This window comes from Giraffa tippelskirchi, chromosome 8 (assembly GCF_054371585.1).
Source record: "Giraffa tippelskirchi isolate mGirTip1 chromosome 8, T2T-mGirTip1v1.2.pri, whole genome shotgun sequence".
In the NCBI taxonomy this organism is placed as follows: domain Eukaryota; kingdom Metazoa; phylum Chordata; class Mammalia; order Artiodactyla; family Giraffidae; genus Giraffa; species Giraffa tippelskirchi.
The window spans coordinates 102259247-102331335 of record NC_137282.1 but is presented as its reverse complement, the minus strand read 5'-3'; the positions used below and the strand labels follow the sequence as shown (position 1 = coordinate 102331335).

The following is a 72089-nucleotide window of genomic DNA, read 5'->3' as shown; positions in this document are numbered from 1 at the left end:
TGTAGTAGTTATTTGAAAAAAGATCCAAGTATGAGTGGATCCACACAGTTCAAACCATGTTGTTCAACACTCAGCTGTATATTCTTTACGTCCTATGTTAAAAATAATAATACTAAGGGAAGGATGGATGGCACAACTGAGGCACCATGGAAAGCAATATGCAACAGGAGTAGCTGGGCAAAGGCACTGATTTTAGCTCTGATACATTCTGACTTTATGATATTGATAGTTTTCATATTCTATAAAATAGGTTTATAGATGGGCTTCCCAGGTGGCACTAATAGTAAAGAATCCACAAGTCAGCATGGGAGATGCAAGAATGCCCACTCCAGTGTTCTTGCCTGAAAAATTCCGCGGGTAGGGCAGCCTGGCAGGCTACAGTCCACCGGGCCGCAAAGAGTCAGATATGACGGAGCACAGCATATAGCTGAGAGCTTACTGATAGATATGAAAATGTTAAAGTTCTCTTTTTTCATATTTATGAATCCCCATTCTTATATTGTTATTCTTAAATTACTTCCATTTTTACCTTTGCATTATTACAGCACAGTAGTTAAATACTTTAAGTGGAAATTGCTATAGAACTGCTTTGGCTATTGTGTCATATTCCAAATATTGTCATTGGTCAATATTATTTAGTAACCATCCCCTGTGTTTAGACCCTGTATGAAAAAGATGAGGAAAATAAAATGCAATCTAAGGACACTCTCTTCCAACTTGTTGGTTACATTCCTCAGCTTATAGACTGGCTTAGGCTTTTCTTTCTGCATTCGTCTCATCTGTTCAAGCTGCCATAACAAAGTGCCATAAACTGCATAGTTGACACAACATAAATTTACCATCTTGCAGTTCTGGAGGCTACAAGTCAGAAATCAGGGTTTCCACAGGTTTGGTTCCTTCTGAGGACTATGAGAGGAGGGTCTGTTACAAGTCTCTCTCTCTTTGGCTTGTTGATGTCATCTTCTCCCACATTTCTTCATTTAATCTACCTGCTATGCATGTCTATCTCTGTGCCTAAATTTCCCCTTTCCATGATGTGAAAAGTTGACTCATTGGAAGAGACCCTGATCCTGGGAAAAATTGAAGGCAGGAAGAGAAGGGAACGACAGAGGATGAGATGGCTGGATGGCATCACCGACTCAATGGACATGAGTTCAAGCAAGCTCTGCGAGATGGTAAAGGACAGGGAAGTCTGGCGTGCTGCAGTCCATGGGATAGCAGAGAGTCGGACATGACTGTGTGACTGAACAACAACAAATAAGGACAACAATCTTCTTAGATTAGGGGTGTACCCTACTCCAGTATGACCTCATCTTAACTAATTATATCTGCAAGGGCCCTATTTCCAAATAAGGTCACATTCTGAGGTACTGGAGGTTAAGACTCAACATATGAATTTGGGGAGGTGAGGGATATAGTTCAACTCACAACACCATCCTAGAAAATCTCATTCTTTGAATTTTTGCATGAGTTCTCACTTTCCTATTAGTGCTAAATTTCTTGAAAGTAAATATAATTATTAGATCCATGATGTTTACCAAAGCATGTTTACATGCAATTATTCCCTCCACCCCTTTTATCCTGGCAACTATACTCTGAGGTAATGCACAGGGAAAACTGGAATGTTTTCACATTTCCAATTAATAGGTGAAGTAACAAAGGCTTAGAGAGTTTACACGATTAGATTGAAACCACTGGGAAGTGGGTAAGCCAGGGCACAAATCTATGCTTGCTGACCCCCAGGTTCTACAATATTTTCAATATGTTATTCTGCCTCTACTCCCTCACCATTCACACACACCTTGATTTCAGATCTTACAGTATTTTGGGTATTTTTCTGCCTCAGTTTTCAGTTCACGTATTATTTCAAAATGTGTGGTCTATAATATTGTGTCATTAAAAAAAAAAGAAAGAAAATTAACGGGAGTTTAAAAAAGGAAAGTTAACTGAAGTTTTAAAAAAAATCTTAGGTAAGATTCACATCAGTGCAGGTAGCTTATTTTTAGGCCAGAAAGGATTATGATAAATTGCTTTACCATACAACCCATTATAAATTGCTTAGCACACAACCTCCACACTCCTCTAATTCTTTCCAGGCATCTTAGACAAATAGCTTTTAATTGTATGGTCTATTAGAGGAGATGTTTAAAAAGTATTAATATTTATCTGTGTGTATTTTATATCCTCATTAATACTAAGCCATTGTGAACTTCTTGTCAGACAAAAAAACAAAAACTGAGTATTGAAAAAAATTGAGTTTGAAAAAAAAATTTATTCTCTATTTGTATGCCTGGAGAGAAGGTAGCCTTTGCAAAACCTTCAAACTTATGAGTAATACTACGATTGCAAATAAACAATGAAAACATCAAATAGGCCTCCAAACATTAAGAAGTAGTGATTGGGAGGATAGAAAGTCATGTCAGACTTCTTTAAACACATCCCAAATAAAGGTTATCATTGATTATACTAAGATCATGGCATCCAGTCCCATCACTTCATGGCAAATAGATGGGGAAACAGTGGCTGACTTTATTTTTCTGGGCTCCAAAATCACTGCAGATGGTGATTGTAGCCATGATTAAAAGTCACTTACTTCTTAGAAGGAAAGTTATGACCAACCTAGACAGCATATTGAAAAGCAGAGACATCACTTTGTCAACATAGGTCCATCTAGTCAAGGCTATGGTTTTTCCAGTGGTCATGTATGGATGTGAGAGTTGGACTATAAAGAAAGCTGAGCACCAAAGAATGCAGTGTTGACTGAAATGAACTGAACTGATTATACTCTTTTGAAAATCAAATATTAATGTACATTTTGGACAATGACATGTATTGGAGGATGACACTATGATAGCAGGAACTGTTTTAATTTTTACTATTGTATTCCCAACGTTTAACAGAGTACCTTGGACATACATGCCTGCTAAGTGGCTTCCTCATGTCCAACTCTTTGCGACCCAATGAACTGTAGCCCACCAGGCTCATCTGTCCATGGGATACTCCAGACAAGAACATTGGACATAGTATTTATTTTAAAATGTTTACTAATTGAATTGTTGTTGTTCAGTCGTGTCCAACTCTTTGCGACCCCGTGGACTTCAGCACGCCAGGCCTCCCTGTCCATCACCAACTCCCGGAGTCCACCCAAATCCATGTCCATTGAGTCGGTGATGCCATCCACCCATCTCATCCTCTGTCATCCTCTTCTCTTTCAACCTTCAATCTTTCCCAGCATCAGGGTCTTTTCAAATGAGTCAGCTCTTCGCATCAGGTGGCCAAAGTATTGGAGTTTCAGCTTCAACATCAGTCTTTCCAATTAGTATTTAGGACTGATTTACTTTAGGATTGACTGATTGGATCTCCTTGCAGTCCAAGGGACTCTCAAGTTCAAAAGCATCAATTCTTCAGCACTCAGCTTTCTTTATAGTCCAACTCTCATATCCATACATGAGTATTGGAGAAACCATAGCCTTGACTGGATGGACCTTTGTTGGCAAAGTAATGTCTCTGCTTTTTAGTACATGTCATCGTCCAAAATGTACATTAATACTTGATTTTCAAATTAGTATAATCAGTTCAGTTCAGTCAGCACCGCATTCTTTGGTGCTCAGCTGGTCATAACTTTCCTTCCAAGAAGTTAGCATCTCTTAATTTCATGGCTGCAATCACCATCTGCAGTGATTTTGGAGCCCCAGAAAATAAAGTCAGCCACTGTTTCCACTGTTTCCCCAGCTATTTCCCATGAAATAATGGGACTGGATGCCATGATCTTTGTTTTCTGAATGTTGAGCTTTAAGCCAACTTTTTCACTCTTCTTTTTCACTTTTATCAAGAGGCTCTTTAGTTCTTCTTCACTTTCTGCCATGAGGGTGGTGTCATCCGCATATGTGAGGTTATTGATATTTCTCCTGGCAATCCTGATCCCAGCTTGTGCTTCAGCCAGCCCAGCATTTCGCATGATGTACTCGGCATGTAAGTTAAATAAGCAGGGTGACAATAGACAGCCTTGACATACTCCTTTTCCAATTTAGAATCAGTTTGTTATTCCATGACCAGTTCTAACTGTTGCTTCTTGACCTGCATACAGATTTCTCAGGAGGCATTAAAGTGATCTGGTATTCCCATCTCTTGAAGAATTTTCCACAGTTTGTTGTGATCCACACAGTCAAAGACTTTGGCATAGTCAATAAAGCAGAAGTAGATGTTTTTCTGGAATCCTCTTACTTTTCCCATGATCCAACAGATGTTGGCAATTTGATTTCTGGTTCCTCTGCCTTTTCTAAATCCAGTTTGAGCATCTGAAAGATCTTGGTTCACATACTGTTGAAGCCTAGCTTGGAGAATTTTGAGCATTACTTTGCTACTGTGTGAAATGAGTGTACTTGTGTGGTAGTTTGAAGATTCTTTGGCATTGCCTTTCTTTGGGATTGGAATGAAAACGGACTTTTCCCAGCCCGGTGGCCACTGCAGCATTTTCTAAATTTACTGGCATATTGAGTGCAGCACTTTCACAGCATCATCTTTTAGGATTTGAGATAGCTCAGCTGTAATTCCATCACCTCCACTAGCTTTGTTCATAGTGATGCTTCCTAAGGCCCACTTGACTTCACATTCCAGGATGTCTGGCTCTAGTTGAATGATCACACCATCATGGTTATCTGGCTCATGAAGATCTTTTTGTACAGTTCTTCTGTGTATTCTTGCCACCTCTTTTAAATATCTTTTGCTTCTTTTAGGTCCATACCATTTTTGTCCTTTATCATGCCCATCTTTACGTGAAATATTCCCTTGGTATCTCTAATTCTTGAAGTGATCTCTAGTCTTTCCCATTTCATTGTGTTCCTCTATTTCTTTGCGTCATTCACTTAGGAAGACTTTCTTATCTCTCCTTGCTACTTCTTGGAACGCTGCATTCAGGTGGGTGTATCTTTTCATTTCTCCTTTGCCTTTCACTTCTCTTCTTTTGTCAGCTATTTCTAAGGCCTCTCTGACAACCATTTTGCCTGTTTTGCAATTCTTCTGGATGCTTTGATCACTGCCTTCTGTACAATGTTATGAACCTCTGTCCATAGTTCTTCAGGCACTCTATCAGATCTAACCCCTTGAACTATTTGTCACTTCCACTGAATACATTAATGTAAATGTTATAAATAGTCTCTTCAACAGAAGGTTAAAAAAGGCAAGTTTTATTTAAATCTGCCTGCCATGCAAATATAAAATTTATCCTCTTTTCCCAACTATTTAGAATTTTGCCTAAACATTTCACCCATTTACCTTGCAATCCATGCACTCATTAAATCTTTGATTCATCTGAAACAAAAGATTTTCTGTATAAATCAGGTGCAAGTTTATTAAAGATAAGTAAGAATGTACTTACATAAGTGATGGAGGTAAAGCAAAATAACATACTTTAGCACCATATATGTGTTATATAATTTTTCAATATTCGCACATATATCTGTGTTTGTGTGTATGTAAATATATGATATATATACTTATGTATATCACAGTGACAGTGTAAAATACCAAAATAGAGACAGTAACATAGTGTTATAGGAGTTGAACACAATAGAAAAAAATGCTTCCAACTGGAAGCATCAGTCATGGATCCTCATGATCTTTTCACTCAGTTGGTTCTTATTTAAGTATTGCTACTGATTCAAACGAATGAACAGGTCAGTATGAAAAATGCTGTTCAACCAAGATCTTTGCTTTTCTCCTTGGACAGTCTCCAGAGGGGGAAAAAATGATAAAATTGATCTGCTCCAGAAACATCAGCTGAAAAGCCTTAGGCATTCCTTGACCAATATAGCATTGAAGAGAGATAAGTTTAAGAAAGAAATATTATCTCTGCTACCACATTGCTAAATTGTACTAAACTCTCCAGGGCATTATGTCTAAAAATAATGGTTTGGTTGAATTTTAGTTTTTCATTTTTTTTTGTTTAGTTTGCATATATATACTTCTATATGTTTATAGTTACATTATTAATATAAATATAATTATATATAATAATTGTTATATAGTATACATTATAAATCTTATTACCGATAAAATGTTTAGAACAATCAAACACAATTTGACACTAAAACAGTTCTATTTGAATATGACATTGTTAGGCAACACATAAGAAAGTTAAAAGGGATAATTATTAAAATTTTAACTTCCATCAAATGGCATCTTTTTGAGCATTATCTTTTTTTACCTTCATGAAAACATTGTAGAGATGTTACCATTGACCTGTGTTACAGGTGAAACATAGGCTGTGAGCAGTTAGATGACATCCCCAACATCACATAACTGAATGCAGGTCATCAATCAATGTAGTTCCCACTACATATGACTACACCATTCTTTAATGAATGGCCCATAACATGCTGAAGAACTTTTTGAGTCTTTTTGGTGGGATAAAGTAGTATGGAAAAGAAAGCCTTTCTTCAGGAATTATAGATGTGTAACATCCAAAGGTTTTCATTTATTTTAGTTTCCCAATTCCCATACCAGGGATTTTCTTTTCAGTATCTTCTACTCTAAATTTATGAGCAATTTCTGTTGGCTCCAGTATACGTCTATTGTTAGTACCTTAGTCTGGGTTATCATCATCTCTTGCCTGCCTTTCTGTCTCCTGTTTACTCTGATGCTCATTTCTATGAAGGGTAAAAATATGTGGAATTAAGTTTATGGAAAAATATAACTGATTTCTGCAAGCAAATTATTTTAACAATTTTCTTTTGAAGAAACCATATATTTATAACAAACAAGGTATTCTCAGAACACTGTCATGCAAATAAATATTTAATTAACAGGAACAGAATTAAAGGGGTTGATATATCTTCTGCTGCTGCTGCTAAGTCACTTCAGTCATGTCCAACTCTGTGGGACCCCATAGATGGCAGCCCACCAGGCTCCCCCGTCCCTGGGATTCTCCAGGCAAGAACACTGGAGTGGGTTGCCATTTCCTTCTCCAATGCATGAAAGTGAAAAATGAAAGTGAAGTCGCTCAGTCGTGTCCAACTCCTAGCGACCCCATGGACTGCAGCCCACCAGGCTCCTCCGTCCATGGGATTTTCCAGGCAAGAGTACTGGAGTGGGGTGCCATTGCCTTCTCCGGATATCTCTTCTCAATATCATGAAGCATTATGTAAGTTTGAACTCGATCCCCTTGGCTATGCTTAAAATTTTTCAACTTGTAAGATATGGCCCAGGTGATTAAATCTAATGGTATGACTTCATTTTACTATACACAAATTTTACCCTGTAATTTTGATGAACAGACTTACAAGGCACTTCAAGATAGAGTGTGAGACACTAGGTTGGTATCCTTTCTACGGTTGTCTTATTCCCATAGCTTCTATTAAATGAAAAGACAGAAAAAATAAGGTTTACACAGAACTTATCTGACAGCTGCTGCAGAGGCAGGGAGTGGTCTTGAGCACTATTGCCTCCTTGTGTGTTAAACAAGCAGTGTCTGTGTCAAGTTAGATGTTGCTAGGGAATAAGAAATTAGACTCTCTATTTTTCTCTGTCTCAACTTCCAGGTATTTTTCCATACTCTTCCTTCTTGATGAAGAAGAGTGGAGTTGGTCGATCCCCACATCATTTCTAGGTTGGAAATGAAGCATGAAATGTTGCAAAACTCCTAAAATAGTCAGAGACATAAAGAAACTGGGGCTTCCCGGGTGGCTCGGTGCTAAAGAATCCACCTGCAATGCAGGAGAGTTCAATCAATCCCTGGGTCGAGAAGATCCCCTGGAGTAGGAAGTGGCAACCCACTCCAGTATTCTTTCCTGGGAAATCCCACAGACAGAGGAGCCTGGCGGGCTATAGTCTAAGGGGTTGCAAAAAAGGCAGACATGACTTAGCAACTAAACAAAAACATAAACCAAGGATAAGAGAAAGAGGATTTGATAGCAGTGGATGAAATAAATTTTTCATAAAGTGGGAATCGTACTTCATAGAATTGACCTAGCCATTGTCATTGAGAAACAGGAAAACATTTTAGTTTATAAATTATATTGAAAGTACTAGGCTCTGAAATATATGGGAAAGAAATCTAGGGTAGATGAATGCTAGTTTGCTCTGAAAGTGTGACTGAGAGATTACAAAACTTGGCAAAAGCTATGATAAACCAGTGACAAGCAACTCAATCAACACTGTCTTTCAGAAAATAGTTTTGGGAATATTGGCATTTGAAATGTATTACAGCTGCCTGCAATAATTATTATTGAGCATATCCAGAGAGCCAGTGCCCCAAATTGTCAAGATTTGAAGCATTTTCTTCCCACTCTAAGTAGAACAGAGTTGAACAAGAATCAGTATCTTTTTATTACAAGAATCAGTATCTTTTTATTATTAACAAATGGAGTTTCTCAGAAAATATCAGAAAAATATAGTAAATAATAATATATTTTCTCCACTGTATCAAAGTGTATTTTTTGTTGTATGTAAAGAATACAAATATAAAGGGATCTACAAATGTCAGCGATGAATATATATTGTTTCCTATAAATTAATAGACAGAAGCTGAGAAAAATTCCAAGCTAAGGAATAACTATGTATTTCAAAACATTTAAATACATATGAGATACAAATTTTAGATATCAATCAGCAGGTCTCAGATCAGAAAGGTTTTCCAATAGTAGATTAAATAATATCTCACAACTGAGGATTCTCATAGGAATAGTTTAATGTTCTTTCATATTACCCAGATTATCTATTTCCATCAGAACCAAGTCTACTTACAGTCTTTTCTATTACTATTTGTTTTCCTCAAATGTATGATATTCCTTAATTCTCCATTTCTACAAATTTATTCATTCAATAAGTGCTGATTGATTAATCATGTCCCAATTATTTTTGTAGGTAGGTAAAGGATATTAGTAGGGAATAAAAAAACAGATCCTTTCCCTCATTCAACTTACATTTGGAAGTGGTAGACAGAAAGTAAACAACAAACACACTAAATTAATTCCATAAGTATGTAAAAAGGTTATCAGAGCCACTGCCAAGAAAAAGGAGATAAGAGAGATCATATTGTGGGTGGGAGGAGACAATTTAAAATAAGTTGATCATGATAGATAAGTTGAGAAATAACACTGATAAAAAATAAAAAATTCAGGATAGGAGAGGTCATCGGATATCTAAAGGCAATCATTGCAGACTAAAACAACAGCCAATGGAAAGGCCCAAGGAAGAGAGCATTACAGGTATGCTTAAGGAACAGCAAGAAGTAGCCAGTGGTCAATTCAGTTGGATAAAAGTAAGCAACATGGAGAATCATAGGGGATGAAGTCTGGAAGGTAACAGAGGCTGGTTTTATATAATTTAGAAATATGTATAGTATTATAATTATTATCTTTTACTTTAAGGGAAATGGAGAGTCATCGTGAACTTCTGGAAAATGACATGATATGTATTACATATTTTCACAGATCACTGTGATGAGACAAATTACATATGGGATATGAGAGGAAGAGTGGAGTGATTAAAGAATTCAAATTTGTTTGGGATTTTTGGGTTTTGTTGGTGGATTGATTGAATAGTCTTGAGCAACTGGTAGAATGATTTAGAAGACTGGGATGGAAGAGGCTTTAGGGACCAGTCAAGAGTTCAGCTGTGTTCATGTTCATTTTGAGATGTCCCATCACGCACATTATTTAAGCAGTTGTTTTTGTGAATCTGGTGTTAAGGAGAGTTTTGTGCTGGAGATGTAAATTTGGGAAACATTAGCATGAAGAAAGCATAAATTTGTCAACATTAAATTATATACTGCTTATATTCCCCTTAACTGAATTAAGTTATTGTTTTGCAATTTAATCGTTTAAAACTTCACAAACTGGAACAATTTGTATCATGTGTAAATTTAAACAAATATATGACTATGATTGCAATTAGTTGCTTAAAACATTTAAGATACTATTTTTCCATTCTGTAGGGTACCTAGAATTGAAATCAACGAAATAAGGGTATAATTCTCCTTAGCATTTATAAAGACAAAAAGAACAATTAGCAATGATAGTCATGTACTATTGTATTTAACTGGTGATCCCTGTGTCTATGATACATTATCTAAATAAGCTTCAACAGTGAAAATGGCACAAGATCCAAAACTTAGGAATTATAAGTACTTTAAGCTTTGTGCGTTTCTTACAGATTGTGATTATGTTCATTCCCTGAAGAGTATTTTAGCTGAATTCATTTTTCATTCATTTTCTTAAAGTGTCATAGTGAATTTTTCACTTTTTTTTAATATAAAGGGCTAATTAGTGAGGACCATCTGTATGAAAAAAAATTCAAGACTAATTTTGTTAATTTCCTCCTGGTCATTTTCAAGTGTTTGCTAATGTACTTGCTTAGTCTTCCTGTTTTATTTGCTTTGTTTGGTTTGGCTTGCTTTGAGTTAGCTATAAATATTTCGCTAGTGTCAGCTAAGAATTAAAGAGAAGGTAACAATAGGGAAAATCAACAAATTGATAATATTAAAAACAGTAACAAGCTATTAGATGTTATGCAGATAAGTCAGAAAGAAATTGACTCTTCTGTTTAGATGGTGATAATGATGATGGCAGCATCAACACATCTTGAACAGTTCTATGTTTCTCAAACTGTGTAATCTTGGACAGTCTTCAGCTAAGTCAACTAAAGGACTTGTTAAAATGCAGGTTCTCTAATGCTAATGAACCTATTAATGAGAATATATGCAATCAAGGGGAGGGTCTGTGCATCCTGGAAATCTATATTTTCTTTCTTTCATGTTTTGGAAAATACTGTTGGAATATTTTATGGTGTGAAAATATTTCCCTGTTAATTTATTTGGTTATCATAATACCTATATGCAACAGCTTGAGCAGTTGCTATTATCTCCCAGGTTACAGATTCAAAAGAAACATGCTCAAAGAAATTAAGTACATTTCTGACAAAGTAAAAACTTTAACACAGATGTTCTAGTCCCTTGTAATGAACCAATTGAAAGAACAACAACAAAACGATGATGCTTTAGTTAGATTTGATTTCTATCTCCCTCATTTATGAAGTGTGTGCCCTTAGAATGGATATTTAAACTATCCATTCCTCCATTTTATTAGTAAATTTCTTAGTCTGAGTTCTGGAAAAGCCAATTTAGAGATGAGGATTCCTGTGCAAATGATCTATTAAGGAAATGTTACCAACAAATAAACAGTAAGTGCTGACGGAAGAAAGAGTAGGAAGTAGAAGTCAAGCAACATTGTGATTGCAGAAACGTCCTAGGAGACATATGTACACCTACAGCTGATCCATGTTGATGTATGGCAGAAACCAACACAATACTGTAATTATCCTTCAATCAAAACTAAATAAATTAAGAAAAAAAAAAAGTCCTAGCATCAGCCTGACCCGCATTGGGAGCTTGGGAGTATAAATGACACCCCAGTTTGTCCTGACTCAAGAAAGCAAGCATGGTGGACTCCTGCCCTAGTCATTGACTTTGAGCATCCAAGGAAAGTTATAAAATCACAGTTTCTGAGAATCTATGCACACAGGCAAAGTAAGTCCAGTTGCCCTTGGACAGCCCTCAAAGAAGAGTCACAGGTACAGGCTATTGGACTCTAGTACTAGTAAATACAGTTTACTAGTAGTTAGTCCTAAAGTGAGCCACTTTACCTCATTCAAGTCTGTTTTATTTTTTTACCTTTCATGTAAAAAGTTAATAGTAACCTCCGCCCTGCATTCTTGTAATAGTGTTGATTGGATCAAAGAGAATAATAAATGCTGTTCAACACTTTATAAAAATATAAAGTGCTGTTCTAATGGAAGATAGTCTTTTATTTAAAATATTTTTTATTATTTAAGAGACATCACAGAAAAAGAAATAGAGAAGGGGGACGGGCTGGGGAGGGATATGATGATATAGCCAAGATGCAGATCCAAATGTAAGATTTTTCAGTATTGGAGTGACTTGAAAACTAGGTAGATCAGTAGCTCATCAAAACACTTTCTCAGAAAAGAGGAAGAAAGACAATCTGACTGGGTCTGGTTTCAGGGCTGCTGCTCGTGTGTCGCCTGGCAAAGTGTCATGGGTGTGACCCACTATACTTAGAGCTGGTAAGAAATGAGTGTGTCGGATGTCTTCTGGCTTTTCACAAGTGCTGTACATTTTTTTTTATAAATAAAAATTGTAAATATATACATAAAAAAAAAAGAGAGAGACATTTAGAAATCCTCTTTCCTGAGGTTCATGTGCTGAAAGGTTTTTGTTCTTTCTGGGAGCAAACTAAATCAGAATCCTCCAATATAACTCTTCTCTGATTCTAATAATGTATGTAGTCCATCATGTTTAAACAACTGGAAGATCACTAAAAGCACACTCCTAACTCATACCAAGAGTCAGCATTTAGTGATTCATCAGTTAAAATTGAACCAAAGGAATTCTGAGGGAATTCTATTTACATCACAGTATTGTTCTACGTTTCAACTATAAGTTTCGAAATTCCATAGATATTTTGAATAGTGGATTTCATAAATAGATAGGCTGCTTATGTTAAATTTTTCTTGATCAAATTTAATAATAGCTAAAAAATAGGCCATACTCACATATGTCATTGGAGAAAGGAATATCTTCTAATGCAAGAATCTCCTGACAATTTCTGGTAGAAAGTTATGGCAACAAGAGTTGAACACTACAGAATATTCCCAGATCTATTAAAAAGTGTCATTCTCTACTTAAAACGTGGAGATCTGTGTCCATGAGTGTGTTTCCAATTTATGATCACAGAATATAAATTCTTCAGTAGCTAATAGCAGTTGAAGCCAGGGTGCATTTTATAATGCAACATAACAGAGTCCATAAGTTGTGAAGGCTGTTTTCATTACACAGAATTGTGTGGCCAGGAATTTGAAGGAGAATCACATTCACAAGTGTTTGGGCAAGATATCTCTCAGTAATGTAGTTTTCAACTTAATTTGAAAGGATCAAAACCTAAACTTAGAAGTCAACCCTGATTATCAGTCAGTACTATTAGGAAAAATAAATTTGTATTCATTATCTCATATGATCTTTTACCACATTTATTGGGACTACATGACTATTTGCCTCAAGATCACAATTTTTAGTTTTACAAGTGAAGTTGTATTGATTGCTTTGTTAATGTTGGAAGCTCTGCTGTGAACATGCAGAGGGACAAAGCCCAATTTGGAGCAAATATTCTCGTGGGCATCTTAGTCAATGGCCTTCGTACTATCAGGAAGTCCTGACTATAGGAAATTGTTGACTTCAGGAACAGCCTAATTTCTTCCATCATATTCTTGGTTTTGTCTTTATTCATCTAAAACTAGAAATGAAAATTTAGCCGTAATGAGTGCAGAGGAATCTGAAAATCTTAGCCATCTACTGACTCAAAAACCTGTTTTTGTATCTGTCTTTTTTTTTTCCTTCTATAGAAGAAAGGCAATATGACCCACCTTATATTCCATAAGACTCTGACTGCTGCATAGAAAGTAAAACGTACTTAATCTTGGACTCCGTTTACAGACCTAAAATTGGTTTTGAACCCAAACTTTACATTTGAAAATCTGCCAAGGTTACATTCAAATGCCACCTCCTTAATTAAGTCTCCTTAAGTTTCTTTGGCAGTTACTCGTTTTCTAATGTGTTTTATTCCTGCATATTATGTACTATGGGAGCTTCCCTGGTGACTCAGTGGTAAAGAATCTGCCTGCCAATGCAGGAGACATGGGTTCGATCCCTGGGCCCGGAAAAGCCCCGGGAGAAGGAAATGGCAACCCACTCCAATATTCTTGCTTGGAAAATCCCATGGACAAGGGAGCCTGGTGGGCTACAGTATGGGGTCACAAAGAGTTGGACATAAATTAGCGACTAAACAGCAACAACAAATTATGTACTATTCTTAGTATGATCATTGCTATTAAACTTCTTTGAGAAGTTTCCATACAATGTGCACTTTTGTATTCCTGTCCTTTGTCCCTTCCATAAAAATGTTGTTCAGTAAACGTTTATTGAATAGAATAGAATTGAAGATGTAATTGGACTGGTGATACTTTCTCAGAACTTCATGAGTTCTTACATTTAATATTTAAGTGAGATTCTAAAGTCATTTCACATGCTTGAACTGAAAACCACTCTTATTCAGGACATCAAGTCTACATATATGTTTGCTGTCCTCACAGGCAGACCTGCTGATTCAGCTCAAATTGCAAAAAGCTACTAAAGGAACAAAAGAGCCCTCATATTTTAAGTAATGCCTCTCTCTTCAGAGATTCTGTTTTGTTTTTGAGATTTTTTTTTTTCAAGTGATGCCTGGAGATAATCTTTTTAGGTATTCCAGGAGTAGGCAGATGTTTAAGTGTTTTGTTTTTTCGTTTGTGCTATGAGATCAACACCTTCCACACATCATAGGATGATGGAAGAAATTAGGCTGTTCCTGAAGTCAACAATTTCCTATAGTCAGGACTTCCTTCTTTCATGCTAAGCAACTTTGATTTGTCCAGTGTATCCTATACCTTCTCTCAAATTGGCTTACGTAGGTATGAGTCTCTTTTCCTGGAATACCACCATCCACCCAACCCTCCCTTTGTGTAGATGACCCCCATTAGTTTTCATGACTTAGCTCATGTACCATCTTATCACCCCAGAAGCTTCCCTTCCTCACCCATCCCAATAAAGACCAGGTAACATTCTTATTGCACCTGACACATACACCTAATCCAATTCCATCATATTGCAATTTTCAAGGTACTTAATGATCTTATTTCTAGACTATAAGCTCCTTGAGAGGAAAAATCAAAATATATTAATATACATATATATATAGCTAGCAAAATGCCTGAAAATTCATAGGCACTTAATATTGTAAATGAATATTGTTTAAATAAGCATACTTTTGTGTGAAAGAGAGAAAGGTGGTAACAATAATCCCTTTCTGTTATTTTTGTAATTGAGACATCTACTCTAAGGCAATGTCTCTTAAATTTGTAACGATCAAAACAGTGCCTTCATTTTCTAAGGAAAACTCTATGACATTAACTACATCAGCTAGATATTTTAGTCAAAATAAAATATGTTTTTTCCTAACTATATGCTCCTGACTATGCATACAAACACTTTTTATAGGCATTCAAGTAGGAAAAAAGCAACATATGATTCCAATGCCCAATGCCACCTGCCTCAGCAGATGGTAGATTTTATTGCACCAGCTACACTAAAATTTCGTCAGGTTTACCAAATCATATGATTAATTTTGTACCCAAATCACGCTCTTATAATGTGATGTTGATAGGGTGGTAGTAGATGAACTGTCTACAAATTTCATATTATTCACTAGTGTGGTATCTGATAAAAAGTCACCTTTATTAGTAAATATAGTTGTTATTTCAAATGACAGATCACTGTTATCTCATTTACCTACCTGGAGAAAATTTATGACTTGTTCACATAAATACAGACTATAAAATAAATTTTCTGACTCATTTGATCCTGTCATATAAGTGATTAATATGATCAAAGCAGAGCCACTTCGATTACCACAGGCATCTCTCACTACCTCTCTATGGGAAGTGGTCAAGAAGCACTGATTAAGGATTCCTATTAATTTTCTGGACTACTGCTGAGAATTTTGATTTGTTGCAGACTCTTTACAAAATGATTTAAGCTGCTTCTAGTAGTTTTCCAAAACTTGTGCCCTTACATCTCAGATCTGTGTTAGTTATCTCTGTCATGTAGATCTCCGTTTAATGGTGTCAAATAGATACCATTTAACGTGGATTATGAATATGAGGAAAGATTGAACTGAAGTCTTATGTGTGTTACCATTATTGTGCTGTCAAGGATATTTTTAGGATGGAAGAATAGCACTAATTAAGAAGAGCGCTTTATTACAGAATATAATTGACTTAGAAGACTTAAATGGTAAGGAGAAGTAAAAGTTAGAATAGAACTCTTCCAAAAATGTGTCTGAAAAAAATAACACTTTGTTTTAGATATCAATGGCACACTTTTAAGATATGACAGGCAAATGCCACTGAAAACTGGAATGACTAAATTGGAATGTCTCTAGGCAAAAAGGAAATTGCTAAACATAGTATAACAAGCTGCCTATCATTCCAACCACTCAAGTGACTCCTGATAGCTGACCATATTCTGTTGCCCAATTCCAGTTAATTCTCTGCATTGTAGCTTTTGCATTTTCTGTGATATGTCCCTGGAACACCTGAAAGTATGCCTTTTGTGACACATTCTGCTACTGATTTCTCTTATTCTCATCTTAAACATGTTTCTTTCTCCATTCTTGCCTAACTCCAGTATGATAGTGGGTGTACTTCTTTGATTAAGAATGTGATCTATTCATTTGAAGCTTCCATTATTGCTTAGAAAATTTTCCCAAGTTTGAAAATATTAGCCTGAAGTGAGATATTTTAAGTCAATTATCCTATGATTGACAGATCATCAAACCATGAATAATCTTTATGTGAATAGCAGGATCATAGAAGATGCAGCCACACAAATGTACCTTAAGCAATGTGATATATCATCTTCAAAGTAAAAAATAATAATTCTCCAAATAATATCATCAATTTGGCTTAAGAAATAAAACCATGGACTCATGAAGGATTTTTGAGAATATGTAAAAGACAATAAGTAAGAGAGCTTATTTTAATAAACTCCAGCACTTTTCAGAATAATTGGATGATCTGACATTTTAAATCTGATGGGTATAGTTTGTATCTGAACAAAAATATCTCTTTTTTTCTGGTGATTAACTCCATATGGAAAGATAGATGATCTAGGTTCTAAAATATTACTATTTGATAAATAGAAATTTGGTTTCATTATGTTAGTTCAGTACTCAAATACCTGAAATAAATAGCCGAGTTTCTGTGAAGTTCATCAATTTTATTCAGAAGCCCAGTGCAACAAAGCCAGGAGGACTAGATAGTGGCATCATATCTGGGGCCCAAGAAAATGGAGTTTCAAGCACTCAGCAAAAATTAGTGTTCAAAAATAAGACACAGTTATTCTTTTTATGATTAAAAGCCTTGAAGACATACTGAATTTTCAGTAAACAATCAATAGGTTGTTCTCCTGGGCAGAGACCTTCCATTAAAATAGTGAATACATTTGAAAGAAATCCAGCCCTTCTCCAACAAATCTCTCTTTGGTCTCTGAAGAACCATATTTATGGGGAAAAAAAGTACCTCAACAAAATAGCTGAACAACAGAACTCTAAAAAATAAGGCAGATTGTAGTTATCTAAATCAAGTCCACAGTAATATTAAATATAGTTACACAGGAAGGTATGTCTACCCTAGAGGTTGAATGTAACTTGAAGGCACTGCTGTTCATATTTCTAAGGTGCTTAGAAATACATTATGATGATAAGGAGGGAATTATACAGAAGACTATTGGAACATGTCTTATATCTTATTACAAAGAAGTAACATTCAAGAAAGTATTCAAAAAGTTGCTGCTGCCAGAGCCAATAGTTCCAGAAAACTATACAATGAGAGTAATAGAATAATAGCAAATCCTATCAGTGAAGAATACAAATTACACCATAGACCATGTAACCAGAAATTAAGGAACTCAAATCCAGTGACTGAAATTGAGATATACAGTAACTTATTGAAGATGGTCTTACTGTCATGTCTTAAAGAAGACTTTTGTCATTACTCAAGGTGATGCCTAGAGTTAGGCAGACATTTAATAATTATAGCTAACAGTTATTAATCCCTTATCATGAGACACATTTGTATTTTTATATTCTAATTCTCCCAACAGACTTCCCTGGTGGCTCAGACGATAAAGAACCTGGCTGCAATACAGGAGACCTGGGTCAGTCCCTGGGTCAGGAAGATCTCCCAGAGAAAGGAATGGCTACCCACTGCAGTATTCTTGCCTGGAGAATTCCATGGATAGAGGAATCTGGTGGGTTACAATCCTTAGGGTCACAGAGAGTTGGACATGACTGAGTGGCTAAAACTTTCACCTGTAATCCTCCCAACAACCCTGGGACAAAGTACTATTATTATCCCATTTTACAGATGAGAAAATGTGCTTAGAGAGGTTGAATAAACTGCTCAAGGTCACACAGATAGTAGAAAGTAATAAGCCAAACTTCTAAGGCAAGCAGTGTGATAATGGCTTGTGCTCTTAAACATGATGATATTCTGTGATCCAGGAAGTGACCGTGAACCAAGGGAGAGGGAATTTGAAAGCAGAGGACTCATTTTACTATGCTTGGTCCACCAAACACAATGAGACACAGACAAATTTAAGAGAAAAGGAAGGAACTGTGAGATTGTCTCCACACACCTTTAATACCTAAGGCATGGATCTGTAGCTTTCAGATTTTTTTAATGTATTTTATGTGGAACTTCACAGTATAAAACAAATATTAATCAATATAAAATCTGTCCCCAGGTCCCCTGCATCTTAAGAGATACCTCAGAAGAACCTTAGGATTCTGTATAACAAGAACTGGAACTCTCTGCCATCAGATCCTCAGACGTGGGAGAGATCTTCAAGGTAATTTCACTATGGTTTGTTCCTTAAGTTCACCTCACCATCCTAGGTGCTTCATATTTCCTAAGCGAAACAATGAGAAGGACTGTGTTTGGGAGCATGCCAAATACCACCAACTATCTAATTGCAAAGTTGGGAGAATATCCCTCAGTTTCCACATGCATACAACAAGATGATAATCATACCTAACTTTTAGAGTGAATGTAAGAATTAGAAATGGTGCACATAAAGTACCCAGCACACAGGAGATATCAGTAAAAGGCAGCTGCTATCTTCATTTTCATTACTATTGGCATTTATTTCATAAAAATACAATGTACTGAACCCAGAATGCACTATAGATTTTGCTCAGTTTTCTATGATGAATGACCAAGTATTATTTTTTTCTTTTTCTGTATTCTATTGCTTTTAAGATGAACGTAAGAATTCAATTGAATTTCTGTAGGCGGGCATGGGCGAAAAGAGAAAGCCAAATGTATTAAAGTAGAATCAATTTGACATGGGTTATCTTCCTTTGAGTTAGGAATACATTTTTATCATTGTGCTCAGAGATATAATCATTTAGGGAACACTCTGATAACTCTAATAGAAAAAAAAAAAGCAGGGCTATTTAGGAGAAAAAAATGCCGCACCAGATATGAAAGGATGTAAGTTGCTTGGAGTAATAGTAGAGGTGCTCATATACAGCAGATGTTGCTTCCTGAGCGTGTCCATCACTGGGATCACACCATGCCAGGGCATGGTTGGCAAACTGGTAGGATGGGTCAGCAGTGATCTTTGCAGGAAGATTAGGGGAGTCCCTAGAAGAAGAGTCATCCTCAGATAAAAGGCAGTCTGGTATACCCACTCAGCCCAGTAAGAATTAATGAGGAAAGGAAATATGAGTACAGTATGGAATTTTTTCCAAAGACTTTTTTTTTATTAAAATAGTTGATTTACAGTTTTGTCTGGTTTCAGGTATACAGCAAAGTGATTCAGTTGTTATTTTTCAGGTTATAGTTCTTTATAGGTTATTACAAGGCATGGATATAATTCCCTGTGCTATACACTGTATCATTTTTGCTTGTTGATGGTTTCCTTTGCTGTGAAAAGCTTTTAAGTTTGATTAGGGCTCATTTATTTATTTTTACTTTATTTATATCACCTTGGGAGACTGATCTAAGAAAATATTGCTACAATTTATGTCAGGGAACATTTTGTCTATGCTCTCTTCTAGGAGTTTTATGGTGCCATGTCTTATATCTAGGTCTTTAAACCATTTTTAGTTTATTTTTGCATATATAGTATGAAGGAATGTTCTATTTTCGTTGGTTTACATCATCATTGTCCAGCTTTCCCACATCGCTTGTTAAAGAAATTGCCTTTTCTCCACTGAATATTCTTGCTTATGTTGTAGATTAATTGACCACAGGGTATGGGATTTGTTTCTAGGCATTCTACTCTGTTCGATTGATTTGTATGTCTATTTTCTGCCAATAACACACTGTTTTGATTACCATCGTTTTGTAATATGCTTTGAAAGGGTTATGTCTCCAGCTTTGTTCTTTTTCCTCAGATTGCTTTGACAATTCTGGCCCTTTTCTGGTTTCATATAAATTTTAGCATTAGTATAGTTCTATGAAAGATGTCATGCATATTTTGATAGGGATTACATTAAATCTGTAGATTGCTTCGGATGGTATGGACATTTTAACAATATTAATTCTTCCAAACCAAGAGCATGTGATATCTTTCCAGTTCTTTGAATCCAAAGGTTTGTCTTTTGATATAATTCCAAATAAACTTTTTTCTCATTTTAATAGGAAGAGAAAAGAACCATATGATAGTGCTAACAAAAATCTTTTCACTAAAATCTCCATAAACTCAGTATCACAAGAATAAGATTTTAGCTTTTAAGTATTTTAACTAATATGTAAATATTCAATTTTAAACAAAGAAAGACCATCTCTTCATTTCTGCATGAATACAGCATGGCTTTGTTTCTCTAAAGCATTCACACCCAATTTTGGCATCTGTAGAATCTTTTCCCCCAAAACAGTGGCAAGAAGTAGCTGTGGTGGTTCCCAGGGGAAGGTGGCTGAAATGGAAGAAGTTAAAAAATCAAATATTTTGTAGATGCTAAAAGGATTTGATCATGAAGATGAGGGATATGCCCTAGAGAATCTAGGAGACAATAAAGAATGATATTTTAGGGAGGCAAAAAGTACTTTAAGTGCCAGTAAAATATGAGTTATATGAATGGTTAGCTATGCCAAGTCTTATGGATAAATTTTCTGTTTCTAGGTTCTTCTGTTCTTAGGTCCAAGGTGTTCAATATACTTCTTAGAACTGAGGTGGAGCAGTGTTACGTTTTGGGAGCTGTGCCATTTTGTGGTTCCACAGTGGGAAAACCTGTGCTTTCTTAAGAATGAAATCAACACTCTGTCTCTTTTAGATAGAATTTCAGTAGAGCCTTCCAGAAAGATCAGTGTGTACTGCAAGGAAAATATGCAGAGCTGATACCTTATTTTGATTTACAAAATCACTCCTTCATTTTCCAAAAGGATGAATATAGTGATGAAAATGTGCTTCTCAGCTTTCCTAGTGCAGAGAGTGTAATTAACTGGCACCTGCTTATGCTCTCTGAAATCCATCAGTATGCTGGTACCAAGGCTACGCTTCTGAGAGGCTGTTCTCAGCCAGTAGCTGAGCATGGTGAAGGGTACTGAGACAGGCCCATTCCTGAGAAATTCAGGACTATACTAATGGGTAACTTGATCTGAAGATTTCCCATCAACTTTGCCAGCATTATCTTAAAACTGTGTCTAGTCTTAAGGCCTTTCCTGTCCCATATTCCTTCCTCCTCCACAAAAGTGAATGTACCTCACTGTTTGATGGCTTCCCCCACCCCAGTTTTGTAGTGATATAATTTACATGTGTTATTGTAAAAGTTTAAGGTGTGGCATAATAGACTGACTTACATATACTGTGAAGTGATTACTACAGAGGTTTGTCTAGTATCCATTATCTCATATAGATTCAATAAAAGATAAAAAAAATTCCTTGTGATGAGAAATCTTAGAACTTACTCTTTCAACTATTTTCATACATATAGTATTAACTATAATTTTCATGCTATTCATGATTCAGTCTCCTTTCTACCAACTGATCTATTCAGACTTTTTATTTCTTCCTGATTCAGTCTTAGTTTATATGTTTCTAAGAAGTTTTCCATTTCTTCTAGGTTGTACTACTTGTTGGTGTACAATTGTTCATAGAAGCCTCTTGTGATTAATTTATTTCTGTAGTATCAGATTTGATGGCTCCTTTTTCACTCATATTTTTGATTTGGGTCACCTTCTATGAGCTTGGTTAATCTAGCCATAGATTTGTCCATTTTGTTTATCTTAGAGCCTACTTTTAGTTTGGTTAGTCTTTTCTGTTGTTTTCCTCTTCTCTATTTCTGCACTAATCTTTACTCCAGGCATACCATGGAGATGTTATATGTTTGGTTCCAAACCACTGCAATATAGCAAATATTGCATAAAGCAAGTTAAATAAGATTTTTTTATGTGGTTTCCCAATGTATGTTTACACTATATACATATATTACATATAAGTGCTATGTTTACATCGTAGCCTATTAAGTGTATAATAGCATTATGACTTAAAAAACAATGTACATACCTTTAATTAAAAAATAATAATAATACTATTGGGAAAAGGGTATGATAGACTTGATCCATGAAGATTGCAACAAAACTTTCATTTGTAAAATATGAAGTATCTGCAAAGCATAATATAACAACAGTAATACAACACATTTTGCTTGTATTTCCTACTTTCTGCTAAATTTGAGCCTGTTTTCTATTTCTTTAAGACACAGAGTTAAGTTGAGATCGTTCTTATTTCTTATTGTGTTTATTGCTAATAACTTCCTCTTAGAACGGTTTTTCTGAGTCCCATATGTTTTGGTATGTAATATTTTCATTTTCACATCTCTAGATACTTTATTTCTCTGTTAATTTCTTCTTTGGTCCATTGGTTGTTCAGGCGAGTATTGTTTAATTTCCAGGCATTCATAAATTTCAGTTTTCTTCTGATTGATTTCTAGTGTCATACCATTGTGGTCAGAGAAGTTACTTGGTTGATTTCAGTCTTCTTGAATTTGCTAAGCATTGTTTTGTGGTCTATCCTAGAAAATGTTTATGTGTACTTAAGAATGCATGTTTTGCTGTTGTCTAACAGAATGATCTGTATATGTCTGTTGGGTACAAATAGTCTGTAGTATTGTTAATATCTACTGTCTCCTTATTGATTCTTAGTCTGGATGATCTGTTATTGAAAGTGGAGTAGTGAAGTTTCCAACCACTGTTGTATCACAGTTTATTTCTCTTTTGAGTACCTCTGTTAGTTTTGCTTTATGTGTGTAGTTGCTCCAATATTGGGCTCATAAATAGTTACAACTGTTACATCTTCTTGATGTATTGACCCCTTTATCATTATATGATGCCTTTGTCTGTTTTTTTTTTTACCATGCTTAATTTAAAGTCTGTTTTCCGTATAAATACACCTGTCCTTCTTTTTCTTTGGTGACCATTTACTGAACTATGCTTTTCTGTCCCTTTACTCTCAGTCTTTGTGTATCTTTAAGGCTAAAGTAAGTCGTTCATAGGAAGCATATTGTTGGATTTAGTTTTTCTATCCAGTCATTCCATGTGTTTTTTTTTTTTTTAATAAATTTATTTATTTAGTTGGGGGCTAATTACTTTACAATATTGTAATAGTTTTTGCCATACATTGACATGAATCAGCCATGGGTTTACATGTGTTCCCCTTCCTGGACCCCCCACCCACCTCCCTCCCCATCCCATCCCTCTGGGCCATCCCATTGCCCCGGCCCTGAGCCCTTGTCTCATGCATCGAACATGGAATGGTGCTCTGTCTCACATATGATAATATACATGTTTCAATGCTATTCTCCCAGAACGTCCCACCCTCACCTTCTCCCTCAGAGTCCATAAAATTGTTCTATGCATCTGTGTCTCTTATTCTGTCTCGCATATTGGGTTATCGTTTTGATTGGGGAATTTATTAGGCTGGCCAAAAAGTTCATTTCAGTTTTTCTATAACATCTTATGGCAAAATCCAAATGAACTTTTTGCTCCCCCCCAATATTTATATTTAAAGTAGTTATTGATAGAAACTCACTATTGTCATTTTGTTAGTTATTTTCTGATTGTTTTGAAGATCCATTGTCCTTTTTTATGTGGCTGTCTTTTTTCACTAGTTTGGTATCTTATGGTATGAGTATGCTTTGACTTTTATATCAAGATATTTTGTACAATTACTACAGGTTTTTCCCTTGCATGAAGCTTACATAAAATATAACACTCTACTTTAAACTAATAACTTCAACAGAATTCCTAAGGCTTACACTATTATTTTTCCTTCCCCTCACATTTTAGATTTTCAGTGTTATAATTTACACATCTTTTGTATTCTATAACTGATAACAGATTATTATACTTATATTTTTAACTTTTAAAAATTAGAATTTTAAGTGAATTACACACCACCACTACTCATTACAGAATCTAGTTTTGACTATATATTTACCCTGTTCAGTGAGTTTTACATTCCCTATACATGTTTTCATGATGTTAACCAGTGTCTTTTTATTTCCATTCAGAGAACTGACTTTGGCATTTTCTGTAAGTCAGGTCTGGTGGGTGTGGTTTAGTTGCCAAGTTGTGTCCGACTCTTGAGACCTCATGGACTGTAGCCCAACAGGCTCCTCTGTCCATGAGATTTCCTAGGCAAGAGTACTGGAGTGGGTTGCCATTTCCTTTTCCAGGGGATCTTGCCGACCCAATTGTGTCTGACTCTTTATGAGCCCACGGACTGCAGCACACCAGGCTTCCCTGTCAATCACCAACTCCTGGAGCTTACTCACACTCACGTCCATTGAGTCAATGATGCCATCTCACCCTCTGTTGTCCCCTTCTCCTCCCGCTTTCAATCTTTCCCAGTATCAGGGTTTTTCCCAATGAGTCAGCTCTTTGCATCAGGTGGCCAAAGTATTAGAGTTTAAGCTTCACCATCAGTCCTTCCAAAGAATATTCAGGGTTTATGTCCTTTAGGATTGACTGGTTGGATCTCCTTGCAATTCAAGGGACTTGCAAGAGTCTTCTCCAACACCACAGTTCAAAGGCATCAATTCTTCGGTGCACAACTTTCTTTATATTCCAACTCTCACATCCATACATGACCACTGGAAAATCCATAGCCTTGACTAGATGGATCTTTCTTGGAAAAGTAATGTCTCTGCTTTTTAATACACTGTCTAGGTTGGTCATAACTTTTCTTCCAAGGAGCAAGCGTCTTTTAATTTCATGGCTGCAGTCACCATCTGCAGTGATTCTGGAGCCCAAGAAAAGAAAGTCTGTCATTGTTTCCATTGTTTCCCCATCTAGTTGCAATGAAGTGATGGGACCAGATGCCATGATCTCAGTTTTTTTAATGTTGAGCTTTACACCAGCTTTTTCACTCTCCTCTTTCACTTTCATAAAGAAACTCTTTATTTCCTCTTCGCTTTCTGCCATAAGGGTGTCATCTGCATATCTGAGGTTATTGATATTTCTCCTGTCCTGGCAATCTTGACTGCAGCTTGTGCTTCATCCAGCCTGGCATTTCACATGATGTATTCTGCATATAAGTTAAATAAGCAAGGTGATAATACAAAGTCTTGATGTACTCCTTTCCCAATTTGGAACCAGTCCATTGTTCCATGTCCTGTTCTAACTGTTGCTTCTTGACCTGCATACAGATTTCTCAGGAAACAGGTAAGGTGGTCTGAAATTTCCATCTCTTTAAAAATTTTCCACAGTTTGTTGTGCTCCACGCAGTTAAAGGCTTTAGTGTAGTCAATGAAGAAGAAGTAGATGTATTTCTGGAATTCTCTTGCTTTTTCTATGATCTAAGTGATGTTGGCAATTTGATCTCTGGCTCCTCTGCCTTTTCTAAAACTAGCTTGAACATCTGGAAGTTCACGGTTCATGTACTGTTGACGCCTGGCTTGGAGAATTTTGAGCATTACTTCACTAGCTTGTGAAATGAGTGCAATTGTGTGGTATTTTGAGCATTCTTTGGCATTGCCTTCCTTTTGGATTGGAATGAAAACTGACCTTTTCCAGTCCTGTGGCCACTGCTGAGTTTTCCAAGTTTGCTGATGTATTGAGTACAGCACTTTCACAGCAGCATCTTGCAGGACTTGAAATAGCTCAACTGGAATTCCATCACCTCCACTAGCTTTGTTCCTAAGGATGCTTCCTATGGCCCACTTCACTTTGCATTCCCAGATGTCTGGCTCTGGGTGAGTGATCACACCATCGTGATTATCTGGTTCGTGAAGATCTTTTTTGTGTAGTTCTTCTGTGTGTTCTTGCCACCTCTTAATATCTTCTGCTTCTGTTAGGTCCATACTATTTCCATTCTTTATTGTGCCCATCTTTGCATGAAATGTTCCCTTGGTATCTCTAGAGATTTCTTCAAGAAAATTAGTCTTTCCCATTCTGTTGTTTTGCTCTATTTCTTTGCATTGATCACTGAGGAAGGCTTTCTTATCTCTCTTTGCTATTCTTTGGAACTCTGCATTCAGATGGGTATATCTTTCCTTTGCATTTTGCTTCTCTTCTATTCACAGCTATTTTTAAGGCCTCCTCAAACAACCATTTTGCCTTTTTGCATTTGTTTTCCTTGGGGATGGTCTTGATCCCTGCCTCCTGTACAATGTCACCTTCCATCCATAGTTCTTCAGGCACTCTGTCCATCAGATCTAATCCCTTGAATCTATTTGTCACTTCCACTGTATAATCATAAGGGATTTGATTTAGGTCATACCTGAATGGTCTAGTGGTTTTCCCTACTTTCTTCAATTTAAGTCTGAATCTGGCAATAAGGAGTTCATGGTCTGTGCCACAGTCAGCTCCTGGTCCTTTTTTTGCTGACTGTATAAAACTTCTCCATCTTTGGCTACAAAGAATATAATCAATCTGATTTCAGTGTTGACCATCTGGTGATGTCCACGTGTAGAGCCTTCTCTTGTGTTGTTGGAAGAGGGTGTTTGCTATGACCAGTGCGTTCTTTTGGCAAAACTCTATTAGCCTTTGCCCTGCTTCATTCTGTACTCCAAGGCCAAATTTGCCTGTTACTCCAGGTGTTTCTTGACTTCCTACTTTTGCATTCCAGTTCCATATAATGAAAAGGACATTTTTTGGGGGGTATTAATTCTAAAAGGTCTTGTAGGTCTTCATAGACCCGTTCAACTTCAGCTTATTCAGCATTACTAGTTGGGACATAGCCTTGGATTACCGTGATAGTGAAAGGTTTGCCTTGGAAACGAACAGAGATCATTCTGTCATTTTTGAGATTGCATCCAAGTACTGCATTTCGGATTCTTTTGTTGACCATGATGGCTACTCCATTTTTTCTAAGGGATTCCTGCCCACAGTAGTAGATATAATGGTCATCTGAGTTAAATTCACCCATTCCAGTCCATTTTAGTTTCCTGATTCCTAAAATGTTGATGTTCACTCTTGCCATTTCCTATTTGACCACTTCTGATTTACCTGGACCTAACATCCTAGGTTCCTATGCAATATTGCTCTTTACAGCATTGGACTTTGCTTCTATCACCAGTCACATCCACAACTGGGTGTTGTTTTTGCTTTGGTTCTGTCTCTTCATTCTTTCTGGAGTTATTTCTCCACTCTTCTCCAGTATTGTATTGGGCACCTACCAACCTGGGGAGGTCATCTTTCAGTGTCCTATCTTTTTGCCTTTGCATACTGATCATGGGGTTCTCAAGGTAAGAATACTGAAGTGGCTTGCCATTCTCTTCTCCAGTGGACCACATTTTGTCAGAGTCTCCACCATGACCCATCCATCTTTGGTGATCCTACACAGCATGGCTCATAGTTTCATTGAGTTATACAAGCCTGTGGTCCTTGTGATCAAATTGGTTAGTTTTCTGTGATTGTGGTTCTCAGTCTGTCTGCCCTCTGATGGAGAAGGATAAGAGGCTTATGGAAGCTTCCTGATGGGAGAGACTGGCTGAGGGGGAAACTGGGTCTTGTTCTGATGGGCCTCTGCCAGCAACTCCTGGACACTCATAGGCAAGTCTGGGTCAGTCTCTTGCGGGGTCACGGCTCCTTTCTCCTGGGTTCTGGTGTGCATAAGGTTCTGTTTGTGCCCTCCAAGAGTCTGTTTCCCCAGTCCTGTGTAAGTTCTGGTGTCTCTATGGTGGGATCAATGACAACCTCCTCCAAGAGGGCTTATGCCACACCCAGGTCCATTGTTGACCTGTATCTCCACAGGAGACACTAAAACACAGTTCTATCTCAGTCTCTGTGGGGCCTCTGGGTCCTGGTGCACACAAGGTTTGTTTGAGCCCTCTGAGTGTCTCTGGTGGGTAAGGGGTTTGATTCTAAACGTGATTTTACCCCTCCTACCATCTTGCTGGGGCTTCTCCTTTGCCCTTGGATGTGGGATATCTCCTCAAATTTGCTCCAGCGCTGCACAGCCACCTCGTGGTTTTTGGAGTTCACTAAACATTTTAAAGAATTATTCTGAATTCTCTGATAGTTCATAGATCTTTAGTATCAGTTATTAGAGCTTTATTATTAAATAGCTTCCTTTAGTGTTCTCATAATTACTTCATTTTTTCATGATCCTTGATCCCTTACCTTGGTTCCTCTGACTGGGTAATTTCAAATGTTCTATCTTCCAGGTTGCTGATCCTGCCTATTAATGGTCTGAGACTGCTTTTGAAGCTCTCTAGTGAATTCTTCTGCTCAGTTACTGTATGTTTTAGTTGTAGTATTTATGGGTTTTTTTTTTTGATGGTTTAAATTTCTTTGTTAAATTTCTCATTTTTTTCATCCATTATTTTTCTAACTTCATTTAGTTGTCTATGTGTTCCTGGAGCTCACTAAACATTTTAAAGAATTATTCTGAATTATCTGATAGTTCATAGCTCTTTAGTATCAGTTATTAGAGATTTATTATTAAATAGTTTCCTTTGGCAGTATCATAATTACCTCATTTTTTCATGATCCTTGATTCCTTACCTTGGTATCTGTAAATCTGAATAAGTTTCCTTTTCTAGACTTTGTAGGTTCACTTTGGCAGAGATAGTTCTTCACCAATAACTTCAGCTGGGGGTTCTGGACATGTCTGCTGGCAACATCCTTGGGCAACTTACGGCTCTATTAGGTTCTATTTGTGTACAAAGCAACTGTTCAGGCTCTGAGATTGTGGGTAGGGTGGTGTGCCACTGGGTGAGAACAGCTGGATAGAACTGCTGGCTTGGTTCCCTGCCCACATGTGACTTTTGGCTTTGTAGCTGCCTAGAGTCTCTGGTCAGGCACACTAAACAGTGGGGACTGGGTACTATGGCTATGAGTAGCTTTCCAGCCCTGACAGGGCAGCAGGAATGGGACCCAGGGCTTGCACAACTCACTGTTTTGTATCCTGAATCAGGTGAGAGTGTGCACTGAACATCCTGTCAGGTGAGCCACTGGTTTTGCTGTGCAGACAGAGAGAGCTGCAGCAGAGCTAAGTGCCACTGTTCTCAGTGTTGGTTAATGGGCTGCACAGCTCTGCATGTGTTCTTGTAAGTTTCCCGGTCAATGGCCTGAAGGCTGTATTCAGCAGTAAGTACTGCCTGGGTGCAGTAGGAAAAGCAACTTCAAGGCTGCTGAATTCTCTTTGTGACCTTAACTCAAGCCAATCTATGCCCCAAGTTCCTTGGTTAAACAGGGCCACTGGCTTTGCTCTGGGGGCCCATGCTCTGCAATGAGCAGGGCTGACTCTGGCTGGAACAGGAAGGGCCTACTTCTGGCAACTACAAAATTTTTCTAAAGGCTTTTTGGTTGGGAGGGGCTTGGAGCTATGATTTTCAGTTGATGGAGGAGGTAGGAATTAACATCCCTACCTGGTACTGCCTTTGTTCTGAGGGCCAGCAGCTCTGTTCATCTGCTTCTCCACTTAACAGTTGCTAGGTAGCTTCCATGTATTCTCACCAGTCCTTCCTGTCAGAAGAGGGCTCAGCACCATGCTCTACAGCAATCAGAGCTATGACTCGGGCTTCTGCCAGGCTGTAGACAGACCAGGCTCTAGAGCCAGCAGAGCTCCTTGTTTGGGCACCTGAATTAAGCAGTCCTTGCCCTGCCAAGTTCCCTGGTCAGACTCTGCCCTGACTTGACTCTACAGATGAGCAAAACCCCTTATTGGGGCTACTACTTGAGCCCTGCAGGTAGGAATGTGGCTGGTTGCTGGAAGCTCTCCTCTTCTCTCAGTGTCAGTCGGGTTCCTGGTGGCTGAGTCCCACAGATTCCCTTGTGGAATTCCCCTGGGTTATCCCCATGCTGTGAAACCAGAGCAGAGACGCCAGCACAGCAGTCCACAATGCTGTAAGAGCCTGATGTCACCCTGGGCTCTCTTTCCCACGGAGGAAATGTAGGCTCAGAGGAAACCGCTTGCTGTGCTGCCATCAGCCCAGAGAAGCAGCCATGAGGTCGCTGTGTAGCCATTCCTCTTGCCTTTCTAATGCAGTCTGCCTTGGTCTCTGTGGTGCAGGGAGTTGCTTCAGCTTCAAGTTCTAGGATTATTTTAATGGTGTCTTATCCACGAATAGTTGTTCATTGCTGTTCTTATGAGGGAAGCAAAGCAAAATCAGGAATGCCCGAGGTTGCCATCTTGGTGATATCATCACTTTTCTGATATGTGGTTCCCTCTCCTTTTCTAACTGGAGGCCTTTTCCTTAATAAAGCTCTCACATGTTTAATCCCATCTTGGTGTCTGCTGCTCAGAGACTCCAGCCAACCTAATGAACAAAGTGAAAACATTTTCAATAATTGCTTTTGTATAACTGGAAAGCAAGTAGAAATTTCATGACCAAAACATATCCATGGTGGAGTGCAATGTAACTAAAACCCAGGCTCTGTGCTACCTCTGTTTTCTCATCTGTAGCAAATGAGTTCATATCCTTTTCATATTTCATTCATGGTTGTAGCATACACTTCCATTCTAAACACATCCATTATCTTTTCACTTTTTTGCTTTGGGGCTTTCTTGAACCTGTGGCGACTACTCAGGTAACTGGCAGGTACGGTGTGGATAGTCTGGGGAGTTCCCTGGGGAAATATTCAGTAGACACATGTCACAGCCCTTATCCTTTAGATAGATCATTCTGGAAGTCTTCCCTGAGGTTCTCAGAGATACCTGCAGAATTGACCTTGTACTTCCTAGAGCAGTAAACATCAGTGACAAAATTACTTTTGGCTTTCTTCCTTTCTTGTCCCACTCTCCTCCATTCTCTCCTCCTGATTCCTGGGATAACTTCCAAGTAAACTACCTGCACCAAAGCCCTTATCTCAGGTTCTACTTTGAGAGAACCCCAAGGCAAGATATCATCTCTTGAAAATGGTGACATGAATTTTTAAGATGATTTACTTCTCTCATGAACATTACACCAAATGTTAATATGGCATATATAGCACTTAATAATTTGGCCCCTTGGCTACTCTTTAATCACTCACAACTCTTCTGCACACACTGTGTCCCAGCCGTATCAACCAACATATAATTCTATTGATAATGAAAGTGTTTTGTTACCCCCAACACTATACCTTTCATATGCTAGTTTTTTCTTTCTCCATCAACCTGAGGAAAAGAGAAAAGTTCATTTACCCATGCTGACACTTTAGTTACTCACCTGGGCAAATTAGCAGTAGATATAGAGGACTTTGCAATAGCACATATCACATTGCATTCTCATTTAGTTCATATGCCTGACTTCCTTACTGGAAGAGAAGATAAGGAGAAACATCTTGTCTTCTAGAGTGGCTTAACATTGTATGGTACTTGAAAGTTTTTCAAATATTTTTTCCCCACAAATGAGCAATGCACTTAACAAAATAATATTTATAACACAGCAAGATATGATACAGAGATAGTATAAATGTGAAGACTTTAATATTACCTGTCTTATTGTAAGATACTACATGTATCCAGAACAATAATAATTTTTACTTACTAATTGAGCTTTTTAATGGCTAATAGCCAACTTTTATACCATAATTAAATCAAATGTTAAATTCAACTAGTAGAGGAAATGGTTTTATCCTGGAAATTCTCTTCCCTGTGTAATCTGATCAGAGAGTCTCACTTTTTAAATAGTTTTAAAATGAAAAGGGAAAGAAATTCACCAACTTCTGTTTATATAGTACAATTCTAGCATTGCAGTATCTCTTTTGATCTTTATTGACCAATTTAGAAAAATCAGATATTACTGTTTCCATTTAAAAGATGAGGAAACTAAAACTTTAAAAGTTAAAATGAATATCTCAAAAGCACATGGATGAGAAGTACAAGGCTAAGACTTAAATCTAGACATGCTAAACTTTAAATACTCTTCATGTCATTTGATTCAAACCTCCAGGTATTATCTTATCTTACCTTATTTGAGACAAAATGACAGATGCTATACAAGAACTAAAGGCAACACATTTTGTTACCATATTGCCAGATACCTAATGTTGAGAGAGAGCATATTCTTAAATGAAAATATTATTTTAATAATGATATTACAAAATAAAGACTCAGTACATAACATGAATATGAATGTTTTTATAGAGTTAAAAATACTCTAACCATATGATCCAGAAATTTAAAACCTAGGCCTTCACCCAACAAAAAATGAAAGGGTATGTCCACACAAAACCTGTAAGTGAATATTTATGACTGCTTTATTCATAACCACTCAAACTGGAAGCAAGATGCCATGTAGATTCAAGGGAATAATACACTAAACAGGAAGAAAGAAATTAACCATTACATAAAACAACATGGATATATCTTAAAAGCATTATGTTACCTAAAAGAAGTCACACAGTATGATTCCATTTATATGATAATCTGAAAAAGGCACAACTATAGGACAGACGGAGAAGGCAATGGCACCCCACTCCAGTGTTCTTGCCTGGAAAATCCCATGGACGGAGGAGCCTGGTGGGCTGCCGTCTATGGGGTCACACAGAGTCGGACACAACTGAAGCAACGCAGCAGCAGCATAGGACAGACATCAGATCAATGGTTACCAGGGCCTAGTGGTAGGGGAGCAGGTTAACCACACACTTTTGGAAGTGATGGGAAATGTTTTATATTCTGAGATAATGATTATGTGACTATATACATTTGTCAGAAATTCACTGAACTGCACAGCTACAGAGTCTATTTTACTCTATATAAATTGAAAGAAAGAAAGTGAAAATCGCTCAGTTGTGTCTGACTGACTCTTTGTGACCCCATGGACTGTATGGAATTCTCCAGGCCAAAATACTGGAGTGGGTAGCCATTCCAGTTTCCAGAGGATCTTCCCAACCCAGGGATCGAACCCAGGTCTCCTGCACTGCAGGCAGATTCTTTACCACCTGAGCCACCAGGGAAGCCCCTACATAAATTATACCTCACTAAACCTGAGTTAGAACATAGAAGATACATGGGTCCTATAAAATATTTGAATAAAAGGTAAGATATATATACAACCTTTACTTGTGAAAAGTATGATTGAAGATGTAAATTCTTCTTATATTAAACACAAGGTTCAAGACAATTATAATCAAAATCCCTTGCAAGGTATGAAGCAATTTCTAATATTTACATGCAGGCACTAAAGACTAGATTAAGCATGATATTTTGAAAGTGCACAGGTTGGGGTGACTTGCTTTAATCAAGATATCCGGACTTATAAAGCTGTGGTAATTAAAATATTTTCCTATTGGTTCAGTGAAAGAGCAATAGGAAAAACAGAGCACCCTTGAGGAGAATAAAGTCTTTGTGGGATTTTTACATATATTAGACAATGCACTAAAAATCAAAGAGGGAAAGGTAGTTACTTAGTAAACAATATCAGGACAATCCATTTCCACTATAAAATTAGATGCCCAAGTCAAATCATGCACAAATTACTATGTATATGATATAGACCTAAACATGAAATTAAAAAAAAAAAAAGTAATTCTGCCTATCATAACATTTAAAACTTCTACAGTAAAAAAGACTGTTAAGTTAAAACAGAAATAAACTGAAAAATACCACCAACATGCACTACAGGCAATAGAAAAATTCAAATTATTCTTATCAGCCAATAAGAATATGATAAACACTCCAATAGAAAAGAGACAAAAAATATGGGTAATTCAAGAAGAAAACAGACACAGTATCATTAATGGTTGAGAAAAAATGCAAAACAAAACAAGATGTCATTTAAAACCCATTAAACTGGCAAAAACTATATTAACTCCAAATGATAAGAAAATATAGGAATGAAAATCTCATACACAGCCGGTTGGAGGATAAACTGGGTTTGAGAGGCAATTTGGCAATATCTTCTCAAGTTGAAAATAAGCATATCCTACAACCCAGCAGTTCCATTTCTCAGCAAGATATATGAATAGAGATGCACAGGGACATCCACTAGCATTGTTTGTAATGCAGAAATATATCATTGTGAGAATTTATATTTCTCTCGTCTGGATACTCGAACCAAATGGAGATACAGGCAAACAAAAAGCTTCAGAAATTGTAGTTCAGCATCCTCGTTAAATACACTCAGGAAAACCAAATGCATAGAAGTTGACTTAACCAAAAGAACCAAAAACTAACTTCCTCATGACAAAGATACCTTTGTTTCCAGGGATGGCCACCAAACTCTTGGCCATTGACTATCTACATCTGTTCAGTTTACTTGCTCAACTAGTACTATATAAAAAATTCCCATTCTGGCAGGAGAAGGTGTTTCATTCTATTTTTGCAGACTTTGAATATACATCGTGATGAGTTAAGTGCAACAAGATTATAATTTTTCCCAAACTACAGGAAAGGAATAGAATCCCTAGTCACACCAATATGACTTATGTCTCATTGTTTTTCTATTACCACACTTAAAAACTGGAGAAGGCAATGGCACCCCACTCCAGTGTTCTTGCCTGGAAAATCCCAGGGACGGTGGAGCCTGGTGGGCTGCTGTCTATGGGGTCGCACAGAGTCGGACACAACTGAAGCGACTTAGCAGCAGCAGCAGCACACTTAAAAACAAAATTGTTCTTAAGTGAAAGTGCAAGTTGCTCAGTCATGTCCGACTCTTTGCGACCCCATGGACTATACAGTCCATGGAATTCTCCAGGCCAGAATACTGGAGTGGGTAGCCTTTTCCTTCTCCAGGGGATCTTCCCAACCCAGAGATCAAACCCAGGTCTCCCACATTGCAGGTGGATTCTTTTACCATCTGAGCCACAAGGGAAGCCCAAGCATTGAAATTCTAGAAAAATGTATATTATCATATTAATACAGTCAATATTTATTCCTAATGGTTATATTAGGCCATTTACTCATGTTGCTTAAGAATTATATGTTATGAGAATTAGTACTAGAGTCTAATTTTTTCCCTGATAAGTCAAAAATTTTTGTTCAATAAGCTACTTATGTTCAATAAGCTACAAAAGTCTGCAGACAGAAATCTTACCCTCTTATATAGCCAAGCAGATACAATCCATTACACATATGTTCTCAAGATAAACAGTAGCTAGTCAAGTAAGAGTACAGCACAATTTGTCACATATAATTCATCCTAACTTCACTTGGTAATTGAGGTGACCATTTATGTTAGCTAACTGACTTTATTCAAAGGAACAGTAAAATTCTCATATATTTATGACAAGAGGTAATTTTGCTACTTGGAATGAGTGTCCCAGACAAAATTAGTCTCCTACCTTCACACAGAAACTGAGAGACAGAAATGCTTTCTCAGTTTCTGTGTAATAAACCTGGGGTCATACAGCTGGCCAAAGGCTTATTTGGCTTTCAAAAGGATTTACATACGTTCAGAAAAAGAAAAAAGCTTTCAAGTTTTCTAAGGTAAATGCTTCAGGAAAAGAAGGAAGAAAGTCACTTCCTTTATTTTCAACAGGGAAATCTGAGTTTCTTATTTTTATTTTGTATTTCTCCTTACACAACAAAACTGCCAGTCATAAACTGGGCAATGTGTTTCCTCCTATCTTTCTCCTAAGTATACAGCAAAAGTTTTCTTAGTTTGATGGAGTAAACCTGGTAAAACCAAAGAACAACCAAAAACTATGTACCTGTTGTTTTAGGAGTGGTAACTGGTTATCTATCAGCCTCTTCAGCAAGAACTCTGACAAGAGAAATTGGAATTACCTGCCTTTGGGTCATTCAGAACACACTCTTGAAGGGAGAGTTGAGTTAATTAAGCTGGAACCACAAACGTGTTAAACAGGGAGGAGGAGAGGAGGGCGTTGAGGATCATCCATTCTGCCGGGAAGTCAGTGGCATAGTTGAAACTAACATTTTCAAATTCTCATCCCTGGTTCCTTTCCTTTTCCCCACCTACCTTCAAGTTGGTGTTAAGGGGCTGCACATACAGTTCAGTGGTCTGCTACTGCCCAGGCCTGTCTCAGACTTCCTCTCGATTTACCTTCAGGACTTTTGTTCACTATTTTGACATCCTAAGTAAGGGTGAACCTTGTATCATGTGATGGCCAAAAATTACTAACGCCAAGACAAGTAAACAAAAGAAATTACATATAAAAAAAGTGCTGGTTGCAGAGGTGAGAGTAAATAATCAAATAGCTAGAAATATTTCCTTATGTGACCCTCTTCTGAACAGCAGCATTGTTCAATTGGGGACATTTTTTCCCCACAGGTGATGCTTTGAATGGGAGCATTTATATTTGAACATAATTATAATAATTTATAATAGCTTAATTTTAAAAAGTCCAGATTCTTTCCAGTAGAGAAAATCACTACTTTTGGCATGTTTGTTAATATACAAATATCCCCAATTTGAATACTATAAACTAGTGGTTGGTCTTGCTAAAGTGTATGATGAACAGTAAATCTAATCAATAACAATCCTTTATAATTTTCAAAATCTCATTTCCTGGAAGCCTTGCTGAGTCATTAAATACCACCTTTTGTGGCCACCATGGCTATAAAATGTTAGTTGACTGCATTGTTGTATTTTGTTACTACTTAGCTGGTGGTGATGACATATGGATATTTTAGTGTTTTCCAGTGCACTAATAATAAAGAATATAAATTATTCATTCTAAAACTTCAAAATTATGTAAAAGTGATAAGATTGAAGTATATCTCAGTCATTTTCTTACATTCTTCTAGATAAAATTTTGTGTTGTTAATTTTATGTCACCTTGTCTGGGCCACAGGGAGCCAGGATATCTATAATAGTTCAACAATGTTCTGAATGTGTGTGAGTGGATTTCTTGGTGACATTAGCATTTGAATCAGGAGAATGAGTAAGGAATATTGTCCTTCCCAGTGGAGGTAGACCTCATCCAAACTGTTGACCTGAATAGAATAATAAAAGTAATGGAGAAAGAATTAGCTCACACACTTACCTGTCCTTCAGCTGAAATATAGGTCTTTTCTTGCCTTCGTCTGGAACCTAACCATTGGCTCTCCTGGGTCTTCAGCTTGTCAGTTGCAGATCTTGATATTCTTCCATAATCATATGCATCAATCCCTTAAAATAAGTAAATAAATTGATAGATATGTAGATCCACTATTGTACCTATTGATTCTGTTTCTCTGGAGAACTCTAATATGGGTATGAATGAGGGAAAAGGAAAAACAAACAAAATAAGAACAATTATTTGTCAATGTCATTCCTTTATAGCCCAAATTAGTATACACACACACACACACACGTACTCTCAGGCAAATGTGCTCTACAGTCATAGTTTTTATAGGTTGTTTAGTCGTTAGGGTATAACCTTGGAAAAAGCTCTCTTAGAACCTCAGTTGCAGACTTTTAAATTTGGTCATTTTAGCACACACATTTCTTCTTTTGGTATAGAATAAGAGACTTTTTTTTATGAAATCCTTTGGGATGTGGAATACACATGCTCAGTCGAGCTTTTTGTTTACTTAAAACCACATTCCAGCCGATTCCATCAAGAATAGGTTTGTGGTTGCTTCTCTCTCCTCTTACCTGTTTACAAATGATCTTTGCTCTCCAAACAGGACAGCTTCTTGTAACTATTTCTTACCTGTTTGGTAATGGATGTTTTTCTGAGACAGTTGTCTCAGGCCTTCACGTTGCTGGGGGTTTCTGTCTGTCTTCTGCCTGGACTTCTCCACTCCCTTTGGCAGCAAAGCATGACCAGGACTGATGCTTGCATGGCCTTGAGCATCAAATCTCCCTCTTCCCTCTTCTCTCCATAGCTAAAACTGCCTTATTTTACCACACGCTACTACTCTATTCACTCATTCAATTAATATTATAGCATTATTCTGCTGGCCAAGTGGCACTAGTGGTAAAGAACCCACCTGCTAATGCAGGAGACGTAAGAGATGCGGGTTCGATCCTTGGATCAGGAAGATTTCCTGGAGAAGGTCATGGCTACCCAGTCCAGTATTCTTGCCTGGAGACTCTCGTGGACAGAGGAACGCAGTGAGCTACTGTCCATAGGGTCACACAGAGTCAGACACAACTGAAGCAACTTAGCACACACTCTGCTGGCCAGAGGACAGATAGTAGTACATAAAAAGAGGTCTGACCCCATGGGGCTGAGTCCAATGGAGGATTCAGACATTCCAATATTAAACACAAATGATTACATAATTGCAAACTGAGGCGGCAAGTGCTACCAAAGAAAAACATCAACAGCAAAAAAAACAGATACAGTAGACTTCCTTTTTGAACTCCCCAGTTATTGTCCTGATGGTCTATAACAGCTAGGCAGGGTAAAATTAGGGTGATAACATTGCTTTATATATTTCATTTTCCCAGATTCCTGCTACCAAGAATGCAATCAGGCTACAGTAAAAGGAGTAAATCCTCCCTCTCTAAGTCCTGAGGGATAAAGTTGATTACATATGCCTGGAAAATCTAATTATCAACTTTTTGCTTTATGACCTTCTTGTTCTACTGACTTTATTTTATAGCTACCATATTCCATGAAATTAAAATATGCTTGCTCCTTGGAAGAAAAGCTATGATAAACCTAGACAGTGTATTAAAAAGCAGAGATGTCACTTTGCTGACAAAGGTCCATATAGTCAAAGCTATGGTTTTTCCAGTAGTCACATATGGATCTGAGAGCTGGACTGTAAAGAATGTAGAGCAGCAAAGAATTGATGCCTTTCAACTGTAGTGCTGGAGAAGACTCCTGAGTGTCCCTTGGACAGCAAGGAGATCAACCTTGAATATTCATTGGAAGGACTGATCCTGAAGGGCCAATATTGTGGTCACCTGATGTGAACAGCCAACTGATTGGAGAAGACTCTGATGGTAGGAAAGATTGAAAGCAAAAGAAGAGGGTGGCAGAGAATGAGATGGTTGGGTGACATCACCAATGCAGTGGACATGAACTTGAGCAAACTCTGGAAAATGGTGAAGGACAAGGAGGCCTGGCATGCTGTAGTGCATGGGGTCATGAAGAGTTGGGCACAACTGGACGACTACACACCACCACCACATTCCTCTGATTAGGCTGCTCACTACTCTGTTAGCCTTGTCATTCCTCCATTCTAAGGTTTAATCTGTAGTCCAAACCAATAAACACTCAGTGATTGGGCTTTAAAGTAGTGCTAATTTACATGTCTGGTCTTCCAGAAACAATAGAAATTCCAGATGTTTAGTTAACATTTTTTTAATGGTTGTCTCTTTTTATACCTAATTTTCTCTGTAGAGCTCTATTTAAAAAAAAAAAAACGAAAACAGGTGGGGACAATACCACATGGATGAGATGCACCAAAATATGGTGCCCCTCATCCTCTTCCAGTTGCCATGGTCATCCTTGCTGACCCTCAGCCATTTTCTGTACTTTATCTTCATTGAATGAACAGTTTGCTACCTACCTCTAGTAAGGTGAAGTGTAAGATGGGGATCCTTACAGAATCAGGGATCAGTTATCAGGCCCAAGTGTCTTTAATATGGTCTTCTCATGAAATATATACACTAGGTACTCATATATTGCATGAATACCTAGCATTTGTCCACTGCCTATGTCAGACTTTGCAATTGATACAGTTTGGGCCCTCAAGCTGAGATACCCATTTCTCACTGCTTACTGTTCTATGGCTTATGAAATATTCTCACCAACATTATCTTATATGTAACTCTTCATCTACTTTTACCCTTCATCCAATCCTTGAGAAACCTCAGAATCCAAGAAAAGCATAAAAATATAAATGTGAAGTTTTAACTAGGAAATAATCATGTGCATAGAGTTGCTGATATTCTGGGTCTTTAAAAGTTGTTTTTTAACAAATAGACATATATGAAATTGAAATATACCCACAGACATAGAAAACAAACTTGTGGTTACAAAAGGGGAAGAGAGCTAGGATAAATTAAGAGTTTGAGATTAATATATTCTGTGTTTCATATAAAATAGATAACCAACAAAGGCCTACTGTATAACACAGGGAACTATACTCAATATTTTGTAATAACCTATAAAGGAAAAGATTCTGAAAAAAGAATACTCACACATATATCTGAATCACTTTGTTGTATACCTAAAACTAACAAAAGATAGATTGTAAATCAACTATATTTAAAAAAAAAAACTAAGGCAACAGAAAAGTGGAATTTAAAAGACAAATTAAAAACTCAGTTATTTTTCTGCTTGTTAAATAAGACATGTTCACTGTAAACATTTTTTAAAATTAACATATATATGTGGAATGTAGAAAAATGGTACAGATGCACCTATTTTGCAGGGCAGAAATAGAGACGCAGACATAGCAAACAGATGAGTGGACACCAGCGGGGAGAGGGAGACTGCAGGATGGACTGAGAGACTGGGCCTGAGGTATGTGCACTGTACGTGTAAGACAGCTAGTGGGAACTTGCTGTATAGAGGAGGGAACTCAGCTCAGTGCTCTGTGGTGCCCTAGGATTGGTGGGACGGGGTTGTGGGGAGGTCCAAGAGGGAGGGGATATGTGTATATATAGCTGATTCGTTTTATTGTACAGAAGAAACTAACACAACATATAAGCAACTTTACATGCATACATAAAGGGTGAAAAAGGTAACTGATGTAAATATACCATAACTTACATAATCTTCCTCCTGTATTTGAATATGTAGGTAGTTGCCTCTTTTTCACAATTAAGGAACAATGAGTTAGTAGACATCATTGTCCACAGAAACCTTGGCTACTTTAAAGTTTTTTCTTAAGTGTGGTTTCCCAGATGAGAATTTACTGGGTAAAAGTGATTAAGAGGCGTGTTTCAGACTCATGAGACAAAGTGCCAATTACCATCCCGAATGGTTATATTTACACTTCTATGGTAAGTGTCTAATACTGCCTGTTTCAACACAAACATACAGGCTAGTAGATTTTAGAAAAAATATCATCATTTAAAGTGAAAATATGGATAAAAGTCTGAGTGAATAGGTAGGCAGTCCAAGAAGCTAAACATGCTCTAAATACCTTTCTTTAAAAGACAGGGTTTAGGAAATCTATGAAGACATTTATGAAACTTGGTTCAATGGCTACAGAGACATTCCACATCTAAGCCAAAAGAAAGTCCCTCTCCAGAGATCAAGTAAACTATGACAACTGTTCAACTGTCCTAAATTCTATTCAAATTTAATAACTAAATACCACTGACTTATGTCTTGTCCTGTCCACCACCACCTCCATCTGGGGCCACTCTCCCACCATCTCTCTCAACCTTAGCAACAGATGTGAAACTATTTTCTCTACTTCCACTTTGAAGAGAATGGAGTTCTCTTCTCTCCAATTCATAATCTTCTTTTCAAAATATGAAACTCTTACATTGCTTTCCTTTTGTACCTTTTTAAAAGGTTCTCATTATTCTCAGGATGCTCTTAGGCTAAGGATGAAACCCTTGGTATAGATCACAGGGATCTGAATGTCCTGGTCTGGTCCCTGCTTCTCTCCCCAGCCTCAATTGTTCATCTCCTTTCCACTTCTAACAACTCATCCTTTTTCCCATTCTGTGAATAACCCACACTCTCTCCTTATCTGGAAGGAGAATGCTATTAATATGTTCTACATGCCTAGGTTCTCCTCTCCCCATCCAACCCCTGTTGATACATCACCTTTCAAACATCACCTCACATATCACATCCTCACTCCCTAGCCTAACAAGCACCTCCATTTTGCCTTCAACATATGATTCACAACACATTCTGTTGTGAATAATTACTTATTCAGGAGGTTATTTGATTGATTGTCCGCCCCAGAGTGTTCTTGGTCAGATCAAATCTGTTTTTCTCCACTTTGAATCTAAACCACCTGGCAGAGCCTGACACACAGCTGGAATTTAGCATTATTTATAGAATGAAACATATTTCTACAGTAAATTTATGAATCAGACTTTGATATGAAAGTTTAAGACCTAGTAAGAAAGGAAGGTGACTTCAGAATAGAAGGCATGGAAAGTTATAACCAATTGAAAATACATCAGACAAAGAGAATATGTATAAATGGTATTGCATTTTCAAGCTGTGCTAAACTGAGAAATGAAGATGCTATAACTGACTTGGTGACTTTCAACCAAGTATTTGACCTCTTTGTTCCTGAAATGCCTCATCTATACAAGATGAATGACACCACCTCATTTACATACTTCCTAATATCAAAAATCTATATAACTTTTACTCTGAATTTGATTCAAACTATAATGAAATTAGAAGACATTTGCTTCTTGAAAGGAAAGGTATGACAAACCTAGACAGCATATTAAAAAGCAAAGACATCACTTTGCCAACAAACGTCTGTGTAGTCAAAACTACGGTCTTTCCAGTAGTCAGGTACAGATGTGAGAGTTGGACCACAAAGAAGGCTGAACACCATAGAATTAATGCTTTTGAACTGTGGTGCTGGAGAAGACTCTAAGAGTCCCTTGGACTGCAAGGAGATCAAACCAGTTAATCTTAAAGGAAATCAACCCTGAATGTTCTTTCGAACGACTGATGCTGAAGCTGCAATAATTTGGCCACCTGGTGCAAACAGCCAACTGATTGGAAAAGATCCTGATGCTAGCTAAGAAGGATTGAAGGCAAAAGGAGAAGAGGGTGGCAAAGAATGAGATTGTTGGATAGCATCACCAATTCAATGGACATTAACTTGTACAAACTCTGGGAGATAGTGAGGGACAGGAGAACTGGTGCACTGCAGTCCATGGGATTGCAAAGAGTTGGACATGACTCAGCCACTGAACAACACCATAAAATAGTTATGCAATTTGTAACCATAACCATGTGGCATGTTTCATAATGGATGAACCAAGAAGGAGAATGTAAGAGAAGGAAAAGAAGGAATCAACATAGGTCAAATCACGGTTAATTTTGTAGGAACATTTTTTGCCCCTTTTAGTTATGAAGAACTAAGCACACATATGAAGCCTGTTTGTTTTATTATAAATTATACAAGCTAATTCAGTGATAACTGCACAGTCCTTAGTTTTCTATGGGAATTAAGGCTGTATGAAGTAAATCATTAAAATAGCACATACCTAGGAAGAGTTACTGTTCCAAGTTATGTTATTGCTGTTTCTTTTTTTTAATAGGAGGGGAATAAATAAAAAATTAAATAAAAATAATTTTTGAGTTCTTATTTGGGCGAAAGTTTCCCAGTGAACAATCCCAGCTTTTCTATAGCCTAATTACTAGTTCTTCTTTTTAAATGATCATCCTCTACTACTTTACCTTCATTTGTGTAAGTAACTAGGTATTATGACCATGATTCAAACCCATAACTCCAGCAGAGAAAGCAATTATGGCATAAATAATAAACACCAATAGGGAATACAAACTTGTAATAAACCATATTTAAGTCTGAAGATCATCTGAGTTTTGCATAATTTAGGCCAGAAAAATATTTAACTGACAGTTAAGATTCAGCTATGGAAAATTCTCAGGACTACCTTTCCAACTAAACTGTGATAAAGCAGATCCACTGGGGTGCAATCTCACCATGATATATACTGGAATTAGAAAAAGGGGGTGCAAATGATGACAAATACCTGGAGGTGGAAAGCTCAGTCCTTGAAAAAGTAGTGCAAAACTGTAAGAATAAAGTGTTATGTAAATTAAGGAGCAAGTTATAAGTTATAAAGAAGTCTTTCTATCGAGATCATTCTAATTTCTAACAAGTCCTTCAGATGGAATACAAAATCTTAAAGTCCATGTCATAGAAAGCCAATTTCCAAGCAGTGTTCCTGTTGTAAAGGAAAAAAGTGATCCGTATCACTTAAGTGTAATAGTGGTTTGTCTCTACTAAGTACTCTTCCTGACACCAAGACTCCTGCACATTTAAGCAAATTTTTGCAAGGTCCTTATAACTGAAATGAATAAGAAAGAGTTTACAGGAATCATAACCAACTTGAAATTAAGCTTACATTTGTCCTATTATTTTAAAAGCCTTTTAAACATAGGGTGGAAAACTTTCTACAAATGTTCTGACACACAGAAAGAAAAAATTAGTCACATGCTTTATGCAAGTCAAAAGGAACATAAACTAACAATTTGTTAAAACAAAAGGTGGTTGCTTTTTCCATATTTTAAATTAAGAACGTGGGAAAAAAACTTTACCTAGTAGAGACTGGAAATGCATGCTTTAGCTTATGTTTATAACTATCATAAGGTAAAGGATATAGAAGAAAGGAGGCAGGAAAAGAGGAAAGTTAAGGAAACCATGAATTACAGCTTTCAAATAAGTGCCCACAAACGCTAGGGGGGGCCCTCAAGTTCCATGGAAATTGGAATGTCTATTATCACTGCCTTCTGAAGTTCTTATTAGCTCGCTAGGAGTTAGAATTCTTCCCTTTACCCGAAGAAAAGTTTCTATTCTCATTTTCAGGCTGCAGAGATATTTTCAAAATAGAGTTATTTTTTCCTTGATCTCTTGAGTGTTTGCACCGCATTTATCAATGACTTGGGAATTTTTGAAACACTCTTTCTCAGAAAAACTGATAAATTTGTCCATCATTTCTAGAAAAGTCATTTTAACTTTGAAAACTTCCCAGATAAACTTATTATACATTCAGGGATGTTCATTTCTGTTGTCGGATCTCTAAATCTTTCTGTATGTTAAATTTTCCACTTAGGAAAATCACTAAATTGACAAACCTAGACAGCATATTAAAAAGCAGAGACATCACTTTGCCAACAAAGGTCCATATAGTCAAAGTTATGGTAAAGAATCCACTAATCAAGCAGGAGACCTAGGTTTGAATCCTGGGTTGGGAAGATCTGGAGAAGGCAATGACAACTCACTTGACTATTCTTGCCTGGGCAGAGGAGTCTGGCAGGCTACAGTCTATGGGGTCACAACGAGTCTGACATGACTTAGAGACTAAACAGCAATAACATGGTTTTGCTAGTAGTCCAGTACACATGTGAGAGTTGGACCATAAAGAAGGCTAAGCACAAAAGAATTGATGCTTTCAAACTGTGGTGCTGGAGAAGATGCTTGAGAGTTCCTTGGAATGCAAGATCAAACCAGTCAATCCTAAAGGAAATCAATCCTGAATATTCATTGGAAGGACTGTTGCTGAAGCTCCAATACTTTGGCCACCTGCTGCAAAGAGATGATTCATTGGAAAAGACCCTAATGCTTGGAAAGACTGGAGGCAAAAGGAGAAGGGGTCCGCAGAGGAAGAGATGGTTAGATAGCATCACCAACTCAATGGCCATGGGTTTGAGCAAACTCTACGAGTTAGTGGAGGACAGAGGAGAAAGAAGCCTTGCTTGCTGCAGTCCATGAGGTCACAAACGGGAGCACACAACTGAATGAGTGAGAATAACCTGTAAATTTCTGACAATCAGAGCTAGAAATGACCTCAGAAATAGAACAACTGGCCCACTTATGAAGTGGTTAGGAATATCTGATGCCCCCCCTAGTGTGTAGGAAAATGTTTGGTTCATATATGACATCTTATCCTTTTCACATGACTCATGTCATTAATTGAACATGATGCTTTTCCTAGCTCAGCTTAGATACATCATCATATTCATTATCACAAAGTTAGTGCCATGAAACTAGTCTCAATCAGAATTAGTGAACAAATTAAAAATTATTTACTATCCATAACTTTGTCCAATTATGTCATTTTACAGATGCAGAAGCTGAAGATAAAAAAATGTTCCTGATGTGTTGATTTAGCTAATTAATGTCAAGCCATGAATATAAATCATTTTTTCTGTCTTCAAGAAATCATCCATTTATTCAGTACATATTGAATACTTGATATCTGCCAGCTAGGCAGATATTGGATTATATATGTGAAAAGGCCATTATTAACAATTTCAATGGGCTTCTAAAAAATACATCAGTGGAATAACTAGAAGCTTTTCTGGCTGAGTGATGGAAATACTTAAACACAAAACAAAGTTATGAATTTAGACATTTCTAGTGAGCTTTGTGAAAAACATATATCTTCTAAATTTTTCTGTAAGTTCTCTAAATTAAATATTAATGAATGTTTAATGCTTATTTTTTCTAGCTTACTAGGTTTAAGTAGGTCAAATTTAGATAACACTGAAACACTGTCCTTTTATACATTGTATTATTATATGTATTCAAGGTACATTGAGTATCCTAAAATATTTCAGTACTCTGTACTTCTGCTGAAGTTATAAAAGAATTAAAACTAAACTGAGAATCAAAAGAATAAGGTTCTAATATAATCTCTGTCTAATTACCTATGTCATATCATTTATCTTTCTGAAGGCTCAGTCTTAGTAAAATGAAAGTAAAAAATAATATTAAAGACTATTTTGTTTTTTAACAATTAATTGAAAGCAAAGTATTAGTATTTTAGATAATTTTTTTGTTTCACGGTTGTTTTTATCTTTTTCTTCCATAGATTGTTTATATCTACCCTTTTGTGTTTGAACTAGCTCATTTACAAAGCAAAATCAGCAAAGAAAAAGCAAAGTCTGAATGTATACTTTTGAATAACACAAATTAATTTCTACTATTGAAAAACTCAATTATTGAAGTTAGAATCTCAATAGATGGGTCAAACATAGTGTAGGCACAGCTGTAAAATTAAAAATGAGAGGCTAGACCTGAGGAAAATATACAGAATGAAACACAGGAAGAAATAAACATACAGATTGAAACACTTTAAATTAATTCATGGACATTTTCCACAATTGTCTGCATTAGTATGCTAGTATTTTATTACTACTTCAATGGTTACAGGGTGTTTTATTATGTTGATATACAATAATTTGTCTGATTCTCTATTTGTATGCACTTGGGTTGTTTGATTTATTTTTGCTGGTGGTATTCTGGCATTCAATATTGTGAAACCAGTAGCTAACAACAGTCTAGTTAGTTTTTTCAATGTGAAATATTCTTATTTTTTCCATAGTCTTGTATTATTCTTTATTTTTTAATCTCATTTAATTACTCTTTTCTTCTTTCTAAGCTGTGGGTCATTTTGATATTCAAATTCAGGTCTTTTTCCATTTCAGAAAAGTTTTATTAGAATCATAGTCATAGTATTATCATATTGGAATTCTCTTTCTGCTCACTCCTGGGACAACAATTACTGCTTTTTTTTTATTTTCCCCTATTCATTTATATATATATATATATATATATATATATATATAGTTCTCTGATCCCTTTCACCACATTCTAGGTGCTTCCCAAGATCATACAAGACAATGTAATTTTATGTAAAAATCAATACTATTTTTCTTTTCACTGAGTGTGAAACAGTGTTTATTTTTCTAGGAAATTCTTTTCAACTTTTCAGTTCCACACTGCATTGCTGAATTAAAAATATGTAAGTGTATAACACTGTTAGTTTTTACAAATGCCAAGTTGAATAGAATTTTTGTTTGTTTCCTTTAACTTAATAAACACTGCCCATAATTGAATCAGCACTTTAGTTCATATGTAGGGGGTACAATCATCAATTCAATGGACATGAGTTTGAGCAAGCTCCAGGAGTTGGTGATGGACAGGGAAGTCTGGCATGCTGTATGCAGTCCATGGGGTCACAAAGTCAGACACGACTGAGCCACCGAAATGAACTGAACTGAACTGAGAGGGTACAACAATAGTTATGTATGGAATTTACATGCATACTGATTTTACCTATCCTATTCAAAATCAACCTGTCAACATCCATTTATGATAAAAACTCTCCAGAAAGTGGACATGGAGGGAATAAGCATGCTGTGTGCTTAGTAGCTCAGTCATGTCTGACTCTTCGTAACCCACAAGACTGTAGCCTGCCAGGCTCCTCTGTCCATGGAATTTTCCAGGCAAGAATACTGGGATGTGTTGGCATTTCCTACTCCAGGGGATCTTCCTGACCCAGGAATCGGACCCGTGTTTCTTTCATCTCTGTATTGGCAGGTGGCTTCTCTACCGTTGCACCACCTGGGAAGCCCATTGAGGGAATATACCTTGAAGCAATAAAGGCCATATACATTAAGCCTAGAGCTAACATCATAATCAGTTGTAAAAAGCTGAAAGCATTTCCTCCAAGATCAGGAACAAGACAAGGATGCCTACTCTCACCTCTTTTATTAAACATGGTATTGGAAGACATAGCCTGTTTAATCACACAAGAAAAAGAAATAACAGGAATCCAAATTAGAAAGGAAGAAGTAAAACTGTGACTGTTTTCAGATGACATGATATCATACATAGAAACCCTAAAGATGCCACCAAAAAACTACTAGAGCTCATCAGTGATTTGGTAAAGTTATAGGATGCAAAGGTAATATATAGAAACCTGTTGCATTTCTAAACACTAACAACAAACTATCAGGAAGAGAAATTAAGGAAACAATCCCATGTAGAATCATACCAAGGAGAAGAATAACTTAGGAATAAATCTGCCAAAGGTAAAAGACTTGAACTTGGAAAACTATAATACACTGGTGATAGAAATTGAAGATGACACAAACAGCAGTTAAGTTATACCATGTTCATGGACTGGAAGAATTAACATTTTTAAATTGACTCTACTACTAAAGGCAATTTATAGATTCAATGCAATCTCTATCAAATTACCAGTGGCATTTTTTCACCATATTTCACAATAATTTTAAAAGTTGTATGGAAAAACAAAAGACCTTGAATAACCAAAACAATCTTGAGAAAAAGGAAACAAAGCCAGAGCAAACACATTTGCTGGCTTCTGATTATATTACAAATCTACAGTAAAGCAGTATTATGATACTGGCACAAAAACAGATACATATATCAATGGAATAGAACTGAGGCCTCAGAACTAACTCATTGTCTTTATGGTCAATTAATCTGTGATAAAGGAGTTAAGAATATACAATGAAAAAAATGCAGTCCTTCAGTAAGTGGTGCCAGGAAAACTGGACAGTTATGTGTGAAAGAATGAAATTCAAACATTTTTTCATATCATATAAAACAAACAATTAAAAATGGATTAAAAACACAGATAGAAGGCCAGAAATCTTAAAGCTCCTAAAATAAAACATAGGCAGAATACTCTTTGATACAAATCGTAGCAATATTTTTGAAAGTCTGTCCTCTAAGGTGAAAGAAACAAAAGCAAAAAAAATAAATGGGACATGATTAAAACTTAAAAGCTTTTGTACAGCAAAGTAAACCATGGACAAAACAGAAAGAAAGCCTAATGAATGGAAGAAAATATTTGCAAGTGATATGTCCAGTTAGGGATTAATATCCAAAATATACAAGCAGCTCACAAAATTCAATATAAAAAAAAATACCATCCCAATTAAAAAATGGCAAGACCTGAAAAGATGTTTTCCCAAATAAGACATACCGATGGCCAATAGATACATGAGAAGATTCTCATCATCGCTAATCACCAGAGAAATGCATATCAAAACCACGAGATATCACCTCACACCATGGTTATCATCAAAAAGACCACAAATGACAAATGTTGTTAAGGACATGAAAAACAGTGAGCCCTTGCATCTTGTTGGTAGGGATGCAAACTGGTACAGCCGTTGTAGAAAACAGTATGGAAGTTTCTAGAAAACTAAAATAGAACTAGCATATGATTCAACAATTATATCCCTGGGTATATATATGAAGAAAATGAAAGCACTAATGCTTAAAGATATGCACACCCAAGTGTGTATAACAGCATCATTCACAATAGCCAGGATGTGAAAGCAACCTAAATGCCTACCGATACATGAATAGCTAAAGAAAATATTGTATATAATGGGATATTTCAGCAATAAAAAAGAATGAAATATCACCATTTTCAACAACACGGATAGACCTAGACATTACTATCTAAATCAAATGTGTCAGATGAAGACAAATACTATACAATTTCACTTACATGTAGAATATAAGAAGCCAAACAAATGAGCAAACATAACAGAAACAGAATCACAGATACAGAAATAAATAGACGACCTCAAAAACTGAGGGGAGTGGCAGATGACCGAAATGGCTAAGGGACATTAAGAAGTACAAACTTCCAGCTGCCAAGTAAATGAGTCCTGGGAATGATATGTACACAATGGGGGATTTAGTCTATAAGGTGGTCATATCTTTCATGGTAACACATGGTAAATAGACTCATCTACTGTGGTGATTATTCTGTGATGTATAGAAATATGGAGTCACTATGTTGTGCACCAGGAATGTAGTGTTGTGGGTTAAATATAGTTCTAAAAATAAAACAAAAGTATCTCATAGAAAAGAGACCAGATTTGTGTTTACCAGAGGCAAGAGGTAGGATAAGGAGAAAGGGAATGAACACAATCAAAAGGTACAAACTTCTTTGTACCTATAAGATAAATAAGACTAGGAATGTAATGTACAGCATAATTAACATTTGTATGTTTTGTACACACACACACATAATTCCTAGGAGTTTTCAACACAAAGAATTTTCTTTTGTTTTTTTTTTATATCTGTATGTGATGATGGATGTTCACTAAACTTATTGTGGTAATCCTCTCACGTTGTATGTAAGTCAAATCATTATGTTGTATACCTGAAGATTATACAGTGCTTTATGTCAGCTATATCTCAATAAATCTGGAAGGAAGAAATCATCTTGTTAAGTATTATTCAGAGTCTGATATTTAATCATCACTAAAAAGAAGAGGTGGCAAGAATACACAGAAGAACTGTACAAAAAAGATCTTCATGACCCATATAATCACGATGGTGTGATCACTCACCTAGAGCCACACATCCTGGAATGTGAAGTCAAGTGGGCCTTAGAAAGCATCACTACGAACAAAGCTAGTGGAGGTGATGGAATTCCAGTTGAGCTATTTCAAATCCTCAAAGATGATGCTGTGAAAGTGCTGTACTCAATATGCCAGCAAATTTGGAAAACTCAGCAGTGGCCACAGGACTGGAAAAGGTCAGTTTTCATTCCAATGCCAAAGAAAGGCAATGCCAAAGAATGCTCAAACTACCGCACAATTGCACTCATCTCACACGCTAGAAAAGTAATGCTCAAAATTCTCCAAGCCAGGCTTCAGCAATACGTGAACCGTGAACTTCCAGATATTCAAGCTGGTTTTAGAAAAGGCAGAGGAACCAGAGATCAAACTGCCAACATCCGCTGGATCATCAAAAAAGCAAGAGAGTTCCAGAAAAACATCTATTTCTGCTTTATTGACTACGCCAAAGCCTTTGACTGTGTGGATCACAATAAAGTGTGGAAAATTCTGAAAGAGATGGGAATACCAGACCATCTGACCTGTCTCTTGAGAAACCTGTATGCATGTCAGGAAGCAACAGTTAGAACTGGACATGGAACAAGAGATTGGTTCCAAATAGGAAAAGGAGTATGTCAAGGCTGTATATTGTCACCTTGCTTATGTAACTTATATGCAGAGTACATCATGAGAAACACTGGGCTGGAAGAAACACAAGCTGGAATCAAGATTGCCAGGAGAAATATCAATAACCTCAGATTTGCAGATGACACCATCCTTATGGCAGAAAGCGAAGAACTAAAGAGCTTCTTGATGGAAGTGAAAGAGGAGAGTGATAAAGTTGGCTTAAAGCTCAACGTTCAGAAAACTAAGATCATGGCATCTGGCCCCATCACTTCATGGGAAATAGATGGGGAAACTGCAAACAGTGTCAGACTTTATTTTTTGGGGCTCCAAAATCACTGCTGATGGTGATGTGATTACAGCCATGAAATTAAAAGACACTTACTCCTTGGAAGGAAGGTCATGATCAGCCTAGATAACATATTTAAAACAGAGACATTACTTTGCCAACAAAGGTCCATCTAGTCAAGGCTATGGTTTTTCCAGTGGTCATGTATGGATGTGAGAGTTGGACGGTGAAGAAAGCTGAGTGCCGAAGAATTGAAGCTTTTGAACTGTGGTGTTGAAGAAGACTCTTGAGAGTCCCTTGGACTTCAAGGAGATCCAACCAGTCCATCCTAAAGGAGATCAGTCCTGGGTGTTCATTGGAAGGACTGATGTTGAAGCTGAAACTTCAATACTTTGGCCACCTCATGCGAAGAGTTGACTCATTGGAAAAGACCCTAATGCTGGGAAGGATTGGGGGCAGGAGGAGGAGGGGATGACAGAGGATGAAATGGTTGGATGGCATCACCGACTCGATGGACATGGGTTTGGGTACACTCCGGGAGTTGGTGATGGACAGGGAGGCCTGGCGTGCTGCGATTCGTGGGGTCACAAAGAGTCAGACACGACTGAGCGACTGAACTGAACTGAAAAAGTTTCATACTACTTTCAAGATAAAAAGTAATACTGCCACACTTGCATGAATGTAAGCAGGGTCTGAAACAAAGTACTTTTTAGTTATAACAACAGCAGCGTTAAAAGTTTTAGCATTTTTACCAGCTATCCTATCCTCAGGTCCTATAGGGCCAGAGCCTATGAGTTGAATGATTCAATATCCTCAAATTATTATCTTGAAGCCCTAACCCCAAAAGTGATAGTATTTGGAAGTTGTGCCTTTGGAAGTAATTAGGTTTAGATGGGGTCATGAGAGTGAAATTCCCATGATGGGATTAATGCCCTTATAAGAAGAGAAAGAAATGAAAGCTCTCTCCCTCTCCATCATGTGAGATGTGAGGATAAAGCGGGAAGGCAGGTATTTGTAAACCAGGCAGAGGGTCATTCTCTGAAGATACTGAATCTGATGGCATCCTGTTCTTTGACCTCCTGGCCTCCATAAATATGAGAAAGAAATGTCTGTTTTTAATCCACCTAGTCTATTGTATTGGGCCACAGCAGCCTGAGCTAGACGGCAGGTAACACTCGCACAAAGAGTGGGTTTTGTTACAAGAAAAGGACCTCAAGCTTAAAACTCTGAACCTTTTATAAAGGTCAGTACTTGAACTTTGCTCTAGAAGGAAGCATTATCTTTATTATACTGAACAGTAAACATACCTCCATTTGCTATGGGAAGATTTACTATGTTTCTCTTCCAAGGCAATTTGCTACACAATCCTCCTTGAAAAGATAGTCTGGAACAAAGGCGGTCATTATCTCTGCTTGCAGAAATGATAGAGAATATATAGAGATGTTTCCTATCATATAATGTCAAAAATGTGTTTGATGACATATAACAGAAAACCTAACAAATGATGGTCTAAGTTAGATAATAATATTTGTGCCTCATTACTCCTGCAAAAAAAATAAAAAACTTAGGGACAAGTGGTCCAGGGCTTGTTTAGTGGTTGAATGACACCATCAAGGACAAAAGCCAGTCCCTTTCTATCTTTCCTTGGCTTTTATCCACAAGATATCTGCCCTATAGTGGCAGCACTGCTGATACACTCCACGCATTGTTTCCATATTCAGGACAGGGAGAAGATGGAAGGTGATGGTGGTGGTTTAGTCACTAAGTCATGTCCGACTCTTGCAACCCCATGGACTGTAGCCTGCCAGGCTCCTCCGTTCATGGGGATTCTCCAGGCAGGAATACTGGAGTGGGTTGCCATTTCCTTCTCCAGGGGATCTTCCCGACCCAGGGATCAAACCCATGTCTCCTGCACTGCAGGCAGATTCTTTACCGGCTGAGCTACGAGAGAAGCCTGAAGATGGAAGGGGTAACACCTTATTCAAGAAAGTCAAAACTTTTCCTACAGCCCTCAGCTTGTGTCCATTCACCACAATTATATACACAGTTGCCATAACTGCAAAGCAGTTTGAGGAAGCAGGTATGTTTATCTGGAAATTTGACCTTAACTGTTGCATGAAAATCTTTCCTCTTTGATGGCCCTTAGTATGCTGTTCCAAGTTCTAGTCACCAGTGCATTGAACAATCTCTCTGAGAGCTTGTAACCCCACTGCTACCGTTTTCTTTACCTTGCCAAACACAATTCTTGCTGCCCCTGGTAAATCAATAATGTAGAACAAAGAACATTGTTTTCCTCTCCCTAACTGAGCACAGAACATTGCTGCACCTGGGGTATTTGCAAGGTTGAAAATGACTCCTCATTGCATAAATATTGGAACAGGGACTAAAACAGTAAGTGATTTTCAAAACAAAAGTCAATCACAGGAACAGACCTAGAATGCCAGGGTGTAGAACTGGTTTTATATTGAGTGCCATTTCTACAAAATATATTACTCACTCTAAATTGTCATTGATCTTTCTCCTAAGTAACCTCTTGGAATGCTGTTCAGTTATATCTTCTTGGTGGATATGTCTAAAACTTGACTGGAGCATAGAAATTAATGTGAAAATGTTCTCTATTTTTCTTCTTGCCTGTATGGTTTAATGGGTAACATTTACTGCTGCTGCTGTTGTTTAGTTGCTAAGTCATGTCCAATTCTTTTGCGACCCCATAGACTGTAGCCCACCAAGGTCCTCTGTCCATGGGATTTCCCAGACAAGAATACTGGAGTGGGTTGCCATTTCTTTCTCCATGGGATATTCCCAACCGAGGGATCTTACCCATGTCTCCTGCACTGGCAGGTGAATTCTTTCCCACTGAGTCACCAGGAAAGCCCAACACTTACTGCTACCAATAATGAAAAGAAGGAATGCATATCCATTTCAAGCCACCAGATTCATATTTTTATGTGGAAGCTAAATTTATGTCCCAATGCATATGAAATCTAAAGCAAGAATTCAGCCAAACTCTCAGACTTTTCTACCATTTTAGCATCCCCATGAAAATTTCCTATACTTGAGAGATAACCCAAAGAAGATATATATCTTTATCCATAAATGTTTTTCAAATATATTCCAAGTTATAATGTAGTGGTTCAGAAAAGAATCCTGGAATATGAAAGACCTGTGTCTGAATTACCACTCTGGTATTTACTTGCTTTCCAACTTTAGGCAAGTTACTTAGCTTCTCAGACTAACTTATTATCTTCAAAATGATGATATAGCAATGCCTATCTTGCTGGACTATTTAAGGAATCAAATGAGATTATAATACCAAAAATTTAACACAGTTTCTGGGACTTAGTATGTGCTTAGTAAACAGTAGCTATTACTATAGTGCTGGAGTATTTTTACTAGTTACTCCAAATTGATTTTTTGGAAAATCTCCAAGTTGGGAAAATACTGTTGTAGACAGAGAATGTCACCTGCCAGTTCAGTAAACAAAGGATGATGAGGCCATCAAGCCATCAGTCAATGAAGCCACCCCCAACAGTGGACCCTGAGGTTTTCAGGACAGAGAAAAACTGGATACTAGCCCTAGACAAGGTGCATATCAAAGGGTTAATTTCAATGAGCCCAGAGTCTTGCATCTTCCTATAAAAAATGCATTAACTTGAGATGACTGGTTTTCTTTAAATAGCAGTAATATTCTGATGTTCTTACTACCTGGTTTTTGTTTGTCTTTGCAAAAACTCCTATATATCCTGCCTCCTCCCTTAACCTCATAGAAGTCCCTCAGAGTTATCTTAGAGGCTCTGTCTTGGGCTTAAATCCTAAGTAAAGTCTGCCAAATGAAACATAATTCTCACTTTTAGGTTGCACACTTTCTTCAGTTGTCACTATACACTAACTACCCTACTTAAATATTCTCAATGTACATTATCCTAATACTTGACTTAAAGAGCCCTGCCACAAAGAAAGTTGTTTAACTTGATTAGCCTATTCGCAATTTGAAGTGTCAGTTGATTACTCCTGTTCTCTGGATTCTAACAGAGCAGAGACACAGGACTAAATGAGGGTCAAAGTGTCAGTTTATTAGTGGACACTCTATAACCCCTAAAGAATAGTGTGCAACTTTACTCTGGATTCAAAACCATATCTAGAACCTCAAAGCTGCTTCACAAAGTCAGCATTGCCTGTTTGCCCCTTGATGTAGTCAGCCAGTCATCTGAAAAACTTAGATCAATAAATGTCAGGTTCACAGGGGGAAAGCAAAGCAGATGGAGAAGAAAATGGGCACCAGAGAGGCAGAGAGAGGGGTTGAGGGAGAAGAATGGATTTCTATTCAAATATCTCTTCCAACACTCTCTACTAAAACCAAGGATGGGAGAAGAAGTAGCCTCCTTACATATAATTTAGCATTTTCTAAATGTTTCTAGTATTTCATGTTCAGCAATAACATGTCATGTAATAACATTCTAGAATAATATTCTGCAGAATAATAGCTTTAGAGAGCATCAATGATATATATATATATATATATATATATACATGAAAATGAAAGTCTCTCAGTCATGTCCGACCCTGTGACCCCATGGACTATACAATCGTGGACTTCTCCAGGCCAGTATACTGGAGTGGGTAGCCATTCCCTTCTCCAGGGCATCTTCCTAACCCAGGGATCGAACCCAGGTCTCCCACATTGCAGGTGGATTCGTTACCAGCTAAGCTAACTGGGAAGCCCATATATATTTATATCATATATATATATATATATATATGTATGTATGTATGTATATAATTGTATAAATATATATATATATAATTGTGTATATATATATATGTGTGTATATGTATATATATATGTATATATATATATATATATATAAAATTGTAGGATCCAACAGACTTGTTTCCAAAGTGTATTAGTTGGGATTTTTTTTTTTTTAATTTCACCATGTAATCACTTTGTCACTTTTTCCTACTTTTAGCACTTACCATGCCTTCAATTGCTTTATCACTATTTGTGGGCAAGACTTATCTGCTAGAGGTCTCAGTCTGAAGTCAGGAGTCTTATCTCTGTATATGTTGAATCTCCTGCAATCCTCATCACTGGGTTAAGAAGGTAATGGCCATAAATGTAATAGTTACAGGATAAATGAATTGGTCATAAACCAATTAGCCTCTCAGTGACACTAGCAAAGAGCTGACCCATTGGAAAAGACCCTGATGCTGGGAAAGACTAAAGGCAGAAAGAGAAGTGGGCAGAGAGGATGAGATGGTTAGATAGCATCACCAACTCAGTGGGCATGAATTTGAGCAAACTCTGGGAGATAGTGAAGGACAGAGGAAGGAGCCTGGCGTGCCACAGTCCATGGAGTCAGACATGACCTAGTGACTGAACAACAGCAATGACACTAGAGTGCCTTTCGCCTAGATTACCTGAGAAAAGATAGCAAACGCCAGCTGTATCTTTTGTGTCCTGAATGAACATGAGGTGGTTGCAGTTCCTTTAAGTCAGATTGTCTCCTAATGAATGAATATGCCTGTACATGTATAAGCTTAAATACCCAGGACATTGCTTACTGTCAGCCTTATCTAATGGCTCAGTTGGATATAATCTCAGAGATCATTTCGCCAAAGAAAATAAAATCATCTCAGGATTTTGGGAAACCTTTGAAAGTCGAGGAGTCATTGAGAAATTCAACCAACTCCTCCATCCAAGACACTGCTTTTTCTCTTTCTAGAGGTGCATCCATATGCATCCCTATCAAATTTTGTCCTAATTTGATCATTCTGCTAGTGACTAATTCCAATGTCCCTAAGGAAATCATGGTAATATTCCACTCCACAAGGACAAAATGTGGTATAAAACAAACAAGAACATTTTAGTACACTGAATAAACTGATAAATGTGACATAAAATCTGTCATCAAAAGGTAGCCAGATTACTAAATTTAGCTCAGATCTGAACAAATCATTAAGTCAGTGGTTAGAATTCTCTTATTTTTATGGCTGACCCAGAGCCACAGTCCTCAGCATGAGCCCCAAGTCACCCATATCCTATAAAAACTGAAATACACAGAAGGACATTATGGTCTTTATGAAAAACATTTTTATCTTATGACTGAGGATGAGTGATACTATATGCACTTTTGTTATTATGCATCAGAGAATAGTATAATCCCAAATGTCTAACTTGTAAACTTCAACTGTACTGTGATTTTGGTTTTGCCCCATAACTGGTAGTCAGAATTTGAATTTCAGTTAATTTAAACTGTTTCAGCCCAACATACCCATATAGCTGGTAACAAATGAACTGCTTAATCAAACTGATCATGTAATATCAGTCAGTTTAAGCAGTTGTTTGACCAGTTCTGCATATTTATTTCATTTTCATTGAGCAGAAGTTAAATATTTTCAGTATGTAGGCAAGACTGACTCAACATAGACACTGAAAAAGTATTAAATGCTCCCTTAATAATGGTATCTTATTCATTCTTCTAATAGGTAATGAATAGCAGTGTCTATTATCTTCAAAACAGCATTATTCATTCTAAGAGATCAAGATAATGTGTTCCTGGCTCTGCAGTAGAAAGTTTACAGTATTACATGGAAATTTGGAAATTTCTTACTTAACATGGAAAGAAAAATGAGAGCCCAATACGCAATTATGACTATGAGTGAGTATCAATGAATGCAGCCATTTATGAATAACCCTAAAATGTTTTACAGGTTGATTTTAAAAGTACCTTAAACTATGGACATTTCTGAGACAGCATCTACTTATTGCTATAAAATTACCTCTGAGGTGACTATGATGCTAGCTCCTCCAAAGGAGGTACTTTCCATTGAAAAAAAATCCAGTGGAACCATTTTAGAGTCAATACATATACCTCCCTAGTCATTTGGTTTTCTTTCTACATAAATTTATATGAGTTAACTTTAGACTTCAATATCGACCTTTCTTACTTGCCTCCTCCAAGATCAATCCCAGAAAGGACTGTGTCTCTTGAATTACATGTCTACACCTTTTAACAAGAGGAGCCTGTAGCATGGTGGAACAATAGCAGTGCTGTACGCTTCTTGGTTCTAAAACCCAGATGGTATCCCAGGAATATATAAGGACTTAGAGCCAAAAATCAGATTATATCTTCAGCTGTAAGATATTCCTGAACCCTAGATGCCAAACAGGCTCCCGTTTTCCTTTCTGATTCCCACTATATAAGCACTCCCTACAAAGCATGACCTACAGCCAGCCTCTTTCCAGGCCAGAGACTTAGCTCTTAGGCACATGCTTAGCGCGCTCTCTCTCTCTCTCTCTCTCACACACACACACAAATACACACATATACACACATTCCCACCAATAGCATATGATATGTTCCTACAAAATAATCATATTCCCTGCCAGAATTCTACTGTACAGAAGTAAATAAAATAGCTTTAAGAGTCTGAGAAGTCAGACTCAAATGTGAAACAGAAAGATGCTATCAGCTTACTTGAAGCCATTTCTCCAAATTCCCTGTATCTTACTGAAGGCAGGATGAAAGGGACAGGGAAAGAAGATAAAGTGAAAATTCTGGCATCAATGTGAGAGCAAAATGACATCAGCTCGGACCTAGGATACTCCACAGTATTTTGACAATGCTAGACTTCTATATCACTGCAACATCTGGAATTTCTGAAGACACATACAGCTTTTTGAATAATTCATATTATCCAGTGAAAAATACAGATATCTTATGATTCACCTAGCTGATACCGATTCCAAGAACCTGGAATCCAAGATTTTAGAGTTGTATTTAGGGTCTTATTGGTCCAAAATATCATTCCTCTCATACATAATCCAAGTTATTTTCAGTATCCATCTCTAGCTTACTGACACAACAGTTCTAAAACTCCAGGACTCTTCAGAGTTCACATATATGAAGATTCTATTCCAGAAGTTAAGTTAATTAGCAATTGTTGACTGGCATTCATCAGATAGTCAAGAGAAAAAAATAAAGAAATTTAGAGTAGGTAATTAAAAATCCTGCTTGACATTATGTAAACTGTAGGTTTTAACTATGAATCACACAAAGATGGAGTTTTTTCCTCTTTCTGCTTGCTGTGTGTTTGTGTCAGTTATTTATATTATAAATAAAAAGAATGTTTTTACTCTCAAAATATCTATAGAAACAATAAAGCTATGGATAAACAAGTTGGATATTCTCATGCATCACCACAAAGTTTTACTTCTAATTGCAGAATCTGTGGTTTGGTGATGATGCTAAGTTGAGAGAGCACAGCTTGATTTTCACATCATGGGCTGAATTTTCAACTCTGGTAGTTAAAAAAAATCAGCCTATAATTTAGAAACTGTGCAGATTCAAGTAAATATAATTAACAAAGAATACATACAGAACTCTACAAGGTCATATTCCTTACATAGGTTCTTATATTGTATTTCAACAGTAACACTTAAGCGGAAACTATCTAGGATGCTGTAACTGTGCTTTATTCAATTAACCATTCATTTAATTGTCCCTCGAGTACTTTTTAAGTGTCTACCGTGTATTAGACCTATTCTACTATTTGAAAATGTGAAGATGAAAAACACCTCAGTGTCTCATGGAGCACACAGATATCAGTATTATTTTTAACATGTAGGATGCTTGAGAGGTTATGACAGGAAAATCTGATCATGGACATCGGAAATTCTCCCCTTAGGAATGTCATTTAAGCTACAATTCAAATAAAGCAGAAAAGATAACTAAGTGAAGATGCTGATTAGAGATGGTATGGCAGGCATGTGCAATCTTCAAAGTAGGAAAAGAAAGAAGGTAAGTTTGTTGGAACAGACAAATTCAGAGAGAATGGCAAAAAATGACAAAGACATAGGTGACTAAGAAGCCACTGAAGGTTTTTAAGTAAAGAAGTAATAGAGTGAGATGTAGAGTTTGAAAAAAATATTTTTGCATATGATATAAAAATTTAATTTGAGTGTGTTGAGCAGGAGTGATTACATGGAGACTCATTAAGGTTCTTTTACATTACAGTATTGATATGACACTTCCCTGGTGGCTCAGATAGTAAAGAATCTGCCTGCAATGCAGAAGACCTGGGTTTGATCCCTAAGTCAGGAAGATCCCCTGGAGAAGAGAATGGCTACCCACTCCAGTATTCTTGCCTGAAGAAGTCTATGGACAGAGGAGCCTGGTGGGCTACATTCCATGGTGTTGCAAAGAGTCAGACATGACTGAGTGACTAACATTTTCACTTTTCACTTCACATTGATATGAACGTGGCTTGAAGTTGGATTGGGAGTGGAGGATACACAGAGGAGAAATCAGATTCTAGATTGCAAAGTTAATAGAACTTAGTGATTTAAGAATCATAGGGTGGCTGGGAAGGAGGAAATGAGGCAAAAAGAGATAGGAGAAACAGCCTCAGATTTTTAACTTCTGCAAATAGATAATAATTGTATCCATATGATGTTTTCCATAATGATGATGACTAAAGTGGGGAATGTTGGAGGAGGGAAGGTCTAGGGGAAGATCATTAGTTAAATTTTGGACTCTTTACCTTCAGTTCAGTTCAGTTGCTCAGTCGTGTCCGACTCTTTGCGACCCCATGAATTGCAGCACGCCAGGCCTCTCTGTCCATCACCAACTCCCGGAATCTACCAAAACCCAGGTCCATCGAGTCGATGATGCCATCTAACCATCTCATCCTCTGTCGTCCCCTTCTCCTCCCGCCCCCAATCCTACCCAGCATTAGGGTCTTTTCCAATGAGTCAACCTTTCGCATGAGGTGGCCAAAGTATTGGAGTTTCAGCTTCAATATCAGACCTTCCAATGAACACCCAGGATTGATCTCTTTTAGGATGGACTGATTGGATCTCCTTGCAGTCCCAGGGACTCTCAAGAGTCTTCTCCAACACCACAGTTCAAAAGCATCAATTCTTCGGTGCTCAGCTTTCTTCACCATCCAACTCTCACATCCATACATGACCACTGGAAAAACCATAGCCTTGACTAGACGGACCTTTGTTGGCAAAGTAATGTCTCTGCTTTTAAATATGCTATCTAGGTTGGCCATAACCTTCCTTCCAAGGAGTAAGCGTCTTTTAATTTCATGGCTGCAGTCACCATCAGCAGTGATTCTGGAGCCCAAAAAAATCACGTCTGACACTGTTTCCACTGTTTCCTCATCTATTTCCCATGAAGTGATGGGACCAGATACCATGATCTTAGTTTTCTGAACATTGAGCCTTAAGCCAACTTTTTCACTCTCCTCTTTCACTTTCATCAAGAGGCTCTTTAGTTCTTCTTCACTTTCTGCCATAAGGGTGGTGTCATCCGCATATCTGAGGTTATTGATATTTCTTCCAGCAATCTTGATTCCAGGTTGTGTTTCTTCCAGCCCAGCGTGTCTCATGATGTACTCTGCATATAAGTTAAATAAGCAGGGTGACAATATACAGCCTTGACATACTCCTTTTCCTATTTGGAACCAATCTCTTGTTCCATGTCCAGTTCTAACTGTTGCTTCCTGACCTGCATATAGGTTTCTCAAGAGACAGGTCAGATGGTCTGGTATTCCCATCTCTTTCAGAATTTTCCACACTTTATTGTGATCCACACAGTCAAAGGCTTTGGCATAGTCAATAAAGCAGAAATAGATGTTTTTCTGGAACTCTCTTGCTTTTTTGATGATCCAGCAGATATTGGCAATATGATCTCTGGTTCCTCTGCTTTTTCTAAAACCAGCTTGAACATCTGGAAGTTCACGGTTCACGTATTGCTGAAGTCTGGCTTGGAGAATTTTGAGCATTACTTTTCTAGCGTGTGAGATGAGTGCAATTGTGCGGTAGTTTGAGCATTCTTTGGCATTGCCTTTCTTTGGGATTGGAACGAAAACTGACCTTTTCCAGTCCTGTGGCCACTGCTGAGTTTTCCAAATTTGCTGGCATATCGAGTGCAGCACTTTCACAGCATCACCTTTGAGGATTTGAAATAGCTCAACTGTAATTCCATCACCTCCACTAGCTTTGTTCGTAGTGATGCTTTCTAATGCCCACTTGACTTCACATTCCAGGATGTCTGGCTCTAGGTGAGTGATCTTTGCCTTAAAGGTGCTTTTGAGATGCCCAAGTAGAGATAATGAAGAAGCAATTGGATACAAGGGTCAGATTTGGAATGGAGTTGTACATTGAAAATTTACTGTCATCTGCTTGGTTATAGAACACATGCATGTGGGATAATACTTCCAAGAAAAGAATATAGAAACAAATAAGGAAAACTAGGACTGGACCTTGAGGACTTAAGTATAGCTAGAGGCTGATGAGCCAGTAAAATGATCAGAGAAAGAATAATCTGTAAACAGCAGAAAACCAGAAGGTTCTGATGTCATGGATGCCAATGAAAAGAGAGGTTTTCCAGAAGAAAAGAGATATCAAATATTATTGAATAATGTTAAGGCGTTGAATAAGTGATTATTAAATATGACCATTAAGTTTAATGACAGGAAGTCAGGACCAATTTTGCAGAGTATTTAGAATGAAAGCCAAATCTTAATAGCTGAGGAATGAATGAAAAGTGACAAAAAGAGAGCCTATAAACATAGGCCACTCCTTCTGAGAGAACAGAGAAGAGGAATGACAGCCACACCTCAGGTGAAAGTAAATTTGATTGATATTTTTTTATTGTTTCAAGTTTGGAGGAGTCTGAGGTGGCACTAGAGGTAAAGAATCCACCTGCCAATGCAAGAGACATAAGAGATGTGGGTTCAATCCCTGGATCAGGAAGATCCCCTGGAGGAGAAAATGGTAACCCATTCCAGTATCCATGCCTGGAGAATCTTTGGACGGAAGAGCCTGGTGAGCTATGGTCCATAGGATTGCAAAGAGTTGGAAACGACTGATGTGACTTAGCACTAGCACTAGAGCTTGATAATGGAAGCAGAATAAACGATGTACTTCCCCAGAAAATTTATTTCCCCAGAAGACACATGCTGCTCTTTTGCCTTAATACTCATTCTTTTTGAGAAAATGGATAATGTGTTCACAGAATCTTCATTCTCAGAACATTCACCATGAGAGAAATTATAATTTACTAGAGTTAATTGATTTGAATTTTATAAAACTTGTAGATAAGTATATACATAAAAACCTAACTATATCGAAGTTGATTTTAAGTTGATTGCTAGGATATGATTGAATTACTAAATTAAATGATAATTTGCACATTTAACAGAAGGAAAAAAATCCCTTCTATTTATTTTTAGGAAGTATGTCATTCCGGGTTCAAACAAAGAATCAAAAGCAGTGGAAGAGATTTTATAAGCAAATATATATATATATATATATATATTTTTTTTTAGAGAGAGACAGTGTGCATGTATGTATGTGTGTGTGCGTGTGTGTGTGTGTATATATATATAAAGGAATTCATCAAAAGGAATATGCTTACTCATATGTGGGGACCTGACTAAACTAGTCTGAAATCCATAGAGCAAACAGCAACAGGAGAAGGCTACAAGCAGGATGTAACCCCAAGGGCATAAGCTGCAATTTTTTTTTGTCCACAGGTGAGAATCTCTCTTTATTCAGGCCCATCTAGGAAAACTTCTCTTTTGATTTACTTAGTCAAGTGACTATGGACTTTAATTACAAATTTTAATTACAAATTCCCTTCACAGCATTTCTATATATTTGATTTAAAAAACTTAGAGAGGGAGAGTGATGTCACCAAAATGGTGACATGGTTGCTTCCTGACTTAGCTCCCCCTGACAAGAACAACCAACAACTATTCATGGACAATACACCACTGAGAGTATCCTAGAACACAGAGTGAGGCTAAAGCACCTCACTGTATCACAGAGACCAAGACAGATTGTATTAGAGAGGTAAGAAAATGGCTATACTCTGACCACATTGTCCCTCCCTCAGACCAGCACAGCACCATTCTAAGAGATTTCCCTTGAGACTACAGTTGCCCCAGTTGTAAGAGAGAGCCCAGGGGTGACACCTATCTCCCCCAACTCAACATGTAGTTCACTTCATGATAGCCCTTCTTCTGGTTTCGCCATATGAGACAGAAAGGGACTCCACAGGGTTCAACCCATTCAAATCTGAGAGACTGAAAAGGAAGTAGGGGCTTCTAAAAACCAGCACTTGGATTATGGCAGACTGAGTTCCTACTGGCAGAGCTCAAATAGTAATCCCAATCAGTAGCTTTAATCATCTACAGAACCAAATCAGGAACAGAGTCTGACCAAGAAACTCAGTAAGGTACAGTTTTCCCAAATGAGAAATTCTGCTAACCCTGGAGTCTGATCTGCCCATAGTAAAGTGTTAGTTGCTCAATCGTGGATATTCATTGGAAGGACTGATGCTGAAGCTGACACTCCAATACTTCGGCCACCTGATGTGAAGAACTAACTCGTTAGAAAAGACCCTGATGCTGGGAAAGATTAAAGGCAGGAGGGGAAGGGGACGACAGAACGAGATGGTTGGATGGCATCATCGACTCAATGAAAATGAGTTTGAGCAAGCTCCAGGAGATGGTGAAGGACAGGGAAGCCTAGGGTGCTGCAGTCCTTGGCGTTGCAAAGAGTCAGAAACAGCTGAGCAACTGAATAACAAAAAACCCAATTATGCATATTTTACATTTATGTGAGTGACAGAGAAAGGTCAGACAGATTCAAATCATTTATTACACTTCACTGAAACAAAGCTAAGGACTTTTTCTCTTTTATCAATAGAAAATCAGTATCTTTCCTTTTAACATATTGTTGATCATAGATGTATTAATACGTCTTTTGTTACACAAATATTTTTGACTGGAGTCTCTCAATATTCACTTACATAACAAATTACTGGCTATAGGATTTAGTTTCTGCAAAAAATTCCCTGGTCAATAAACAGTTGAAATGAATAATCCACATAAAAGTAGAAAAATTTTAAAACCTTCTTGGACATCTCTTCTGCCTCAGCTATCAGCTTTTCAGTGAGGCCTCTCAGTCCATATCTACATTCCCTAACCATATGCCATGACTAATTCTTTGTATTAATTTATATTTTCATAGATCAAAGATATAACTTATTGTTTTTTGCTTGTTGCTTCCTACTGGAATTTCAGCTCCATTTTTGGGATTTTTGTTTGGCTCATGGTATGGCTAATAATAGAATTCATCTTACCTTTATAAATAAGCTCCATCCCCTTTATTTCCATATGTTTAGTTGTGTCATCATTATATAGATTACAGCCCTTGCCAGCTTTACACATGAACACCCAAGGGAAAACAGACTTTCAGGAATATGAGAAAAGAATCCTCTAGCCTAAAAAATAGCATCTCCACTTGTTTGCTTTTCATCGAACAATTATGGAAAGAAATTTGAAGTACCTTAGAATTTATACTCCAATCATGTAGCATTAAATACTATCAGATCCTTCACTGAATTTCCGTATAAGCAATTTTTTTCTAATTAAGAAAAATATATGGAAGGAAGATATGGCAGAAAAAAAAAAAAAACTGATGTAAACATAACTGTAGTAAGTTCCACAAGACATCTTCAAAGTAAAGGAGGCAACATGTATGGGCATAATAAAGGAATTCTTGCTAGAGAAGCTGACACATGAAATTGAAAGGAAAATGATAATTCGACAAGTGGAGATGGAGGAGGGCCTTGCAGGTGGCCAGAATTAAATCAGAAAACTAGAAGGCATGAACACTTGGTTGTAATGAACATCACCTATGTTAATTTGACTGAACTCAGAGCACATGCTGAGACACAGTAGAAAAAGTACCTAGAAATACTCATCGGAGAAGTCAGAGAAGACTCTGAACGGCCACAATAAATCACTGGAATTTAGTCAGTTAGCACCTGAGAGTCATTGAACTTTTCTTGGAAGAAGAGGAGCATGGTCAAGGAGTGCCTCAAGGAAGATTAATCTGGCAATATCAAACTAATTTTGAAAAAATAAGATAAGGATACCTCCTATGTAAGCAAAAATCCTTAAAATTGACTCATTAACTTAAAAGTATTTAGGGAAGAAAAGTGCTCTAAAATGATGTATTTAGTGTGCTTCTGTTTCCTTACAATTCACAAGATTGTTGTAAGGATGAAATGATTTAATATACATAAAACACTAAAGAAGTGCTATATAAGCATTTATGCTGTGATCATCCATTTGAACATGGACAAGCCATTTAATCTCTCTGTGCCTTGTTTTCTAATAGTAACCTAGCATGTAGATATCCTTAAGGCTGAAATATGTTAATAATTATACAACTCTTAAAAATTTCCAGGCACATACCAGGTGATTAATAATGGTTAACTACTGTTGTTGTTGTTGTTATCACTCTCAATATACATGAACATAATTGGGAAACATCAGGAAAAAAAAAAGGAAACTTCTGACCCATTCATACTAAGATTCCATGTCATTATTCCATAGTTTAATAATTTAAGTAGATAAGACTTTGATTGTGGCTACTCAACTCAATTCTCCCCAAAATCATGGTCTTCCCTCCCAAAGTATCTTTTGACCTACATCACTTATAGGGTTTGGGTCAATATGGATGTTCTTGACTGGCTAATGAGGAATTTTCTAGAAAGAAAAAGTAAGATGCTATTTTCTAAATGCTTGGAAAAAATCTTAAAGACTTTTCTAGTTGAGGAAAAAGAGACCAAATCTGGAAGAAATTTTGAGGATAGTTATATTAATCAAAAAATTAATGCACCAGCAAATCTTAATTGCAGTGTGCTTTTCATAAGGTACTAAACTAGGCACCCCGAAAAGTACAAAGAAATTAAAGATAAGGCCTAATTCTAATTTAAAATCTGACATATATATTAGTTTTTTAATGCTGCATAACAAATTATCTAAAAATTAGCTTAAAACAGCAGAAATGTATAGTATTACATTCTTTACAGATTAGGTGTTTGGGAACAATATAGCTGGATTCTCTGCTCAGGGATTCACAATGCTGAAATCAAGACACTGGGTAGGCTGCATTCTCATCTAAAGCTCAGGATCCTCTTCCAAGACCCTCCAAGTTGTTGGCAGAAATACCTCTGGTTAAGGGGCTTAAGTCTATTTACTGCTGGATGTGGGCAGGTGAGGGGTTTGCGCTCAGTCCCTAGAAATTGCCCTTAGGTCTTAGCTACATGGCTTTCTTACAACATGGAAGCTTTTCCTTCAAAGCCAACAGAAGATTCTCTATCCAGTCTGCTAAAAAGGAGTCTAATAGAACTTAATATAATTATTTTAGTGACTGCACCATCACCTTTCCTATTGAGTGTAACTTAATCGTATTAATGGTTTCTACCCACACTCATGAGTAAGAAATGATACAGAGTAGTTTTTCCAGGGGTGGGAATCTTGCAGACCATCTTAGAATACTGTCTACTTCAAGTATAAATTTTCAAAAGTCTGAAATATATGAAAGTAAAACCTACCAAAAACCATGGATGCAGAGCCTGACAAGGGAGAGGGATGGTTTTAAGAATTTCTGCAGAGAGAAAAACAGAGGACCAAGGATCCAAGCAAACCAGACATTGGTAATAGTTCCCCTGCCTCCTAATGTAGTAGTTCTATCCTGGGAATTTTCAAGTTTAGCTCCTACTCATAAGTCTTTTTTTGATTTCTCAGAAACAGAGTAATGAGAATTTGTATGATTATGTTAGTCTCTTCAAAGCATTTTCTCATATAACATGTCAGTTATACTTTTAAATTCTTTTTCAAGAATCAAGTACTTCCCATGTCCTCATCTCTACATTCCCTGCTCCTTTCATGACCACCACCATTCCTGACCTCTGGTACTGAATATCATGCTTCTGATCTCACTGTGCCCAGAAGCCAGTACTAGTCTGTTACTGGAACACAGAGACACAGGAGGATCCTGGAATAGTCACTGGCTACACAAGTAGAGTTTAACTAACCAGTTGACTATTACTAGAGCAGACATTGTTGAACAACCACTGAAAATAAACGGCAATGCTAAGAATAGTTCCATTTGAATATAGGAATACAAGGATGAAAATGTATTAAAAGACTACTACCCAGAGAGAGCAGTGGGCATTTATTATTTTTTGCCTTCTCAGAAATGTGCTTCTGTATTTTGAATAATTCTTTAATATTCCTCACCCCCTGACAGGTGCTGATGAATACCCAACTGCAGTACACCATCCCCCTGGCTATGAAAGTTTTTCTGCAGCTGGTCTCTTCATCAAAGCAGTCAGTCATAGCACTTAGCCAGATTATTTTCTGACTGAAACTGGCAGGCAAGAGTCTCTTCCTTCTTAGATCACTACACTGGAAAAATGTGCATGTGGAAACAGCCTGAGACCAGGTCCCTTGTATGCAAAGTTTGTATATAAAAGATGAGAATGAGAGAGGGAATTAGAGATGGGAAATAGATCTGATAGTTGGCAAGTCCTTCGATTCAGTTGGCCCTGAAGCAAGTCTTGCCCCCTCTTTCTTACTGGGTTAGTTAAACATATGCCATAAACTCTCCGTTTAAACTTAGGCTAACCCACTTAAAAGAGTCCTAGAGAATACAAGTTGACTAAACAGGTTTGTATGATATTGAGAGTTGTAAGGTACTAGAGAACCATGCTAGTAAAGTAACAGTGTAAATGGAAATAAGTTCTTAGAGACACTGTAGAGAAAGTGTCCATAGAATTTCAAAACATGATGAACTAGACAGGATAGAGGAGAGATAGATTCCAAATCTAAGGGAGAAGCAAGATCATCAGGTAGGACATGGTAATATCATCTATTTGATCTTGTGGTAGATACAATGACAGCAACTAAACTTTTTACCTAGTACACGCATCAAACCTCTGAGCAGAAAACATACTCACTTCTTAATGAACTTAGTGTATAAGTGGCCCCATTCTCCAAATCACCTGTATTTGTCTAAATTTTTACAATTCCTTGCAAATCCCTAAACCACCACCACCTTGTCACAGCATTCTCTATGAACTTGTTCACTTCTTCTTTCAAGTTCTCTCTTCTAGGGCTTCAAGGAAAAGTTAAGTTCAAGTTCTACAGAACCTCTCTAAATGTTTCCAGGTGTCCTCTTTATAAGACAGCAAATCTATATGGCGCTTAGAAAGTTCTATTTTGCATTGCTCTTTTTCTTGCTATATGTAAATCCAGGCCGTCCTAACAAATTGAAGAGCTACCTACTTTTTAAGCCTTAGGACCCTAACATATTTAATCATCAATAATATAAATATTGAACAACAAAAATGTGCTATGTGCTATTTTCAGTGTTGTCTGACTCTTTGAGATTCCATGCATTGTAGCCTGCCAGGCTCCTCTGTCCATGGGGATTCTCCAGTCAAGAATACTGGAGTGGTTGCCATTTCCTTCTCCAGACAACAAAAATGAGTTATAGTAATTTTAGTCCCCAGCCAAGTAAGAATCCTTCATTATCTACATATCCATAGCACAGAATTTTGTGTTTTAAATAATGACAGATTCTTATTTTACTGGTGACTATAATTACCATGGATCACTATGTACTTACATACAGTATGTATACTGCATGTCCGTGTGTCTGCATGCATGTGTGTGTGTGTGTGTGTGTCTGTTGTGTGCATTTTCAGACACATTTCAAACAGTATGTAAACTAAAGCGTATATCCTGGACAAAGACCAAAGCCTGACTATAAATGAATTTCTAACATTACTTGTACTTCATTTTTTCTTATTTTAAAATTCTAACTGAAAACAAAAATCCCTTTGGTATTAAAGGCAGTTCTATGGCTTCATGATACTCAGGCAGTAGGTCAGGCAACACTGTATTCTTCATTATGTGAGATTCAGGTTAAGAATTTAGGCTTGGGCTCTGCCACTCCTAGTTGTGTGACCTTGGGCAAGTTATTCTCTACATTATCTCAGTTTTCTTCTAAGTAAAGCTCAGACATTAATAACTCCTTGTAAGGGCTTTGTAAAGATTCAGTAAGTTAGTCCATGTAAAGCCATTAAAAAAGTATACAACACATGGAAGACTTCAATCAGTATTTCATTAATAATATTTCACCATCATCATCATTCTCCAAGTCTCTAAGAAACATTGCAGAAGTACCAGAGCTTAACAAAAACTCCTGACTCGTATACAGAAAGTTACTGCTTAAATCGGCACCATATTTAAATTTAAAACAATGGGCAAGAATTGAAAAATGTTTTCCTATGGAAAATGAGTTCTTACAACATGTGCCTTTTTTATCACTACAAAGTCAAACATTCTGAGCCGAGAGATTTATGCAAATATCCCAGAGCAGTACAGCCCTTTCTTGTCACCTCAAGCTCTGTGGTAAAAATTCTGGTCCTCAATTTTCCTCACCTAGAAGCCCCATAGAAATTCTTTCTGTTTGCAAGTTATTTTCATATCATTACTGCAATTTTTTCAAGTAAAGAATTAAACTTTAGACAAATCTTTACTCAAATTGACTTTATATGTCATATTCTTAGTGCTGCAACCAAAAAGAAAATCTGAGTTTCCATGTGTCAAGGTGCCATTTAAAAAAACACAGAAACTTAATTAATAGAAGCATTGCTACACTATAGAGCAGAGACCAATGGGTTTACCAGTGAAGCAGATGAGCAGAGAAAATTCTGGTTTCAGATTCGATGAGATATCAAAAAATCTATGTCCCTTTTCCAGAGCCCGTGATATGTCATCTTAAACCAAACAAGGACAAATCTCCTAACAAGCAGTTAAAGTTGACACTGAGTGTTTAGCACATTTGGAGAAGGAACTCATGCATACTGCTCTCTTCAGAGCATGGAATCTGGGACATTTCAGACTTCTTTTGAAGTGTAGATACTTGTGAAAGTAGTGACCCCAGAATGGATCTCATTCAAGGTGCTGTTCTTTCACGGACAACAGACTTACAACTTCTTAGTCTCCATCTTGCCTTTGGGTCCTGTCCATTGAGTATGAGTTTTATCTAGTGACATGACCATCAGACCATCACACACTCGAGTAATTCTGTGCTGCAGTGGCTGTTTCCACTGTGTCCTGCTGTGGAACTGTTTAAGTCCTGACAAACCTACTCTCTCACTCAAGTATAATTAGCTAGTTTTGAGCCAACCTGAGACCACATGTTTCAGGGGGAGGCAGGAATTCTTGCAGATTAGAGCAAGCTGCATGTATCCCAGGCTAGTGCTTCCAAAGTGCACTCCTAGGCCAAGTACATAATTGAGTTTAGGGCAGCCACCTGACACTGCCAGTCTAGGGCCAGAAAATTAAAGCATCTAACTCTCTGTGGGACACTTAGAGCTAAAAACACTTAGCAAATAAATGCAGCAAATAACTCTCTCCGAAATATAAAGGATGTGTATACACAAAGATGGTTTCTACGTAGCTCAGAGTTTTGATGGGGAATAAGCCAAACTAGGCAGACCTGGTGCTTCTGATGAGTACTATGCACACAGGGTGA

The 72089-nt window shown here is 37.2% G+C and overlaps 2 long non-coding RNA genes across 2 annotated transcripts; both read right to left on the bottom strand.

The window, feature by feature from the left end:
* Positions 1–28441: 28441 nt before the first annotated feature.
* Positions 28442–44288, bottom strand: LOC145516737 (uncharacterized). The gene is made up of 5 exons (XR_014061711.1): positions 44173–44288; positions 37925–38110; positions 36994–37118; positions 31272–31359; positions 28442–30380 (listed from the first exon to the last, which is right to left on the bottom strand). It is a non-coding gene; the product is annotated as an uncharacterized LOC145516737 (long non-coding RNA).
* LOC145516738 (uncharacterized) lies at positions 38933–43829 on the bottom strand. Its single transcript, XR_014061712.1, has 4 exons — positions 43605–43829; positions 43095–43134; positions 40666–40810; positions 38933–40126 (listed from the first exon to the last, which is right to left on the bottom strand). It is a non-coding gene; the product is annotated as an uncharacterized LOC145516738 (long non-coding RNA).
* Positions 44289–72089: the final 27801 nt, after the last annotated feature.